At 42.4% G+C, this 72,089-nt stretch overlaps 3 protein-coding genes, 1 long non-coding RNA gene and 2 pseudogenes across 5 annotated transcripts; 2 read left to right on the top strand and 4 right to left on the bottom strand.

Moving 5' to 3' along the window:
- The first annotated feature begins 15,897 nt into the window (after positions 1 to 15,897).
- LOC146221004 (uncharacterized) lies at positions 15,898 to 17,510 on the top strand (annotated as a pseudogene).
- A 23,262-nt stretch (positions 17,511 to 40,772) lies between these two features.
- Positions 40,773 to 44,002, bottom strand: LOC146221003 (uncharacterized). The gene is made up of 8 exons (XM_084693212.1): positions 43,899 to 44,002; positions 43,573 to 43,650; positions 43,324 to 43,428; positions 43,071 to 43,172; positions 42,393 to 42,509; positions 42,084 to 42,304; positions 41,582 to 41,741; positions 40,773 to 41,488 (listed from the first exon to the last, which is right to left on the bottom strand). The coding sequence occupies exons 4-8, from the start codon at positions 43,078 to 43,080 to the stop codon at positions 41,337 to 41,339; spliced, it is 660 nt and encodes a 219-aa protein (XP_084549338.1). The 5' UTR covers positions 43,081 to 43,172; positions 43,324 to 43,428; positions 43,573 to 43,650; positions 43,899 to 44,002; the 3' UTR covers positions 40,773 to 41,336.
- A 13-nt stretch (positions 44,003 to 44,015) lies between these two features.
- LOC146221002 (uncharacterized) lies at positions 44,016 to 45,624 on the bottom strand. Its single transcript, XM_084693211.1, has one exon. The coding sequence runs from the start codon at positions 45,333 to 45,335 to the stop codon at positions 44,022 to 44,024; it is 1,314 nt and encodes a 437-aa protein (XP_084549337.1). The 5' UTR covers positions 45,336 to 45,624; the 3' UTR covers positions 44,016 to 44,021.
- A 3,797-nt stretch (positions 45,625 to 49,421) lies between these two features.
- On the bottom strand, positions 49,422 to 50,366 carry LOC146221001 (uncharacterized; annotated as a pseudogene). The gene is made up of 2 exons (XR_014750818.1): positions 49,596 to 50,366; positions 49,422 to 49,513 (listed from the first exon to the last, which is right to left on the bottom strand). The product of XR_014750818.1 is annotated as an uncharacterized LOC146221001 (transcript).
- On the bottom strand, positions 49,422 to 56,632 carry LOC146221000 (uncharacterized). Its single transcript, XM_084693210.1, has 2 exons — positions 56,545 to 56,632; positions 49,422 to 53,297 (listed from the first exon to the last, which is right to left on the bottom strand). Exon 2 carries the CDS (start codon positions 53,292 to 53,294, stop codon positions 51,099 to 51,101), a length of 2,196 nt encoding a protein of 731 aa, XP_084549336.1. The 5' UTR covers positions 53,295 to 53,297; positions 56,545 to 56,632; the 3' UTR covers positions 49,422 to 51,098.
- On the top strand, positions 52,524 to 61,328 carry LOC146220999 (uncharacterized). Its single transcript, XR_014750819.1, has 2 exons — positions 52,524 to 52,951; positions 60,301 to 61,328. It is a non-coding gene; the product is annotated as an uncharacterized LOC146220999 (long non-coding RNA).
- The last annotated feature ends 10,761 nt before the right edge of the window (positions 61,329 to 72,089 follow it).

Raw genomic sequence — 72,089 nt, 5'->3', positions numbered from 1 at the left:
CGTCACTGACTGTTTCAGGAAGAACGTTCCATTATGCTCATTCCGTGTTGTATTGCAAGAATATCTAGAGCCAGAGACTCGCGAGTCAGAGGCATTCACTTTTTAAACCGTAATTTATCTTCACAAAGAAGGAGAAGTCGTTGTTAGGTAAGTAAATGAAAGTAGAAAAATATCAAAACGTTTTGCGATAAGTAGCCTATGTATGGAAGCCCATTTCCGCCAGTAAAAAAAAGGGGGACAATTTAAGTCATAATTATGAGATACTAAGTCATAATTATGAGATACTAAGTCGAAATTATGAGATACTAAGTCATTATTATGAGATACTAAATCAAAATTATGAGATCCTAAACCAATTATGTGATACGTAAGTCATAATTATGAGATAGCCTACTAAGTCATAATTATGAGATACCAAGTGCGCATGTCCTCCCGTTTGGCGCTGAAAGTGATAGATCCCTTCACCTCGCTAGCCTAACCATCCAAGCGGTGGGGCGTATGCAATGCAAAAAAGGTATGTATTGCAGGTGACTTTTGTGAAGTTACATGTAAGATTTGATATATTTTAATCAGTTCGTTGTTGCAGGTAAACAAACTTTGCTGTTAATGTAGCCTACATAACGCTAGCATTAATTGATTTTGGTTAGTTGCTATTTAACTAAGCTAGTCAAATACTCAAATGCGTTTAAAATCAGCCTCCACATAGCTCTTTAATCAATATCTGGCAACTTATTACAGCTACAATTTGCATTGCATTTGCATGCGTGTATAGTGTAGCAGCAAATATGAATTCGCGATTGTATAATGTGAGACAGCTAGCATGGATAACATTGTTCATTGCATGGATATCTTGCCTATTTGCCGTCAAGCAGCACGTCGGCAGACACACGTTTGATAATGGGGTCAGGAGTATGTTAGCAAAATAAATTCAGAAAATACTTATTCAGTTCCAGCTCAACCCACTCTCCAGCTGCTGGAACTTTAAATGTGATTAAATGACTTGGACAACAGTCTCAGGTGTGGCTTAAATTGAATGATTCCACAGCCTAATTTCAGTCAAGCATAATTTATGCTTGTCAACTTTTGCACACTCCGTTTTCAGTCATAGTCAGAATATCTGATGTGAAAATAGTCAACTGTAAATTGTTTGTTAGCCTACAAGATGTTATGTGTTGAGTTACTGTCAAGTTATCAGGGGATTCTTAGTTTCTGCCCAAACGTGAAAAGGGCCTTGGTCATCAACAGGGTTAAAAATGGAAACAACTCAGGCTGTTTCTTCATTCTTCTTCTATGTATTTAAATGAGTCATCGGTGTAAACACTTATTTTCAGTGCGCCACACCTTTTCAGCCACACCTTTTCAGGTTGAAAACCTTTACAAGAAACAAACACAACAGATACAGCACTCATAAGTCTCACGAGATGGTTTCATCAAACAACACACTTCACACAAACACTACTCCCACTCTACAATAAACATGCCATTACATGAACTAACGAGCACACAGCAGTCAGATATCAATTACTAACTAAACCCACTAAGCACACTTTCACAATAGCTTATCATTAAAAACATCAACAGATAACATTATCAACCCATTGTCCTAACAGTAGCATTCCTGGAAATGCCCAGCAAGCCAAGTCCCCAATTCACCAACCGTTAGCAGTCACTGTGTGCTTTACCAACCACACACACACACACACACACACACACACACACACACACACACACACACTACCTGTGTTTAAGTAACCCTGCACTTCCTATTTCCTGGCATGAGGACCACTTCCTGTTTCAGAATAAAAGTTGTAGAACAAAAGTCCCTTCCCAGTTACGATCTGACAGCACACCTCCAACTTGAGTTCCTGGTGCCAGACCCAAGGAGGTCACGCCACTCTTCTCTGGAGCGCGTCCTACAAGACGCCTGCCGTCTCTGTGTAGGATTGTAGCAGGAATCTTGTTGGAAAGCTTCCTCACCGCTGAGGTTCTCCCACCATGTTCTTCACGGGATGGCCTCTTGTCTGGACAACTGGGAAACGTTCTGACTTTGACGTCTCTTACGACTCCTTTCTCGTCAGGAAATGCACTGATCACCCTGCCTAATTTGAACTGACCTCGTAAGGCGATCCGCAAGCCAAACAACGTCTCCTTCTGCAACATTCCTCTCCTTTGTGTGCCACTTGCTCCTTAAAAGAGATTCGGGCCTGCCAATTGACACCACTTCTTCCAGAACGTATTCACCTCCGACTGGATCACTCAGCCTTTTGTAGGGGTAACCCTCAAATTGGAAATCTCCTTGGTCAAACTCGCCCGCCCCAGCAGGAGAGAGTTTGGAGTGATATACTCCACACAATCCTCTTGACCTTGTGCTCTCGCATCTACAGGCCTCTCATTGGCCAGATTGGCCCCCATATACATAAAGGTCTGGAATTCTCCCCACGTGAAGACTCCATTGCCACCTACGTCCTGGAGGGCTCTCTTTACAGTCCGCACTGCCGCTTCAGCTGCTCCATTTCTATGATGTGAGTTGGCAGGATGGACCTTCCAAGACCATTTTGTGCCATTCTTGGCCACCTTTCCCTCCACCCCTGACCTTTCCAGATTCTCAAGGAACCGATAGGTCTCCAAGGGCAGGCTTGGCCCCGACAAAGTTGGTGCCTGGGTCAGACCATACCTTGCTGGGGTGTCCCCTCAGTGATGTAAATCGTTGATAAGTAAGCAGAAATCCGACAATGTCAGCATGAACGGCTCTGGATACCATGCAACTGAACACGATACCCCACACCTTCAGCCTCACTCTCTTCCTCACCTCATTTTTCACTTCATTTGGCCCAAATAAGTCCACGGCAGTGAACTGAAATGGAGCTGCCGGCGCGGTTCGCTCAGGTGGTAGGTCGCTCATTATTTGCTGACACCATTTTGCTTTCACTTTCCTGCATATAACGCAATTGTCCACTTCTTTTTTGACAATCCTTCTTCCCTTAACCACCCAGGCTCTTCTTCTCATCCTCAACAATGTACCTGCTATACTCTGATTGGCATTGTGAGCCTCTCGTGCGAGCAATGTAGAAATCCACGCGTCTTGAAGGAGAATAGGCACTAAGGATTTGTCTTCTCTGAAGACCTGAATCCTGCCGCCGCAGAGAAGGAGTCCATCTTTGTGCCTAACCACTACTAACCGGTTGAGGGTAGTGTCAGGAAATGTTGCACCTTCTTGAGCTGCCAAGCAGAGAGTTCTGAAAGCATACTCACAGTCTTCAACATTGAGCACAAGAGTTTTAGATTCTTCTTTTGAGGGTGATGCCTCCCACTTTGATTTCTTTCTGGTCTGGTCTTTAAGGCCTAGCCAGCTATCAGCAGCCTGTCTTACCAAAGCAACAACATTCACCAGCCTGGACAAGCAGCCAAATCTCCTCACCTCCAAAAGATTTTTGACGGCTGAGCTGGAAAGTGCTACACTCAGCGCAACGTCACCCTGTCTCATTTCTGGATCAGTTTTGGTGCGTTCCTGGGCGGTGACCTCTCGGAAACTCTTCACTTGACCTCTTGTCATTACTGCTGAAAAACCCTTCCTCTGCATCTTACTGATGCTGTCCCTCGCGTCAGTTATCACTTCCTCAGCTGACTTTATTGGCTATTCTATTAATTGCCTCCTCAAAAACTCTGGTCCACTTTGCCATGTCTCTTGCAGATCCTTTAGAGCAGCTCCTCTCGTAATGATGTCGGCTATATTGAGGCTCCCTGGGACCCACCACCAGTCTTCAACTGATGCAGACTTTTGGATCTCTCCTATCCTGTTGGCAAAGAATGTCTGGTAGCCATAGCTGTCTCGCTTAATGGCTCCCAATACTGTCTGACTATCAACTAAATGAAACCAGCGCTCTACATCCATCCGGCCATGCCTTTCCATGTACTTTCTCAGTCTGGCCGCAAACACAGCACCACGGACCTCAGCCTTGACTGCATCTCCTTTCTGGTCCAGTGGCATCAGCTTGGCCTTGGATTCCAGAAGTCTGACGTCTATGCCTTCATCCGTTTCCCATCTAAGGTATAGAACAACTCCGTAGGATTTGTCACTGACGTCTGAGAAAGTAATAGCCCACGGTTTTCCCCTCCAGCCTAGTGGTGTAAGGCTCCTATGAAACTTTACTTGTCCCAGCTGCGCATACTCTTCAAACAGCTTGATGGCCTCCTCTCTGAGGCCGTCGGACAGTGGTTTGTCCGAGGTATTTTGGGCCAGATTTCCGCTTGCAGACTCCTGGAATGCTTTCCTGACGAGTATGGCACCTTTCTGCTTCAGTGGTGTGACAAGTCCAATAGGGTCATAGAGCCCAGCAACCTGACTTAGCAGTAATCTTCTGGTGAGAGGATCAGGTGTTTTTTGATCTCACCTCCTCCATCAATAGGTCTTGGCCTGTTCTCATCGTTCCTCTCCGTCTGGAGAAATTGATCGAAGCCATCAGGTAGAGCTTGTCCTCTTCTACTACATATCCAATACCTAACGTCTTATTGTCCTCATCTTTCAACTGATTTGGCAGGACAAATGTTTTGTGCATTTCAGAGGGCGTCCTTGTTGTGGGATCTGCTACTCCCCTTTCCTGCATCCCACTTTGCATAGACTGGACCCATGGCTTCATAGAAAATCCACCTGCTTGCAGAATCTCCTCAACCTCCTTGGTCACTTCGCTCAGTCTGTTTGCATTATTGTGGGATGTTAAGACATCATCCATGTAGCTGTCTTCCTCCAGTACCCTTTGTGCCTCCTCCAGGTGAGAACACTTGGTGAGCCTTGCAGTTTCTCGCATAGCCAGCTGTGCTATGCATCCAGCAGGCCTGTCACCTATATTCACCCTTGTGATGACATACTCCCCTATCTCTTCATCTTGCCGGTCCCTCCAAATGAATCTGTGAAGATGCATCTCACGTTCCTCCAGCCACACAAAGTTGTACATCTTCCTGACATCTCCTAAGGCTGCATGTACTCCTTTCCTATACCTTAGCAGGACGGCCCTGATGGGGTTCAAGACATCCGACCCTTTGAGCAACAAGTTGTTCAAGCTCACTCCTCTGAACCTCTGACACACAAGTCGCACTGGAGTAGTGACTGAGTGGGGATTTGGTGCTACTAGATGACTCACATACCAAACTGGTCCCCTCCAGTCTTCAGCCATCTTCTTTGTGAGTCTCTTTGCAGCTCCACGACCAACCATCTCGTGGACTTGAGCAGTGTAAGCAGCAAACCACTCTGGTTCCTTACTGAGCCTTTTCTCAGTTCTTAAGAAGGTGGCTTCAACTCCACTCCGGTTGTTAGAAAGGCAAGCAGGATCCATTATCCAAGGATACCTTGCATCCCAGTGTGGATACTTGCTGTGTTCATCCTCCATGACGTACGTCAGGCCATCTTTTATTATCTCAAATTCCCTTTCCTCTGCTAAGGTCATCTCCTTTCCTCCAGGCTGGCAGTTCCCACAACGGCATCCACCACATCTTGGCTCGCAGGCTGCACCAATGCTATCCCATTTCCACCACTCAAGGAAGTCACGGTGAGTCGCTGCTGTATGCCTAGCCCCAACGATGGGGTCTTGCTCATGAACTGTCTTGGTTATGAAGGGGACCTCAGCAGGGATCTCCTCATATTTGATGGCAGCTGTTCTCATAGAACGAGCAAAGTGTGCCTTCGACTCATGTGCCGTCATGTCTACTCGCCCAAACAGATCAGGGTGTGCCCTCTCTGTGACTTATGATCAACTCAATCTGCTCAGGTCTCCTCAGCTCATCAAGTTCAACTTCTGGGAAGAATCTCCTCAGCTCTTCAGGCCTGACAGATTGGTGAACTTTGGCAATGTCCTTCAGCCCATAGCAGATTAGTTCATGGGCCCTCTCAGTTCACTTGGAGGTTTTGTTTCGAACCCTGAGGAGGTATCTTCTTGTGGCTACTTTGGTTGTCATTCCACCCACTCCATACACCACAAGTGTGATCTTCTCACTCCTAAGATTCAATCTGCTGGCTGTTTTATGAGTAATATAATTGGTGTCTGAAACCAGATCCACAAGGGCTCTGATTTTTTGACCTGCATTAGCGGTCACTTCCATTAACATCATAATGACGGGAAGTTCTCTCCATCCACTTTCTTTGAGGAGGCTCACCTGGTTCTTAGCTGGACAGCTGACCTTTGACGAGTTATTGGTGAAGGCATTCCTGCACTTCTCAGCTAACTGAGGGGTAAGTTCACTCAAGAATCTCTTCTGTTCCTCAGTTAAGCCATCTTTGTCTCTGTCATTTGTCTGAGGTTTATCAAGTTCACGTCTCTTGCTGTTGCCTCTTGGACAGAGAAAGAAGTGGTGATCTGAGGAGCCTCTCTTTTTGCAGTCTACATTCCTGCACAGGTAAGTGTCTCTACAGCCGTCATCATACGTATGACACTGTAAGCACTCCCTGCACGCACCAATCCTTTCCACAGCAGCTTCCTTTTCTGACAACTTCAGACCCCTGAACTTCTTGCAGAAGAAATTCCTGTCCTTATGTTTCTCATCTCCACAGATAATGGATCCCTCCTCAGCATCCTCTTTCTCTGTGGCTTGAGTTGAGGCATATTTCTTGTTAAATGTCCTTTCTGTTTTGTCTGAACTCTCTGGCTTGTCTGTGATTTGTAGGTGCTCTAGCCTCTCGAAGATCTCCTCTTGCTTCTTCAGAAAAGCTAATACCATGTCGAAGTGCTTATCTTCAGTGACATCATTGCAAGGATCCAACATGAACATCAGCCAGTTCTTCTTCAAACCCTCAGGAAGCTTGCTCTCTAAAGACCTCACCACCAGTGGGTTTTTGGTGGCGCCGGTACTTCCTAGGTCTGTGAGGTCAGCGAGAGCTTTTCCAATGGTCTGAATGAGGTCTACTACTTTCCTCGGCTGATTTCCTCTGACTGGCTGAATCTTCTCAAGTTCATCAACAATTTCTAGAGCAATGGCACATTTGTTACCATACCTATTTGCCAGCACTCTGAAGACATCATCAGCTGTGCTGTAAGTCGACAAGCGGAGATCTTTCACAATCTTTTCTTCCACACTACCAAGAAGCTGAATCCTTTTTAACCTCTGGCGAACCAGTTGGCTCTCCCTGCTTCTAAAGGTTTTCCCAGTCTGTCCTCCAGCGGTTGAAGTCTCTTTTGCAGCCGCTAAACGTGGGCAGTTTGGTTGGTTTAATTCTTACTACTGGTATTGTCGATCCAGTGTGTTCTTGTTTCACTCCAGTACCTTGCTTCTCCACAGCTATTCTCCGTGCTCTGGCAAACTCACCTTTCCTCATGTCTAGCTCATTGTAAGCTACTCTCAGCTCCCTGCTTCGCTTTTGAAAGTCTCTTTCCTCTGCTGCAGGAATCCATGACTCCCAGGCTGCGAATGCGTCAGATGTTTCTTTGATCAACTTTCCCACTACAGTATGATGGATTTCAAATCCTTCACAGTTGCTGCCTTCCACAGGTAGTCCATATGTACGCTTACAGGCTTTTTCTGCTTCTTCAAAAGCAGCCTCTATTATCTCTAATCCATATCTGCTCCAGAGGTTGGCTTAAACAATCTGCTTTACATCATTGAACTTTTGCTCACATTCACTGGCGTATTTACTTAGGTCTGCATCTTGCTCCAGACTTAGCACATCATCTTCTTCGGCTGCCAGCTCTGCTTCGAATCCAGTCCTATAGTCATCGTTGGCATCAATAACTTTCCTTGAATTGGCAGAGAGCTTTGCAAATTCTTGTCTGAGTTCCAAATCGGTTAAATAGCCTGCTCTCCGACTGAGATAATTAGCTTGCTTGGTGAAGGAGGTCTTTGCGATCATCCTGTATTTCTTCAGCTGAACCAGTGTTTCGCCGAGAGCTTCGGCTGCCATCTTGAACGTGATGATTTATTTCTTCTTAAATAGCCTTGCTGTCTAGCAACTCTCCTCTGCATCCACACTCTGGACTCACTGAAGCCGTTACTCTTCTAGTCTTGATGCAGCTCTATGGTTAGCAATCAGCGTTGGTTTTCAACTGTCAAGTTATCAGGGGATTCTTAGTTTCTGCCCAAACTTGAAAAGGGCCTTGGTCATCAACAGGGTTAAAAATGGAAACAACTCAGGCGGTTTCTTCATTCTTCTTCTATTTATTTAAATGAGTTATTGGTGAAAACACTTATTTTCAGCCTTTTCAGGTTGAAAACCTTTACAAGAAACAAACACAACAGATACAGCACTCATAAGTCTCACGATGGTTTCACCAAACAACACACTTCACACAAACACTACTCCCACTCTACAATAAACATGCCATTACATGAACTAACGAGCACACAGCAGTCAGATATCAATTACTAACTAAACCCACCTAAGCACACTTTCACAATAGCTTATCATTAAAAACATCAACAGATAACATTATCAACCCATTGTCCTACCAGTAGCATCCCTGGAAATGCCCAGCAAGCCAAGTCCCCAATTCACCAACCGTTAGCAGTCACCGTGTGCTTTACCAACCTCACACACACTGTTGGAAAAATTGAAGATGTAACTGTTATCCTGTAATAAGAAATATTCTGTGTTCAACATTCCTTGCCAGCAGAGAACCCTCTCCCCACATGACTTATAGATGAAACTAGGCTTACGTAGACAAACTGACCTAGGTTGACCATTAGTATGCTAGAGGTGCAATAAATGTGTTAACCCTATCTGTGCTGAGTGAATCATATGGTCAAACCTAGGGTCAGAGAACTCTGTAAGTTTCCACGTGCACGCGCACTCTGTCTCTGGGATCGATCATATTGTCAGCTGATATGCAGGGGAGGAGACTTCTCACCAATAAATAGTCTTACTGGAAGACTTGTGAACCAGACAAACTTTGTAGCACAATGGCGTGTGATGTTTCGTCTCCTTGTGGGCCACTGCAAGCAATTAACTTTCTTAAACTTGTTCACCGACTGACTGTGCAATGCTTGATAGATTAATATTTCTAACCTTCGAAAAGCCGGATTCCAACATCCATTTCACCATCCAGAACCCAAGAACCAAGAATTAAAATTGTGCAGATGTGCATGACGGTGGAGAACCTTGCAGCAAATGGTTGTTTAAAAAGAGGCCAGTTTTTTTGGGGGGGGGGATGATGGAAAGGTGACGGAATTCTGGACTAGCTAAGAGGCACAGCTTTCGATGGACAAGGTAAGAATACATTGTATATATATAGTCGACTTTGTTTTATTTTATTTCCTATGTTGAGAAAAATTCCAGAGTATAGTAGATAAAGATGCACTCTGGTCCTATGTCTGCTAAGACCCGGTGAAAATCTAGTGCAGCTAATATAGGGCGTCGTATTTTACTGAGATCGGTATTGGTGGTGTATCTGTGAATTAAGTCATTTTGCTAAAACCTAACATGTGAAGTGAAAGCGTGTGCATAATATTGGTGGAGCAAAGTGTTTTGAAAACGTAAATAGGCGTGGTTGTAATTGCTAACGTGGTGAGGAGAGATCCATCATCTGGGAAGTAGAATTAGTTATGGTCTGACCAACCAGAGTGAGTTTGAGTTTGGTGGTATTCAAATACCTAACCAAATGGAAAGATTATTGCTAATTTTGTGAGAATGCCATTGAAGTAAATATAACCTGTAAAAGTTCATAGCCAATATTGAGGGAGGCTACGGTAAAGAATATACTCAGTGCAGCACGTAAAATGATGAACCTGTCAGAGAGACTAAAGTGTATACAAGGTGAACCAGTCAGAGAGACTGAGATTGTTGTTAAGGCCTAATTTTATGTTGTTAAGTGCAAAGGTGCTGCATATGTGTTTGATGCTGCTGAAGTTGTTTTGCTGAAATGTATGAGTTTGGTGGTATTAATATTATTTACCTAATCAAATTGACTAGTTGAAGACTAGACCAACCAGAACTCTGATGTGTGTAAACATCTCTGACGAGTAATCTTAGGTGCATATGTAGACTTTGGACCAAGTTTTATGTTGAAATTGAAGTAGGCCTACTAAGAGTTGATAGAATTGTAAATATTGAGAATCTATGTAAATATAACCATGGTTAATTGTTTTAAAAGTTGTACAGAGGAAGTGTGAAATGCTTAGAAATATGGAAACCAAAATTTAGTTTCAATGGTGAAATTGAAGTTTTGTTTGAATTTCGTTTTTTAAGTTAGAGTATAGTGAGGAGAATGTGGTCACTTTTGTCTCAAATGTGTCTTATAGAAGACTGACATGATTCTAGTGAATTTGCCAGTCCGCTGAACAAAGTATTTTACAAATTGCTAGGATAGCTTTGGGATCTGAGAGGAAAAGATCCAAGCTGTGACTTTGTTAGCTAATAGCTAATGGCTAATGGTGAAAACGTAGAGAAAGTGCATTTTGCCAGAGATTTTGCTCTCTTCTGAGACCGAGGAGTCCAGGAAGTTGAATTTGCAACTATGGTAACAACATTTGTAACTAAAAAACTTACAGACAGAATCAACAGCGATGGCGGTGGGTACAGGCTAGTAAAGGAATTGCAGCTTGACATATGAGATCAAGGATGAGGAACCGCAAGACTAATTGAGAAATTGAGTGATTAAAAAGACGCAAATTTAGAGAAATAGGCGAGTTTGATATTAATTTGGTTTATTTTTTAAATGTTACGTGATGAGTATTTTGAAATATTTGCTAACAAAGTTTTTGGTTGTTTGAGTACATTTTACATGAGTTTCAGAAATTCAGAGGAAAGGTGGGGGCTAAAAGTGTCCCGTTACGTTGAAGTTTTACAAAGGTGATCCCAGAGGGTAATTCTGCATAATTATGTGAGTATTAACGCTGAAGGATGTGTCCGTTTGGATGAATTCAAAGTTTGGTGGTTAACAAATGCGTGATCAACATTTGTTGTAATTCATAGTCAAAGAGGGAGTTTTTTTTTTTTTTTTTTTTAAGCCTTTCCGACCAGAACTTGTATTTATAGGCGGCATATCTGTGAAGTGTGAAGGTATTCAATAAGAATGCAGAAATTGAACCCCTGGTTTATAAATTGGTTCCAATACAATCGGTAGAGTTATACTAGAGCAAAATTAAGTGAATAGAAGGTAAACGCCAACCATCTGTGTTGGTCAAAGAAAAAAAAAAAGAGAAAAAAGATTTGTCCCAAAGCGTGCTGCTGTTTCCAACAGGCACTCAGCTGATAGAAACAAACAATGTGATCGATTTGAGTTCTTCGAGTAAAAACTAAAAGTAATTGAGAAAGTAAGAAGAGTGTTACATTAAACCATGTACAAACTGCAAAAAAATGTTTTACGCATGCCAAGGGCATAATGGCTGGTAAATATTCAAAGGAGTATTCTGTATTACATGCTTTGATAAGACTTTTGAGAAGTTAAAGAATGAGGGTTTTGTTTTACGGGCTTATGATACTCTTGTTAAATTGTGAATCTGAAGGTTTGAAAAGAAAAAGGGAGAATTTATATTTTCTTTTGTCTTAAGGGCATTGTTTGATTGACGTAATTGTGTGTGGTAGTGTAATTCTATCATGAATTACTTATTCTAAAAACTGTTTTTAACTGTCCAAACATGGATTTTATGAAACAAAGTTAAGATAACGATAGTTTAAACCAAATTCAAATATGGGTCAGAGAATTAGTAGAAGGCTAAATTCTGAAATCAAACGGCGAGATTCAGTCAATAATGGCAACCTTTTGTGTTATGGGAACCTACGGGAAGTTTGTGTTAGACAGGAAGGTTGTTTTTGTTTGTCGAAGGAATGGGTTTTATTTCAGAGTTTGATTTGAAATGTAACTTTCTTAAAAAAAACAAAACACATGCACATCCAATATCCATTGACATGGAATCAATTGATGGCACTTTTCTAGTTGGGTTATTTTGAAGCTGTGTTTTTTCACAAATGTTTTATTTTGGTTTGAGGAAAGGAAATGTGAAAGATTGAGAAAGTGATTAGATGGTTACATTAAAAAATGGGTTACAGTGAACCATAAAAAGTTTATGAAATGAAGCAAGAGAACGTTTTGTGGATGTGAAGAGATGATTGGTTTAAACAAGTTGATGTTCTGAAAAGGGAACTATGCATATACTTTGAATGTATGGGAAAACATTTTAAGTCAAAATAGTAAAATCTAGGTTTTTAAGAGTTTTGATAAAGGTATTGGATGCAATTTGGTTATGAAATGAGAAAAATAAAATAACTAAAATGTATTTTTATTTGGATTTTGATAGTAGAGCCTGACACAATGTTTGGGATAAACAGTTAGGCTGTGATAAGGTTGTATTAATAAATGGTATTGGTGCATAAGGAGGGTTATTATAACCTTTGTTCTGAAATAATTTGGGAAGACTCATTAAGTCTGATAGATTGTGGTTATGATGGTTTTTGCTAATTAGCTTGTTTTGGACTGCAGCCAAAGCAAGTTATGAAGTTCTACCTATCTGACCTTTATGGAAAATATAGTTGGAAACATGTTTTGTTAATAGCTACATTGGGAACATTGTGGTCTATATTTTCATTTGAGAAACATACAGTTTAAATTCTGGTTTGGGATAATGACAATGGTTTTTATCATATCTTTGACAAGAAGAGGTGTGATTTGGTTAAACAGAGAATCTAAAATAATTAAGGTCTTAAACTTAACTGTTTTAAAAGAAAGAAAAGGTTTTTGGAATGAAAGAAATTAGACTAACAGTTGATTTTGTTTAAAAGGGAACAAAGAAACAGATTTCTAGACATAAGTAATAGGAGTTGAATATCAAATGATGAGGTATTGTCTTGTTATATATGTTTGCTCAACAATGGATAAATAGGGAAATGATCACCTGGAAAGATAAGAATTCTGAAGAACTTGTGTTGGTTTTACTAGAACTAGTCCAAATTCCTGAAGAGGTGGATGAAAAAGTTAACCGATTTGATACAAAATGCTACCTAGAAAAGAAATATCTTCTGCTAAATTCTGTTCCAGGTGAAGCAGTAAACCAAAGCGTGGATGAGTCAAACCAGGAGATTGGGTATTGATTAAAGTTATTAAAAGAAAGAACTGGTCCCGCCCAGGTGGGAGGGACCGTAACAGGTACTACTCACCACACCCACTGCAGTCAAAATAGAGGACACTTTGGAGATGCTTGTCACATTGTAAGAAAGTAAGGGACATACAGGGACAGATTAGTTACTCACCACAGTCTTGAGGCACAAGTCTGACTACAAAGGGGAGTCATTCTCTTAAAGAAAGGTGCATCTCAACCTCAGTGAAGAAACCAACGGCCAACAGAGACATAGGGTGTAGACTAAATAGGCTAAAAAGATAGGAGACGGTATGAAGGGAAAGGTAGAAAAGATGGGTGGCCTATTTCCTTGTCCATAGTATTGTGACATCTGTGGTACCATAGGTAGTTACTGTTACTAATATTCTTAATAGTCTTCCCTATACTATGGTTTGAAAAGGTGATTGCTCCTGTATGATGCCCCTAGTGGAAACAATAGGACAGATAAAGACAACACCGCTGAGACAAGCAGAACAAACTAGTATTAGGAACTGGATTTACTGACAGAAAATTTGTGGTTGGAATGGATAATGTCTACTGCTCGCAAAAAAGAGGGCAGTCCAACTGTCTTGCATGTGCCAAAGCTAGACCTCACCCAGGCACAGTGCTATTCCAGCTGAGTGATTAAACAGATTACACAGGTTTACAATGTATGCTTCAATGTTATAACAATAGTTGTATGTTACTGAACAATGCAAGAGCATCTCATTGCTGTTCCCTATGGTTAAAAGATGCAATATGTTTACCTCAGTGACCATCTACAAGGAAATATGTAGATTTTGAAGAATTTGTTTGCTCAACTAGAAGTTCATACTGATAACATTGATTTTATTTTTCTGGGAATGCTAAAGCAGATGTGGCAGCAAAGAGGCAGCCAAACAAGATGTGTTAACATTAGGAAATGTGGATGACACTGTCTTGAGAGATATGCAAGAAGTGTCACCAAAATGAGGGGTTGTGTAAATTCACAGGAGGAATTTGTTACTAAAGAATCTATTTTGTTATGCTATGATATTGAGCCATGAGATTAACCATGTCTCAACAGGAAGGAGTGATAACGAAAGAGTGTTTACAGCAAATGGAGTTCCAAACTATCCAAGAAAACTTAAAGAAAAAACTTTTTTTAGCCTACCTGGGGTGACCTAAGGGTTAAACAGGTTTTTGTTTGGTCAAATGATGACTCCCTGACTTGGAGAGATATCACTTGGAGATATCACCTAACCTGGAGAGGAAGAGCACAATCAGGGCCTGGTTTCGACTGTCTTAGAAAAATCTGACTGACAGTTTACTGAATGGTTGATGGTTTTAGAGATGACCATGTTGACAACAAGTAGGCATGTTTTTATATCCTGATCATTTCTGTATCGATTTTTTTGTTACAATCTTTGTTTCTATTTGATTTTGTGTGAATGAGATCTGAGATGAGGTGCAACGCATCAGACGTCAAATGACAATTCTGCTTCGTGATGACGGGTTTTACCCAATACCATGGGCTTCCATCATGTCCAAGCATTCACACCACTAGACTATAATGCTGTATAGTCTTATTGAATATTACATTATTTTATATTTTTATAAATTGTTTTGATTTTATGTATTTTTGATTTTATTGACTGTGTAGGCGTGGTTTTGGAATAACACCTTTTATTCAGGATAAACAGGAGGGATATGTTGGAAAAATTGAAGATGTAACTGTTATCCTGTAATAAGAAAGATTCTATGTTCAGCATTCCTTGCCAGCAGAGAACCCTCTCCCCACATGACTTATAGACGACACTAGGCTTACGTAGACAAACTGACCTAGGTTGACCATTAGTATACTAGAGGTGCAATAAATGGTTAACCTTATCTGTGCTGAGTGAATCATATGGTCAAACCTAGGGTCAGAGAACTCTGTAAGTTTCCACGTGCACGCGCACTCTGTCTCTGGGATCGATCATATTGTCAGCTGATATGCAGGGGAGGAGACTTCTCATCAATAAATAGTCTTACTTGAAGACTTGTGAACCAGACAAACTTTGTAGCACAATGGCGTGTGATTTCTTGTCTCCTTGTGGGCCGGCCGCAAGCAATAAACTTTCTTAAACTTGTTCACCGACTGACTGTGCAAAGCTTGATAGATTAATATTTCTAACAACACACTACCTGTGTTTAAGTAACCCTGCACTTCCTATTTCCTGGCATGAGGACCACTTCCTGTTTTAGAATAAAAGTTGTAGAACAAAAGTCCCTTCCCAGTTACAATCTGACTGCACAGTTACAATTAGAGGGTAACGTTTCTGGTGCTTGCAACTGAACAACTCAATGGTGCCTGAAGGAAACATAGCTAACAAACTAAAACTGCCCAAAATAATACATAATTTGATAAAATCAGCTGATTTTATTTATTCATTTTATTCAACAGAGGTGCATAGGTGTTCAGTGGTGATGGATGAGTTAAGCAACTATTTAACCCTTGTGTTCTCTTCGGGCCATTCTGACCCATCAGTCATTGTGACCCACCGTCGTTTGCAACAACTTTACCGCATACAAAAACAAAGTGAAGCATTTTCTTTTAACCGTTGGGCTGTCTCAGACCCTCCACATTGTGAAGGTTAAAGACAATTATTTTTATTTGCTTTTGTATTGGGTAAACACAACGATGGTTTGTTATGAACCTTTTGGTCATGTGACCCGAAGGCAGCACAAGGGTTCACAGCATGTGCCTGAGAAAGACATACAGAGAATGGAAGATGAGAAGGAAGTTAATATAGGAAATGCTTTGTTTTAGTAATGATCTGGTGCTGTACATGCAGGGTGTTCATTGTTATAATTGAATGCATTTGACCTAAGAATTTATGACATATTTCTTAATTTCAGATTGATTCCAGTGTCATACACCTCATGACAGATGACCAGCTTAAAGAGTATCTGCCATCCTATGGTGATCGACTGGCTGTTTGTGGATACTGCAGACGTAACGAAAATCAACACAGCAGTCGCAAGTCAAAGATCTTTGAGCGGCTTAAAGCAAGAATCTCACGAGACAAAGGTGATCACGTGTCCGAGAAAGATCATCAAACCCCTCCAAAGAATGCTCAGAAGATTCAGAGAAAAATTGAAATAGGATGGATGCATTTCCGAGAAGTGGGATTCATGCAGGTACGAACCAAAAAGGGCGGGGGAACCAGAAAAGAGAGTGTCCCGAAGAGCTGTAACAAATACAACTTGATCGAAAAGGCAGCACAGTTGTTTTTTCCAGGTGGGAAAAATGCTGAGGGGAGTCTTACTGATTTTGACATTGATAATTATTTATCAATGTCAAAAGACAATTATTGTTCTTCATCATGGACAGACAATTATTGTTCTTCATCATGGACAGATTCTTAGAGAACTTATTCCTGTGTTTTCTGAGGAAACTGTCATGGAGGACGACGTTTACTTTAAAGTAATTCTCCCAGATGGAAAGCCTGAAAAAGCTGTGGATGATGGAGGTGTTATGAGGGATGTACTGTCAGAATTTTGGAATGACTTTTATGAGCAGTGCACTATGGACTATGGACAAATACTGACAGTGTCATGATTTTGGTCAACAAGAATGGGAAAGTATAAGCAGAATCACATTTGGCTGGCAAAAAGAGAAGTACCTTCCTGTGAAACTGGCACCAGTACTTCTGGAGCAAGCTGTTTTTTTGGCTTTGTGGAGAGTGACCTCATGGCTTCTTCAAGTATGTTTCAGAGTCTGAGCGGGTGCTCTTTGAATCTTGTCATTCCGATTTTGAAGGTGTTGACCAAGAAGAATTGTTGGAAGTCATGGACATTCACAACTGCCGCAGGCTTCCAACAGCAGATAACATTGAGCAGATCTTGAGGGAGCTTGCTCACCAAAAAATGATTCAAGAGTCTGCTTTTGTGATTGAACAGTGGAGCAACATGCTCACACCTGTTAAAGCAGAGCTGAGAGGGATCGCAGCAGTCTATGAAGAGCTTCAACCCACATCATGAAAGATCATGAGATCAATTACTTACCCTAGTACCTAGAATGCACAGGAGAAACAAATAGTCAAGTATGTAAACACATACCTTAGAGAGTCCGACACACAGCACTTCTCCTCAGATTTTGCACTGGGTCAGATTTGTTCACAGGAAAGAGCATCACTGTCAGCTTCACACAGGTTCAGGGTTTTCAGAGAAGACCTGTTGCTCATACTTGTGGCTGTTACTTGGAGTTGCCAGTAAGCTATGATAACTACCCTGATTTTCGACATGAAATGAACAAAGTCTTAGAAAGCAACGTGTGGGTAATGGACATAATCTAAAATACAAAGGTTTCAGCAAACAGGAATTGGACTGCCATCAGAGTTTAGTGTTTATACATTGTAGGTTTTACAGATTTGTCTAATGAAAGAAGAACTACAAATACTTTGTTGAACCTTCCAGAATGTCACAGCTTAAACACGCTGTCCACTTTCTTAATGCTGCTTTTTACTTTTCTTTTGTTGAACCAAAGTCTAAATGAGTCTCAGGGTAATTTAGCATATTTGAAAAATGGAGGAATCTAACTTATATTTTAACATTAGTGTTTGCTGAAACTTGAAAGCTTTAGCTGTTCATCTAACCTCCTTAACACGGATAATAAACAGTTCCGCTGTTCTTTTTGAAAACACCACTCAGGTCTACTCCAATGTGTGGGCATTAGTGAGCTGCACAGAAATGCATCAAAATAAATGGTGTTTGACTGTTGTAAATATTAAAGATGCTTACTTTTATATTTGTAATACCAGAGGTTTTTCATTACCTGATATGTTTACATAACTGCTGCTGTTCCAAAATTACTTTTTTGAAAACATGACCTAAGCAAAGGATTATAACTAAAATAAGTCCATGTCACAATAGTCCAATGTTGTTACAATGTACTTTTATTTTTTTATTTCACATTACAAACACTATTTTACTAATTCTATTTTGAGGTAGTCATTGTTATTTCCAAAAAAAACAGCATGGCATTGTCAACCAATCCATTAGCATATGGATTACTATTGAAGGCTCTTTTCAGTAGAAAGTTTGATAAATTTGCAGGTCAAATGAAATCATATGCTGTTTTTAATGCTGTGATTGTTTAAATAATTGAATAAATAATTCATTTATTACATTTGTGGAGTTAGAATTTGTACTCAGTTGCTTACAAATAGACAGGACGAGAAAACATATTTTGTAAGGAACTGAAATTATTTGGTAATCTTAGAAATGTATAAATGAGGTACAATTATATTGGATTTCACCACAGATTAAAACATGTAATGCAGACTCAGGAAAGTCACTGATCTAGATTTAGTTCATTGTTCATCATTCGTCTGAGTTCCATATATCGGTTAACTGTTTCAAACACATCATTTGTTAATTTCAGATTATACTCTGACATTAGGTCCACACAGACATTGAACACATCTTCATCACATGGGAAGTCCTTGAACATACACTCTTCGAGGCAGACTTAAACCTTCTCTGTGTCTACGTGGTGAAAACCCTGCCGCCGTAAAGGTGAGGGACTGCATGTAATATGGATTGGCATGTTTTATTTGAGAGATTTGTTTGGTAAAGTAAAGAGATTTGGTGGTAAAGTACGGTGGCCGAGACGTGACAACGCTTTGCAAAAAGCCAAAACACAAATGTCAACACAAATGCAAAAATCACAACACAGCTGGGAAATGAGCAACAATGGATGTTGACAATAAAACAGTTTATATATTTTATCTTTGTGTGGTACTGTCGGACTCCCTGTTATGACATGGTGTACTGCTAAGGTTACTAGAGCTAGCAACATCTAGCTAACGTTACATGACTATGAACGTTTTAGGCTAAAGACAATGAACATTGATCATTTTGCAAAGCTGGTGAACAAAGCTGGATTTATCACGTACTCAAACGGACAATAAGTTTACTTTTCCTCATGTATGTATTTAGCCAATAGTCCAGTTTATAATCCTGCCGGCCAAAATAGTTGGCAAATGCCTTGTGTCATTGGGGTGATTCTTGGAAAATGTGTACTTTTAGAGTATCAGGTCATATTTTTTTAAATAATTGCAATTTTGGACAAATACCTCTTTCTGTGTGAAAATGGTGATAAAAAACTTCAACAAAAAAAAAATCACCACCTCTTAAATATAATTTTTTAATACTTTTCATCCACCTGAAAGTTGCAAAATCACTGTTTTTGACTTGTCACACACCCAGAGTTTCAAACTTCAACAATGAAAAAAAAGGATCACTTATATGACAACTGTTGATGCATTTGAATAAAGAAATACTAAAATAAATAACATTATAATATATGATTTGAGTCCACAGTCAATATTACTTTTTATACAAAATATACATGTCACGCAGCAATGGCGTCATTTCCACCACAACGACTACTGTCCCTTTAAAAAAAGGTTCTAGTGAAAGATTGTTTAGGTGGTTTCCATGGAAATGTATAGTGACATTAGAGCACATGCAGGACATGGAGGCCAGATAAATATCCATCCACAGCTTTTGAAGAAAAAGCAAGGTAAATATCGCTTGTTCAGCAAATATATTTATTGTATTTCATTTCCAAACATGCTGTAGTTCCATTGTTGTTTTGAAAAAGATTACACATTTAACATGAAAGGCATTGTTTTGTGTACATGAACTGCTAGCTATCAATTCAGAGCTAATCAATGAAGCGACCATCCATTTTTATCACAGAACTGTTGAAATGTCATTTCCACCACAGTCATTTCCACCACGCTTCCCTCTGTGGTGGAAAAGACAGAACGTGGTGGAAATGACATTTAAGATTATATGAGTGGTATAGATTGTGAAAGTAAATATATTCCTTTAATAGGCTCTAGGCTGTTGTACTTTTATACTATATAGGCATATACTATACATTTTTTACAATGTATTTTAATAATATTAGCCTATTTTATCTGTTTTAAAGATGCCAAAGACAACAAAACAAAGATCCCAAGCCTACAGGGACAAAATAAAGGCTGACCCGATAAAATATGAGGAGATGCTGAAAAGAGACAGAGAAAGATATTTGAGGAAGAAAGAAAAGGTGTGGTAAAGTCGATTGGCAGTGCTACCAACCCGAGATGGTCACGTTCCCTACATGGGATGAAAAGATTCCCTCAGCCAGTACATCACATCCAGTCACCATCCATCACATGCAGCGTATTGATGATCTCAACGAGGGCCTAGTTGGTCAGTGGTGTGCCGCATCATTCAAGATGTTGATCGGTCTAGTGGAGCTCTAGTGAAAACCATGAGCCCTGTAGGTGAAAATCGGTTATTTTGGCCTCAAAGAGATTACATAGTTTGGTATGAAACCATGCATGTCCTAGGCCTTATCCCTGAGCCTGTACCCGTCACTAAAAGGCACAAATAAATTATTGTGCCTGTTTGGAAGGAAATCCGAGGGGCACTTCGTAAAAGTTGTCTATGACACTACAATCAGTAGTTCTTTGAATACAAGTATACAAGTTAAAGAGAGACTCTATTGACTCTCAAAAAGAAATCATCATTTATTTTAAGTATTCTTGCCAACCCACCAGTTTGGGGGTTATTTACAGCATGTACTGTTACAGTTCTGTGAGAGTTTGAAGATTTTGCCAAAAAGCCAGAAATTAGATGTTGGCTTATAGCAACACCAAAGTGAGTGGTTGGTTTTCACATGGTGTTGTAAATGAAGTTGAATGATTTCAGTTTTTTCTAATAGATATATATATATATGTTTTCTCTAAGTGTTTAGCTTTTGTCATTTCCACAACAGCTCGTCATTTCCATCACAGCACATATTTTTCACAAAATTCCCCAAAATTAGTCAGCTCATATTAAAATCATGTTTACATTTATTGATGGCTTGCATTACTTTATGTAACAAACCAGATTATTAATTATTTACAAGGATCTACCCAAAAGTAATATTGAATTTCACACTGTGAAAAGTGTACAGTTCAGCATTTGATCCTTAGGACAATTAAAATAAGGTCATTAAAAAATGAATTATTGTTATAAATAGTAGTTACTGGTACAACTAAGTTAAGCTAATGGTCCTAGAAAATTCTAGGATGTTTAAATTATTACACTGTTTATTTATAGGTGTTAAATAAAATGTGGTGGAAATGACATTTGTTTACTCGGGGTCAGATACAATTTGAAAAATAACAATTAGTCTTGTAAATTCAGTTTGAAATCTAATGGATCTCCATACTACACTAGTTATTTAAACATATGGAGCTGTGTGAGTTGAATTTGTATAATGTTTTTTTCACTCCACTTCACAAGGCCAAAAGTACACATAATCTAAGAATCGCCCATCCGGGGTCCGTTCGTCGTAAGGATTGAAGCTAAATTAATCAATTGTCCTTTTAGCCCGTTAACGTTAGCGAGTAAAGAATGTATAATACATTACAGTACAATTCTAGAACTATAATCATTAGCTGTATCACGGGCATGGCATTATCTATAATTCCAGCTATTAATATTTGTGGCAACTTAATCACCAAATGCATCATGGGCACTGTGCACTATATAGCAACAGGAACAAGACTCTTCTTTAAGGATGCATGTATTAAAGTTATGTATTGTGCTTATTAAATGTATGTCTTATGAACTTAGAACTGTGCTCAGGCTTAAAACATTGTGTCTCACACAAGGTGTGGGAAACAGGCTGTATTTTGTGTTGTTATCTCTCCATTTCAGAAGCAACCTTGAAACCGGGCTGAGAGAGCACCCAAGCAGGTGGGATGCGTAGGGAAAAACAACTCCCTGATACACGAGAGAACAAGCTCAACCCTTTTTTGATATTTCTGTTTCAATTGCACTGTATAATATATGCTGGGGCAGGGACAGATAGCCAGTTGGACTTCGTGAACCAGCCCGAAACTCTGTTGCGGGTAGGGAAGCGTAGACAGCCCCAGAGCTCTGTACTTGATGATTTCCAACTGCTGCATTAAAGCTGATATTATCGGACCTCTGCGACTCCAGACCACTCTTTCTAGAACACATTTGTGTCATTGAATACCATCATTACATATTGGAACAGACACAAACAATCTAAATCCTTCACGAGCAAACTGAGAACCGCAAACATCGGTTCGCCGACGGCTGATCCGCATCCAAATCATGTGGTTAATTTCAATCAGGCTAAACTTATCAGGGCAAGTGCACAAGCACATCCTACTTCAAAAGGCAGAAAAGGTCGATCACCAAAACCGTGATTGAACGGTATGATGAACCGTGAACGGTATGATGAACCGTGAACGGTATGATGGCGGAAAAGAAGAAAGAGAGAGAGCGGTGATATTCTCGCCATCTGAGCAAACTGTTATAATGAGTCTCTACGAAGACAATAAGCATATTATCATGGCAAAGTCAAACACCGCCACCGCTGCCAGAGCAAGACAGGCATCTTGGCTAAAGAATTGCCGATAAACTAAATGCGTATTTTGGTAAAATGTATAGGCTCATCTTTAGAGCCTTATTACTCAAATCAATCAGATCACATTTCTTTAAATGTGCCTGCTGGCAGTAGGCTTAATGGAAATTAATCATCGAATGAGATCTTGCTAGCGAAAATAATGATATCAACTCTTTCAGAATAAGTATAAAAACAAGGCCAAAGAGTATCTAATTGATACGAATTCATAGACACTGAGGATTCATGAGGATATATGTAGGGTGATATCAGGTAGTAACGAGTCCCTGCTTAGGTCGTTGCCCCCGCGACCCGATCCCCGGACAAGCGGCGGATGACGACGACGATGACGACGACGACGATATCAGGTAGGCCTAATATGGGCCACTTTTTGGTAAATCGTTTGGGACAACAATACAATACCATATATGATATATGCCTTTTCCATGTGTTTTTATGATTACTTATGACTGTTTTTGATATTTGTTTGTTGAAATGATGTAATAAAATATAATTATTTAGGCCCTACAGTTCTTGAAACATCAGCTGTGCCAACTTTTTTTGCACAAGCAGTTTCAGGTAAAATGGACCAGCTGTTCAGGTAAAATGGGCCAGTGAAACTGCAAAGGGAAATAGTAATTTATCAACAATTTTAATTTTAAAACACAGTTGCTTATACAGCCACATGACATTTAAACTGCATTTAACAAACATATTCATATGTGCCATAATTTAAAAAAATGATTCTGAAGCCCAGACTCGTCACAGTTCCATATATATGTGACGGTGTGCCCTCAATACCCAGCTCGACCAAAAGGCTCTCATACTGGTTAAACCACTGGCTAACCACCTCTTTGTTGAGTCCAGCAGCCCGTGCTGCAGACAGGACCTCTGGCTTGCGCATCCCAAGCTCTGGGTTGCGCTTTAGAAAGTTGTTAAACCAGTAATATCCGGCCCTCCTTGCTGTCTTGAAGAAACCAGATATGTTGTTCTTGGCTGCAAAATCAAAGGCCACTTGCTGGACATCATGTTTTGTGAAGGGAAACCCCCTCTGCGCCAATGTGTTGAGGGTGGCAGCAAGCTCCCTTTCCGCCTTCTGTGGTAGGTAGGGCTTCTGCCCTGACACATGTTCACTGCCAGTCACCTTTCCACTGATGCGTCTTTGCAATGTGGATCGCGGCACACCCCATGCTCTTGATAAGAGGTGCACACTCACTGTAATTCCTTTCTTCTCTCCCTCCATGTATTCATCTAAGGCCCCCTTCATCCTCTCCTCTTTCCGCAGATTGTAATTGTTTGGCCTTCCTTTCCATCCCTTTTTAATCTTTGTATCTTTTCCTCTCTGGTCCTTGCTCCTCCTCTCTTTTTCTCTCCCTTTCCCTCTCTCCTCTCCTCTCACTTCCTTCTCGTTCGCCATACTCACTGTACATAAAATATCTACTACTATTATTACTGTTGGGGGGGTCATGGTGCGACACACACCGTCACACACTCCAACATGTGTATGTGTTTTACCTGATGGCCCATTTTACCTGATATCACACTATATATGTGTATATGCATGTAGGCCTATTTGTAAATCCCTCTTTGATTTCATTGACTGGGACATGGCCAGGGAATATGATGAATTGATCAGCTGGTTAAGCGGCAAGTACACTTTTCTTACAGCAACTAATGCTGTGGCTTTGCCAATGTTTTCTGCATCGCTTATACTGTATAAAAATGTAGCCTACCTGACGCGAAAAACCTCAAGGCTATGCAGAGTCTGAAGCACAGTAAAAGTTTCAAGTAGCTTTGTTGTCAATTTCTTCACGTCAAGACATAAAAAGGAATTGATATGACGTTTCCCACTCTCCCACAGTGAAACATAAAAAGCACAGGCACAACAGATAAGACAAGACATTTCTTAAAACATTGCGTTACATATTCACATACAGCAGCATAAGCTCATAAAGCATAAAACTTGCTGCGGCGTGTGATATTTGCAATGTACGGCCCGAGAAGGTATTGCAAATAAACAAGTCCATGTCGGCTGAATCAATATCGCTCAAACGAGAACTCATCCGTGTGAAATAATGGATCTTAGCGAAAAATTCTATTGGTATGGAAAGCTAATCGAACTAGAATTAGTGATGTGTTGTTCGTGAACGATTCGTTCATTTTGAACAAGGACTCGGGAGTAACGAGTCCTCTCAGAGTGATTTGTTCATTTTCTCGTGGCCGCGTATCGGGACTGTTGCATAGGCTCGTCCAAGTAAACAAAAATGATTCGTTCATTTCTCAACTCGGTCTTTCTACGAGTCTTTGGATCATTTTTCACGTGACCTGCAAAGGCTCTGTAGTTAGAGGAAACGAATGATTCGTTCATTTCCCGACTCGGTCTTTCTACGAGTCTTTGGATTATTTTTCACGTGACCCGCAATGTATTTTGTTAGTAGAGGAAACAGTTTCCTCATTCCCTTTTGCGTGGCATCTGTTTTAGTAGGACGTGAATGATATTCGCTCAAGTCATCATACTGACTGGTTTTGTTATTTTCACTTTACATTTACACTTACAGTTTAGTGCAGTGAGATTGTTTTCCGTGATAATTAAATGCTAGTATGATATTAAATTACCAAATCATACAAACTGTCATGATACATTATTTTAATGCAGGAATTTCTTTTGAAATAGTATCTACTGGTGCACATGTCATGCACTAACCTACATGATAATAGGTGCGTTCGACTTCATGCAGCGCCGGTGTTGCCTGCAGCCGCCTGCAGCCCGGCTGACTTAAAGCAGCCAATGGCATTCTCAGCTTCAAGGCAGCCGACTGCAGCCGTCTGCCGGCGCTGCCGGCGCTGCATAAAGTCGAACGCGCCTAGTATGATACGTGTTTGCAGTGGACCCCCCCCGGTTGAAATCAACGAATGACTCAAAAAAAGATTTGTTCATTTTACTGAACAAGATTCAAAGAACCGAATCAGTAAAATGATCCGAACTTCCCATCACTAACTAGAATATCTCCTTGGTCAGCTGGGTCTCTCAGAAAGGGAGCTGCCAATTATTTTCCGGGGGTGTGGCAAGCTTATCCAGATACACTTACGTTAGCCTGCTCTTGAGCAGGTTAGTGCTAATTGAAATGTTACTATGGTGATTTATCGAAAGTTGCTTCCACGAACCAAAAAAAGGGGTGTTTTTTTATCTTAGCCTGAAAATTTGCTTGCTAAACTGCTTAGCGAGCTACGACGAATACCCCCCCGTTGTTGCTCACTTCTGCTGTGTTGTGATCATAGACTGGTTGTGACTTCTGTGTTGACATGTCTCGGCCACCGTAGACATGTGTTGGCAAAATGTAATTTGCTGCAGTGCAACTAATGTAACAATTATTATTTTCAAAACGCACATGTTTTTTTGACAAACAATAGTTAATATCCGCATTTATAATACGGGTGGTTTAAATCAAGCATTCTGATTGGTTGACAGTGAGTCACGGGGTGTGCTTTATTGAGCATAAAGTACTGTACGCCCATAGAATGCTCTGGTATGCCTTATTACATTTACCTTAAAACGGGAGCGTTCCATATTAGTGCGCACTCAAAATAACTAAAATGTTGCCGAAGAAAAAGACTAAAAAAAGAAAAGTAACTACTGGCATGCAGCAATTTATTTAAGCAATAAGCCCCAAGAGGCCGTGGTTTACGCTGATTTTAGAACTGGTAAGGGGAGTTGTTAGTAACATGTAACGCGATATAGCCAATCACAATCAAGGATGGGAACAACCAGTTTTAGAATGGTTAGCGAGCTATACTAGCAACATTCGGTTAATATTTGAGCAATATTATTGCACTGTCCCGTGCTATCAGTGCTAACTAGCTGGTCTAGCTACTGAAACGTTGGACGGAAGCTCAGGTCTATAGTTGCTAACTAGACTACACTTATTTAATTTGAGCTTCGTAGCCACGCAATTACATGACCTGGACTTGGCTTCTTAAAACAACGTTTTCCACAGATGCACACTAATGTTCGTCTATCGAGTCCCAAGTCACTCGTAACTTGTTTACAGCATATGTAGGTTAGTAGGCTAGCTAGCTACCATATACCCAGTGCCTACGAAACATTTATGATTGATTTAAAATGTTTAGGCCTAGTGTTTAAATTAACTATTATTTTATTGAAAGTGTCCCATTGTCGTTGTTATTTTAAAGGTAGCTTTTATAAAATGAGCATTGAATGAATGAGATGGTGCGAGATCTAGCTAGGCTAACAAACGTGCACTGCACAATGCTGTTTGTCCATTGCATAGCAACAGCCACCGTTTACAGGGACTATTTTCTCTCGGCTACTGAAATGCGATACACAATGTTTGTTGTCTATAACTATTTTGTGCTGAAAGGCAGCTTACAATTTATTTACTATTCATAATTTCGCTGGCAACCGTATTATAAAAGCAATAAGGTACTCGAGGCAGTACTTTATCGCCAATAAAGTACGTGTTCCAGGGTTTGCCGGCTCTCCGCTGCGCGGCCTAACAACACCCTTGAACACGTACTTTATTGGCGATAAAGTACTGCCTCTCGTACCTTATTGCTTACATAACACAGGTAATGACTTTTAACACATGGTCATTATGGCTCTTAAATATATCGACTATTAAGCAATAATTGAACTCCAAATGTGTAATTACCTGTATTGTTTGAAGAAAACAAAACTGGATCAAGGACTTGTCTAAGAAGTTGTCTGAAAAGTAGCCATCCTCTCTTAATTTGTCAAACAGGTCCATCCAAAACTTGAAACACTCTGCAAGGTCAGCCACCATCGTTTAATCCGCTGGTTTCCAGTGATGGGACCAAAGGTTACACTTTCTGTTCCTGCTTGGTTCTCCGAAAAATGCTAAAACCGCTGCCTTTCAGCCATATGACCATTTTCTGCTCCTAAATCAAGTCTGAGTCTGGCAGGGCATCCACCAATGTTGATCACAGCGTCCATAAAGTAGCCAGCGATGATCTTTGGATCATTGTTTGTTTAGTAAGCTTCAAGCCATATTATTTTTCTGGAAAACCAATCAATGCATCCACTTATAGCAATTCCAAATGGCTTAAGTTTGTCATAGCCATCAATGTGCCAGACATAGTTTGGACCACAACTGTGGTAAACACGCCTTTGCAGTCTGTTTCTTGAACTCAGATCAACACCTTCACCATCCAATAACTGTAGCAATATTCGAATTATTTCTCTGTCAGTCACAATTCCATGTAACCAACATTTTTGGTGCATCCATCTGTAACCATGACACTGACCAGAGGTTTCCAATTGCTGTTCGATAAAGGTTGCCACCTCAGCCACATCGGTTTTATTCTTCCTACGCCAGAGCTTCTTCTTGCTCAAAATTCTTTCAAGGGTGCGTTTGCTTAATACAATCCCATGTGAATTAGCAAGCAATTGAAGTATTTCATCCATTGTAAAACCACGTTTAAAGTAGTCGTCGATGTACTGACAATCCATGTCCATTTTTAAATTGAATATGCTCTATAATTCTTTTTGTCTCATAATGTTGACTTAGTATCTCATCATTTCGACTTAGTATCTCATAATTATGATTTAGTGTCTCATAATTATGAGTTAGTTAGTATCTCATAATTATGACTTAATTTGTCATCTTTTTTACTGGCGGAAATGGGCTTCCATACCTATGCCTACATCAATGTGTTAAGTTACTTTATTATATGGCAACGACGGTACGAGCTTTCTGATTGGCTAATGGGTAGTCATGCCAGACGCGTATTGCCCTCCTCAGTAGTCAATACGGCTCCGTATTGCCCTCTGACGTCATCTTCAAAATGAGCGACGAGTCAGCTGCTGAGTTTTACTATCCAGATGATGCTGAAAAGATTTGTCATCGAAAGTGAGGATGAAGACTAGACTCTTTTAATCACTTGTGTCGTTATTTTGTGTTGAAATTAAAGCCATTTTAGCAGAACCATGTTGTCCGCTTTCTATCAAAAGTAATGAGTTGCTAGGCAACACATGAAACACAGCGTGAGAAGACTTGAGAGCTAGCTACAATTAGCCTAGAGGTAGGCTACCATTTATTTTCGTTTACAAAATGAAAAGAAGCTAAAAATGCCATATAATAAACTACTTACTAACCTCGACCGTTCGGTCATGCCGGGAAATATCAAACCTCGGCTTTGCCGTATACGTTCCAGCCTCAGTTTGATATTTCCGGGCATGACCTCACTCTCGGTTAGTAAGTAGTTACTAATAAGCTAGGTTTGAGTGAACGTTATGCTACAGAGCTAGCGCAAAGGGACCCCAACCGGCTAGGCTAGTTCGACACTGGTCAGACATTTTACAAAAATGTAGCTAGCTACTATAACTAGAGCAAAATAAACATATGCTATTGTTGGAAAAATTGAAGATGTAACATATTTATCCTGTATAAGAATGATTCTGTGTTCAGTATTACTTGGGTGCAAAGAAAGGCCTAATCCCAAATCTGAGCTGTGAGTAAACATTCAAGACCCTTATCTTGGGGCTGAAGACTAGAAGAGGTTGGGGGTTTGTTGGTTTTAATGAGATGCTGTGTGACAAGGACCAAGGTGGAGACGCAAGGTCTGGAGACCATCTGCTTGACACCTTTTGTGAAGGAGGTTTTACGACATCAGGAGACCCTGTTGTTGTTGTGTTTCAATCAGGGTTGATGTCGTAAACACGCACGCACTCAAACACGCACGCACACACGCGCACCAGGTCTATGCAAGGGAGCCAATGAAGAAGAGCCATGGAACATTTGCATGCCTTTGTCTTAACCAATGACTGTAAAGAGCGGTTCTGCTTAAATAGCTAGCTAGCGCAACATGCTAGCGGACAAACCTGTAGCACAATGGCCAGTGATGTTTTTGTCTCCTTGTGGGCCAGCCGCAAGCAATAAACTTTCTTAAACTTGTTCATCGACTGACTGTGCAATGCTTGATAGATTATTATTTCTGACAACTATACATGTTATGTCAAAGTGTTGGATTGTAATAAGTAACCGAGGCCTACATACACATAGGCTAATACATTCTGGTTTAACAGTGATATGTCAGATTTTTTTTCTTCAAATGTCGGCAATTAGCTACTGTAACCATGGCAGTCAAGACCATAGACATAATAAAGAATAGACGCCGCATCGAACGCTACTGCCTACTGGCGCTGACGAGACGTGGGGCCGCCATATTGGAAAGGTCCGATCGCTCCACTCAGTGTAATCTGTTTGGTTGGGGCAATGAGCTGTCTACGCATTTAATTAATCATACCGCACTGAATACCGAACGGATTTTCACATAGTTTTTTTGCTGCAAAGGTCATACATGCTATGATACAGGCCACATGTTTCGGCGTATTTTAATATTCATAGTGGGCCTTTCCTTTAAACCCTTTCCTGCCGGACCATTCAAATATGGGCATTAAAATGCCCATGGTTCCCGCGTCAATATCTTTGCCGTCCAATTGCCGATTTTATTTCTGAAAACTGCCAGATACTCATGACAACTTAAGCTCAATGTACATGTCATTGGTTAGGGGTTACTGGGAGGGGGAAATAAATGTATCGTCAGCAACGGGAGCCAGAGCGGAGACCATGGGAGATTGCCTTCTGTGTTAGATTCACAGCTTTAAATTGAAATCGGAGACAATATTATGAGTAAAGGCAAGTTTCTTAATATGTGTTGTCAATATTGTCGATTAAAAGTCTAAACTTTTTAATTACGAAGAATTTGTTTGTGGGAGTGACGTGAGTTATTTGAGCAAAGAATTACGTGTCCGGCTTGGCCGTTTTTGATAGGCAGTTATGACAGTAGTAGCACTGTTCAGCCTCGATTTTAGCAGCTTTCTGTGAAATTTGGAAAAACAGCATGAACTTGCTAGATTATATAAGCTATAAGCTAAATGTACGTGCCTTGTTTGGCCAATTCGGTCGATTGTGGAAGTAGCCTACTCTAGCGACTGCCCTGATGCCTACAGTCTGTGCCACAAAATTCGCTGGCCAATGTTTTCCAGTATTATCTGTTTTATTTCTACAATAGCATTCTTGTGTCAGTTGAGTCTTCTAAGTCAGTGTTATGGAATATGACATATCAAGTCTCAGTTCATAGCCGGGTATACACCGGCTGGTGCAGTAAACATAGGGGGCTAGGCTAGCTTGCTAGCTACAATTTCAGTACAGTAATATCAAAGATTCTTGCTAAAAATTTCTCAACATTGGTAAGATTCTATTTACAAAATGCAACAAATAGTACTGTAATGGTAAATATTACTTGTGAAAAGTAATCCCCTGAGCCCTATTTAAGATGGTTCGCCGATTAGAGTATGAATATGCTGCACAGTGTTGCGGCATCTTGTTTATTCTGCTGCTACGCAACTGGGAATTTGACCTTTCCAAGATGGCGGCCGCATTTCTCGTCCCCAGCAGCCAATGCGGCGTCTACTCTTTATTATGTCTATGGTCAAGACAGTCAGAGGGCGGCAGAGACCAATGGAAGACGCAGAACTGTAGGCAAAGCTGTAGGCCTATATTTACGTTTCTCTGTTCCGTTGATCTCTCTCTTCTGTGTTAGAGTTCTTTTAAGAGCTTGATGACATCGACATCCAGTCTGATAATAAAAAATCGTTAACTTGGAATTGTGTCTCTTCATTACCCACACACAGAAAATCCAGATTGAGTTAAGTAGCTACTAATAGCCCATTGTATGTTCATTTGCTAAGTGACATTTCAGATAATGAAATATTTGCTGTCTGAGAGATCCGAACTAAATAAATAAATGTAGAGTTAAGAGGAAATATCTGTAGAACAGACGCAGGGGTGCAAAAAGTGGGTATGCGCTATATGCGGCGCATAGGGGAACCGCACCATGGGGGCACCAAAGCAATGGTAAGTAAGTAAGTAAGACTTTATTTATAAGTGATAAAAGTGATAAAAGTAATAGATCTAAAACATATAACAAACCAGACAAGCCGCACTCTATCTGCAGAGTAAAATTATAATAATAATAGAAACTACAGAATAACAAAATACAATAACTCTACAAAAATGGATAAAATGTAACACATAAGCAATAGTGCAAGTCAAACACAAGCCGCAATCTTTGCGGGAATGCAAAGCAAATCTGTTAAAACAATAATATAACTACTACCAGTTGTAAGGCCCTTCTGAGATAAAAAAAATAGTTAAATGCTTTGGTAAAAAGGTAGGTTTTGAGCTGTCTTTTAAAAATGTCTAGCGTATTTGCTTCTCTGATATTTATGGGTAAATTATTCCATAGTTTTGGGGCGTAATTGGCAAAGGCAGCATCACCAATCTTCTTATGGCTGCTTCCGGTGACCTCTAATAGGCCTGCATTTGATGATCGCAGTGTTCTAGCTGGTGTGTAGTTTATAAGAGAGTTAGCAATGTAGCTAGGTCCTTGTCCGTGTAGAGCTTTGTATGTGAGGAATAGGACCTTAAAGTCAATTCTGAAGGTAACAGGGAGCCAGTGTAAAGTAGCTAGGACAGGACTAATGTGTTCTCTCCTTTTAGTTTTGGTTAATAATCTAGCTGCAGAATTTTGAATGAGCTGTAGTCTTTCAGTGTTTTTTTGGGGAAGACCAGCGAAAGTGCGTTACAGTAGTCCAGCCGGCTGGATATAAAAGCATGAATTAACTTCTCTGCATCATTTTGGTCTATGAATGGTCGTACCTTTGCTATATTCCTCAGGTGAAAGAAAGCAGTTTTGGTCACTTTATTAATGTGGGAGTTGAAATTCAAATCTGAGTCCAGGATTACACCGAGACTTGTCACCTCTGGTTTAAGCCAGGGGGTTAAACTTCCTAGATTCTTAGTAAGCATCTCTCTTTTGGATTTGGGGCCACATAGTAGGACTTCAGTTTTGTCTTCATTTAATTTAAGAAAGTTATCATTCATCCATTTGTTTATTGCCAACAGGCAGCTGGTAATGGAATTGATGGCCGTTGCATCATTGGGTTCAGTGGATATATATAGTTGTGTGTCGTCCGCATAGCTATGGAAATTCATGTTATGTTCTCTGATTATGTCACCGAGTGGTAACATATAAAGAGAGAGGAGTAATGGACCTAGGCAACTTCCTTGAGCAACCCCATAGCAGTTCTCATGTTTCTTAGACCTATGGTCTCCTAAACTAACTTAAAACTTCCTTCCTGTGATATATTTACATTTACATTTATTCATTTAGCAGACGCTTTTATCCAAAGCGACTTCCAAGAGAGAGCTTTACAAAAGAGCATAGGTCACTGATCATAACAACGAGATAGTCCCAAACATTGCAAGCAGCCAAAACATGAAGCATACATTGTGAAAAAGCTAAACAAGTGCCAAAAGGGAAGACCCATAAGAGCATGTAGTTATACAAGTTACAAATAAAACAACATGAACCATATATGATTTCATCCAGTTCAATACACTATCCGTGAACCCAATAAACTTTTCCAGTGTATTGATTAGGATGTTGTGATCAATGGTATCAAATGCTGCACTGACATCTGAAAGGATAAGGATAGAGACTTTATTTGCATTAGAGTTTAGTCTGAGGTCGCTAATTATTTGGGTGAGAGCAGTTTCAGTACTGTGATATTTCCTGAAACCTGACTGCGAGACTTCCAGAATGTTATTTTCTTCAAGAAAAATAGAATCTACTGATGTCAGAGTAGACCCCACTATTACTAGTACTAGCTCTGATCAAAGTTATTTTGTTCTTGAAGAACAAAGCAAGCTCTTCACATTTAACTGCTGAGGATGGCGGGGGGGTAGGGACAGTGTTTAGCAGCTGGTCAATGGTGGAGAAAAGAACTCTGGAGTTTCTGGCATTTTCTGTAATAATGTTGGAAAGATATTCTCTCCTCGCTAGACGGATGGTTTTGTTGTAGGTGGTTAGTGTATCTTTATAGATATTGTAGTGGATAGTGATCTTTGTTTTCCTCCATTTTCTCTCTGCTGCACGGCATTTTCTTTTCGTTTCACTAACATTTTTATTTCTCAGCCATGGGGAGGTTCTGCTTGTGGACTTCTTTTTGGTTTTCAGTGGTGCAACAGAGTCTAACACAGATAATAGTGCATCATTGAGGTTCTCTACCATTTCATTCAGAGAGCAATCATGATTAGTTAGTTCATATAGAGCAAATTGTTCTGAAAATTTCATCATAGCTGTATTGTCTAAATATCTTCTTTGGACTAAGAATTCTTTTGTGGTTTTTGTTGGGATAATTTCCACATTAAAAAGTATACAATGATGGTCTGAGAGGGGTAGATCAGTTATTGAGATATTATTGATATTTAGTCCAGTTGTTATCACTAGATCTAGTGTGTTTCCGTGCCGGTGTGTTGGGTCTGTTATGTGTTGAGTTAGATTGAGACTGTCTAGGAGATTTAGGAGCTCAATAGTTCTTGGGTCGGTTTTTTTATTTACTTGGATATTTAAGTCTCCGTTTAAAACTACTTTGTCATATCTAGTGACACATAGTGATAATAGTTCCGAGAATTCTTGTATGAATATTGGCGAGTGCTTGGGTGGCCGATATATAATGACAAAAAGTATTGATTCGGTTTTGAGCTCTATAGCAAGATATTCAGATGAGGTGAATTCACCTAGCTCAGTGATTTTGAACAATAGTTCAGAGGAGAAGATAGCTGCGACTCCTCCACCTTTTTTGGATTTCCTAGAAACTTGGTGGAAGATGTAATCTGGCAGACATGCTTCTATCAAAGTTGCTGTTGCCGTGTCGTTGTTTAGCCAGGTTTCTGTTAAACAGATGCAGTCTAATTTGTTTTCTTTAACCAGATCCTTAACTAGAAATGTTTTGTTATTTAGTGATCTAACATTTAGAAGGGCCAGTTTCATCTGTGGGGTATTAACAGATAAAACAGGGGTTGATAAATCTGTTTGAAGAATATGGATAGTTCTGTGACTTCTAACACTAGTTTCAGGTTTGTAACCATGCATTTTACCACGCCATTTTCTGTTTGTGATGATGACCGGTATGTCTAATGAAATAGCATGGTGGCTGTCCTAGCGTAGCTTTTCATTGGGAAAGTCTATGTCACTGAGCTGTTCCATTACGAGGGAATTTCTCCGGGGGGTGCAGATCTGTGCAAGGCCCATGTCCTTGCAGGAGGCTGTTTGAATGTTTTGTTCTGTTCCATGGGAAGTTGTTTGGAATGTGTCAGTCAGCTTAGACACAACAGGGATAGGGGGAGCAACTTGATTTGTGGTCAGGAGCACGTGACTGATGTTTGCTGTTAGTAGTTGAGATCCTCTACGGTTTGGGTGGAGTCCGTCAGCTTGAAAACGGTCTGCACAGTTCCAGAACACATTGAAATTATCGATAAATCTCAGTTTGTGTGCCAGACAGACAGATGACAACCATGTGTTGAAAGATAGTAGTCGACTGAAGGCTTCTTTTCCTCTTCGAAAGCATGCAATTGGTCCACTGATGAATACATCTTGATATCTGTTGAGTGTGTTCAGTAGCTGGGTGAATTTTTTTTAAGTATCTTAGTGTCAGTTTTCTTGTTGGTAAAATTAATACATTAAAAAATATTACATCTTTTTGGGGTATTTTCTACTTATAGCTGCTGTTGTGCGTTTCAATGTTATAAAACACATTTTAGAACCGCTAGGGTAGGCGCCCTATCTCATATGATAGAATTTTGACATCTAGAGGGAGCGGGGGCGCCGTGAGCGCTGAACGAGCAGTTACAAGTATTGAGTTGTCGTCAATGGAAAATGATGGACAAATCAAAACAGTTGTCGGGGGCTAAAAATAGAAAAAGAAAGAGGGAAAAGGAGATGACATGTCAAGGGATGCAACAGTAGTAGTAAATACGTGGATGGTTAAAGGCAACAGGTAGGAATTAAAGTGTGACGTTTGTGCTTGGAGGCTTGCAAATATTCATGTTAACAGACTAGCTAGCGTTTGCTAACACTGGGAATGTAGCAGGCAAATTTGGGTTTAAGGCTAGTTTAGAATATGCAAAACCGAGGTTGCTGAGCTGAAAACCGGTAAATATAAGGTAGCATGTACAATAAATGACAAGAATCTGGAAAACATAATGCAATAACTCTGGTTTACATCAATCATGCACAGTGTGCAATCATGCATATATTTTCTACCAAACTTGGAGACTTGCAAATATTCATGTTAACAGACTGTTTTCAGACTTGCTAACGTGAGCTAAAGTGGGGTTGCTTACAGATTAAGTCTGATTAGTTCTAATGCCAATCGAAATAATTTAACATGTTTTGTTATAGGCTCAGCTAATCTTGCCATTGCAAATGAAAAATGCATTTCTGTATCAAAACCCTGCATGTGGGAAATATAACAATTAGCCTGTGTCTGACAGTGGGGACATAGTAAACAAATCAGAATGCAAATTTAAACATCCGCAAAGCATATGCTCGAATGCCATCAATGATGATTTATTTGTAATGAAAATAAAGTACATGAAAAAAATAGGCTACAATAATGTGGTTGCCAGGAGTGATGATTAGGTTACCACTTGTCACAATATGGTTGTCACAATTTGTCGAGCCCTGAATCTACCTATGCTATATATACATATATAATTATTTATAATTATGGTAGGCCTACAGTGGCTGATATACTTTAAAATAAACCTTTATTATTTAAAGCCTATACATGATGATGTCCGGCACACTTATTTATTTTTTGGGGGGGTGGGGGGGGTGCCAAAATTGTTGCTGCATACCACTCTTGACACTGGGTAGTTGTACCCCTGCATAGCAGTAGGCTACTGTGTATGAGTTATTTTTATCTCACATGCTACCTCACCAATTTAACAATCCTAAAAACCAACTGCTACTTGAATGCACTTCTACACAGCCATCATTGAGTCCATCCTCACCTCTTCCGTCAGCATCTGGTACGCTGCTGCCACTGCCAAGTACAAGAGCAGACTGCAGCGTATCATCTGCACTGCTGAGATGGTGATCGGCTGCAATTTGCCTACCATTGAGGACCTGCACACCTCAAGGACCCTGAGGCGACCGAGGAAGATTGTGGCCGACCCCTCCCACCCTGGCCACTCCCTGTTCCAGCTACTCCCCTCCGGCCGACGGCTGCGGTCCATCAGGACCAAAACCTCATGCCATAAGAACAGTTTCTTTCCATCTGCTACTGGCCTCTTCAACAAGGCCAAGGACTCCCGCTGACATTCATTCATTATTTAACCCAGTATCTGATTGCACTATGTTGACCACTCATGCTGCTCATTCTTATTTTTATATATATTTTATTTTATATTTAAATTGTTTAGTTTAGCCCCTCCGTGAGTCACCACCTTACCGCGGTGGAGGGGTTTGCGTGTCCTAGTGATCCTGGAAGCTATGTTGTCGGGGGCTTTATGCCCCTGGTAGGGTCTCCCAAGGCAAACAGGTTCCAGGTGAAAGACCAGACAAAGCGTGGCTCAAAAAACCAACCATGAAGAAACACAACAATGGTTCCCAGTTGCCCCTGCCCGGAAGCGGGTCACCGGGGCCCCCCCCTGGAGCCAGGCCCGGGGGTGGGGCTCGATGGCGAGCGCCTGGTGGCCGGGCCTTTTCCCATTGGGGCCCGGTCGGGCACAGCCCGAAGAGACAACGTGGGACCCTCTTCCAGTGGGCTCACCATCCGCAGGAGGGGTCATGGGGGTCGGGTGCAGTGTGAGACGGGCGGCGGCCGAAGGCGGGGGCCTTGGCGGTCTGATCCTCGGCTGCAGAAGCTAGCTTTAGGGACGTGGAACGTCACCTCGCTGGCGGGAAAGGAGCCTGAGCTGGTGCGCGAGGTAGAGAGTTTCCGGCTAGATATAGTCGGCCTCGCCTCGACGCACGGCACGGGCTCCGGAACCAGTCTCCTTGAGAGGGGCTGGACTCTCTTCCACTCTGGAGTTGCCCTTGGTGAGAGGCGTCGAGCTGGGGTGGGAATACTTGTTTCCCCTCGGTTCGGTGCCTGTACATTGGGGTTCACCCCGGTGGATGAGAGGGTAGCCTCCCTCCGCCTTCGGGTGGGGGGACGGGTCCTCACTGTCGTTTGTGCTTATGCACCAAACGGCAGCTCAGAGTACCCACCCTTTTTGGAGTCTCTGGAGGGGGTGCTGGAAAGCGCTCCTCCCGGGGATTCCCTCGTCCTCCTGGGGGACTTCAATGCTCATGTGGGCAATGACAGTGAGACCTGGAGGGGCGTGATTGGGAGGAACGGCCCCCCCGATCTGAACCCGAGTGGTGTTCTGTTGTTGGACTTCTGTGCTAAACACGGCTTGTCCATAACGAACACCATGTTCAAGCATAAGGGTGTCCATATGTGCACCTGGCACCAGGACACCCGAGGTCTCAGTTCGATGATCGACTTCGTAGTCGTGTCGTCGGACTTGAGGCCGCATGTCTTGGACACTCGGGTGAGGAGAGGGGCGGAGCTGTCAACTGATCACCACCTGGTGGTGAGTTGGCTCCGATGGTGGGGGAGGACGCCGGTCAGGCCTGGCAGGCCCAAACGTAATGTGAGGGTCTGCTGAGAACGGCTGGCGGAACCCTCTGTCAGAAGGAGCTTCAACTCCCACCTCCGGGAGAGCTTCGATCATGTCTCGGGGGGGGCCGGGGACATTGAGTCCGAATGGGCCATGTTCCGGGCCTCCATTGTTGAAGCGGCTGACCGGAGCTGCGGCCGCAAGGCGGTCGGTGCATGTCGCGGCGGTAACCCTCGGACCCGGTGGTGGACTCCGGAGGTGAGGGATGCCGTCAAGCTGAAGAAGGAGGCCTATCGGGCTTTATTGGCTGGTAGGACTCCTGAGGCAGCTGATGTGTACCGGCAGGCCAAGCGGAACGCGGCTCTGGCGGTCGCGGAGGCAAAAACCCGGGCATGGGAGGAGTTCGGCGAGGCCATGGAGAATGACTTCCGAACGGCTTCAAAAAGGTTCTGGACCACCATCCGGCGACTCAGGAGGGGGAAGCAGTGCTCTGTCAACACTGTATACGGTGGGGACGGTGCGCTGCTGACTTCGACGGGGGACGTCCTGGATCGGTGGAAGGAATACTTTGAAACCCTCCTTAATTCCACCAACACGTTTTCCGACGTGGAGGCAGAGTCTGGGGACATCGGGGGGGGCCCTCCTATCTCTGGGGCCGAGGTGGTTGAAAAGCTCCGCGGTGGCAGGGCCCCTGGGGTGGACGAGGTCCGCCCGGAGTTCCTTAAGGCTCTGGATGTTGTAGGGCTGTCTTGGTTGACACGACTCTGCAACATCGCGTGGACATCGGGGACAGTGCCTCTGGACTGGCAGACCGGGGTGGTGGTTCCCCTCTTTAAAAAGGGGGACCGGAGGGTGTGCTCCAACTTTAGGGGGGATCACACTCCTCAGCCTCCCTGGGAAAGTCTATTCGGGGGTCCTGGAGAGGAGGGTCCGCCGGATTGTCGAACCTCGGATTCAGGAGGAGCAATGTGGTTTTCGTCCTGGCCGTGGAACAGTGGACCAGCTCTATACCCTCCGCGGAGTCCTGGAGGGTACGTGGGAGTTCGCCCAACCAGTCTACACATGTTTTGTGGATTTGGAAAAGGCGTTCGACCGTGTCCCTCGGGGGCTCATGTGGGGGGTGCTCCGAGAGTACGGGGTACCGGATTCCCTGATCGGGGCTGTCCGGTCCCTGTACGACCGGTGCCAGAGTTTGGTCCGCATTGCCGGTAGTAAGTCGAACTTGTTTCCGGTGAGGGTTGGACTCCGCCAGGGCTGCCCTATGTCACCGATTCTGTTCATTACCTATATGGACAGGATTTCTAGGCGCAGCCAGGGTGTTGAGGGGGTCCGGTTTGGTGACCTCAAGATCGGGTCGCTGCTTTTTGCAGATGATGTGGTCCTGTTGGCTTCATCGGGCCGTGACCTTCAGCTCTCACTGGAGCGGTTCGCAACCGAATGTGAAGCGGCTGGGATGCGAATCAGCACCTCCAAATCTGAGGCCATGGTTATCGACCGGAAAAGGGTGGAGTGCCATCTCCGGGTCGGGGAGGAGATCCTGAACCAAGTGGAGGAGTTCAAGTATCTCGGGGTCTTGTTCACGAGTGAGGGAAGAATGGAGCGCGAGGTCGACAGGCGGATCGGTGCGGCGTCCGCAGTGATGCGGGCTCTGCATCGGTCCGTCGTGGTGAAGAAGGAGCTGAGTCGAAAGGCGAAGCTCTCTATTTACCAGTCGATCTGCGTTCCTACCCTCACCTATGGTCACGAACTATGGGTAGTGACCGAAAGAACGAGATCGCGAATACAAGCGGCCGAAATGAGCTTTCTCCGCAGGGTGTCCGGGCTCTCCCTTAGAGATAGGGTGAGAAGCTCGGTCATCCGGGAGGGGCTCAGAGTAGAACCGCTGCTCCTCCGCGTCGAGAGGAGCCAGCTGAGGTGGCTCGGGCATCTGATTAGGATGCCTCCTGGACGCCTCCCTGGTGAGGTGTTCCGGGCACGTCCCACTGGGAAGAGGCCCCGGGGAAGACCCAGGACACGCTGGAGGGACTATGTCACTCGGCTGGCCTGGGAACGCCTCGGGGTCCCCCAGGAAGAGGTGGTGGAAGTGGCCGGGGAGAGGGAAGCCTGGGCCTCCCTGCTTAGGTCGTTGCCCCCGCGACCCGATCCCCGGACAAGCGGAAGATGACGAGAGTTTAGTTCTTAGGAATATTTAAACTTTTGTACCTTTACTTAATCTAAGATTTGTATATGTTTGGTGTTTGCACCTCCCTGCCTCAGTAAAGTCTGTGTTTGTATAACATACATGGCGAATAAACTAAATTCTGATTCCGAGTAGGATTTTGGCAACACTGTTCATTATACCTGCCAAAATCCTACTCCCGCCCATATCTTGGGGCTATAAGATCTGACACACCCCCAAAATTATTTTGGTGGCTCCCCAGATAGCATTGAGACACTGCGCCAGATCTGGATCACATCTAGCGCAAGATCCGGCACGGAGCCACCAATCGGATCCGTAACGGGGTCCAAACGCACAGCGGCCCAATAACGGCGCGAATCTGTTTTACAGATCTGCGCGAATCTGTTTTACAGATCTGCACCGGACACGGGCTCGGACTGGTTCAGATTGATTAAAAATACTTTCAAATGTGGCCCAAACTTGGCACGGATCCGTTAATAAAATGTTACCTCCAGATCAGCATTGGCCCAGATCTGCTCATTTATAATTGTGTGTACTTTAATTAGTAATGTTAGCTGCAACAAATTAATTTACCACACAGTTATTGAGTAATGCACTTAACTGTGTTTTTACAAAGTATTCACAAAAAAAAATCAAGCAAAAATGGTAATTATGTTTTTATTTGGTTGTATCCAAAACTATGTTTTACATATTTTAAAATATGTTTGACCTAACGTTAAGTGCAGCTGTAACACGTAACATGGTAAAAACAAACAATAAATGCTCATTGGATGAGTTACAGTACCGGAATTGAAATTTAAGCAAATCTGCCTTGAAGGCAGATACTAAACAAAACGTTGACCAAAACTGCTTGACCCTACCCTGAATCTTACCATAACCTTTACCTAAACCAATTTCCTCACTGTTTTATAATAACAATTATAAACTGGGTATCTAGAATACTGAATGTTGACACTATAAACCACAGGGATTGACATGCTCACTTTTTACTGGTCTAATTGTACTGTAAAACAGTTTATAAATCAAAAGATCAACACAGGTTTACATTATTGTACACTTCAAGTAAATGTAAAATGCTGTCTGTCAAAGAAAATAAATTATATGTTGTATAGTTTAACACAATGAAATGTCGTCTTTGTCACACATCTTAAATTAAAAAAAAAAGCTTTTAAAGGGGTCCAAGATAGTCTACAAGAGCCCTGTGCTACACTGTCGGAGATGCTTCTTGTTCAGCCTGCCTGCTGCGCTCCTTGCGGCCGCCCCCTCGGTCAGTTGCCAAGTTGAACCACCTAATGGCATGCTGGGAAATCTCTGTGTCTGTTGCTGTCCCTGAGATGGCACATTTCCGTACAGCACCTAGATGGAAGGTAAAACTTAAAAAATAAACGTATTTTGCTAATTTGTTAACTATTTTACCCTGTTGTTACATGGATTTGGATGAAAACATACGCATCAGTAGAACTTTGCTTCCCATCTGGTCGAAGGATTTTTTTCCATTGACGCCCTTCCAATTTATTCTTTTAGCAACAGTGCATGAGAAGAGACGACCTAGGATGTTCCATGTGACCCTCTTTGTGTCTTGCCCACCGACAGCTGCTAGAGCAGACACCTAGGGGAAGGTGTGGGGAGGTACAGGGGAAGATATTCATTTGGATTATACAGTTACTCATTAGGACCAAGGCCTCATTTGCATGTGTACTCTTGTGTACTCTGAGCACCACTAAGTAAAATAAAAGTGCATACAATACAATTCCAATTATAACAAGTACAGATGTCATTTTAACTAGAAAACATGTTCAAAGTATTATCTGAGAAAAGAAGCAAGCCATAGTTATTATCCTTCAGAAATACTGAACATATAAATATTTATTGCATTATCCAGAACAGGTTTGTGCTTATTGAGTGCCATAAAAATCACGTTAGTTTGTGTTTTGGGGGTGTGGTTTCTTACAAGGTTCTGCTTTCTCCTCCTGTTCTCTGGATTCTGTATCCAATTTTCAAATGTTGCGACTTCCCCCATGTCGTCGAGGGGAAACTGGAACTCCTCTGGCAGTTCAGCTGAGGCGGAGGGGGTGGATCCCAACTTGGTCAAGAGCACGTTGACAGTCGCTGCCAGCTGAGACTGTTGCTGCTTAATGTTTTCCAGCAGAAGTAGGATGTGCCTTTGTGCCTCTAAAAGTTAAATTAATGTATTAATGTAATTACTGACCTTGCATTACATCCTTAATTTTTTTAATATAAACTATAACATTCAGCCTACCTGAGCAGGGGATTGGGCCACCCTGTCCAACCCTGAACACACAGTTCTGCTCTGAACTTGAACCGGTAGGGCCACTGAGATTGAAGTTTCTGTTCATTTGGTCCTGAGGGCTGGCAGCTGGGGAAGTAACAGAAGAAAATGTACTTAATCTGTCTTAATCACTATTTACATAATTCCAGTTACATGGAATATAATGTTGCCCCAGACACTACAGTCCAAAATTAACAGAAGATCTGTCCTTACAAAACCTAAATGTCTTCAAATGTTTGTGCAAAAAAGTACAATTGTTCATGTCTAATTCCACTTCCAACCCTCCATTTCCCCTCATCTGTAACTCCTTGGCAGGTGTGAAATGGTTGAGGGAGCTTATATGCTTCCTCCATGCACATATATGATTATTGTAACACTGCGCATTAAACGCAGAAGCCTTTTGTCAGTACATGTAAGGGAGGATTACACATTTGGCAACTATACTTCTGCAACTGAACTCACAGGCGTATGGTCTGCACGCTCATTAGCATACATGACTAACATTAAACATTGACAGAAATGTGAACATTTTGATAAATACCTCTCTTTGTTGCTCACAAAATTTGGAATAGGTGTTGCATGCTCAGGAGAAATATTAGGTGAACAAGATTTCTTAAAACAGTTTCATATTAGGAACTGAGATCTTACCAGTAAGCATTGGTGGGTCATGGACAATGTTTTGTAGTGTGCACGTTGGGCTGTTCACTTGTAAAATGTTTCTCCTGCATGGCAGGGGCAAAGGGCTGGTGCCTGGTAGAAAACCGACAGTGAGAGCAGACAGCAATATATCAATACGTTTGTTACCATGTTTCTCTGTCAATGTCAATGACAGCAAGGTCTCCCACTTTAAGGCTAAAGTTTAAGTTCCATTTTTGTTGAGTATGTGAGACATTTAGTATACCTGGAGGAACATTGCTCAGACCTGGGAATTGAAAAGCTCTGGAACTGGTAGTGAGATCTGTGTAGGTCCTGTGACTATAGTCACAGTAGTCCTGCTGGTTGGCAACTAGGAGAAAATAAATATCAGTTTTCCTAATTCCCTAGCAAGCACAACATGAAGCTTGTTATTACTGCTGAAAAGGACTAACTGCAAAAACAAGACCAGCTTGGTTTGGCTAAACACAATCTGTGTCAGGCATCAATCTCTTACCAGTAAACCCTTGCGTGTCCTGGTATCCTGGTGTGTCAGTTGGGCTGCTAAACTTCGGCAGTACCTGAGTGCTGGTGTCTGAGAGCAGATAATGCAAAGAAATTAAGAGATGATGACACCATATTAAAGTGGCTTCAAAAATACATCAGGTATGAGAGGAGTAACCATGGCACAAAGGTCAAAACATTCTTCTTGACTGATGAATTTGAGAATATACACTGGCAACAGCAAGGAAATCCCTAAAAAGGGAACGGTTTTGCAGGTGGTGGCCACAGCTCTAATTTATCCTTCCTGAATTTTTGAGCAGTGTAAATTGGCCTTCGTACCTGAAGGGTTATGGTTCACGGCAGAAACTCGAGAAGGCCAGGAACTTGTAGGGAAGCCAAGATTTGTGTAGGACCTGCCTTCACCAAGGTCTTGGAGCCTGGCAGCTAGGGCACAAATTAAGACTATTCAATAAAGATTTTAATATAAATACCATCAGCAAGACACCGAAATTGCTTTGTGTACCAAACATTTAGGGAACGTGAGTCAAGGGGGTAACTGAAGAATGGTGACATGTCAGTGAACTTCTTGTATGCTACATACACATTATCTCTGCACTCAATGACATTAACGATTCTGCAAAAATTGCTCCCTATAACAAATGTATTGTTGTTGTTTGACTTAATGTTAATTATAAAGTTTTCCAATTTCATCTCAGCATATTCTCCAAGAACCACAGAGCCAAGGGGTACAGGGCCCTGGGAATGTTCCTTTTTTAAGTTTGTCTCATTTACAGGTTTGGTGTCTACTGAGGTTAGTTCAGACAGTCTTCTAATGATCTGAGCAAGGGGATATGAAGGTTTGCGGACTAACTTTTTGAGTCTGCCCAAGTAATTTTCAAATGGAAACGAGGAGATTGAGTCCAAGCAGCCGAAGTTCTTTGAGTCTTGTGCCAGATGAACTAAACCATGCACATTATAGACAATTAAGTCTTTACCATAAAGCTCACCATAATGACTGACAAATGTATGCAATAAAGAATTTGCATAATCAGTATGAGTTTTAGCCAATTTGGGGCTAACCAATATAGCAATAGCAGTAGACAACAGTATGAAGTTATAATACACCACAGGATCTAAAACACCACACAACACTACAGGCCCAGTATAAAGCAAAAACTGTCTAAACTCAGTGGCCTTCCATCTATCCACTTCCCTGAGTGATCGTGGTTTACGAACAAATTCATCTGGAATGTAGGCTCTCATATTCACAAGACTGTCAGAGATTCTATTTACAAGTCTGGAAGGTAGGCGAAACTTCAGTGGTCCCTTTAGCCAAAGGTTTATCAGCCGCCTGACTACACCTAAACACACAAGGTGCATATAGTCAAGCGGAAATTGTGAGACCATTCTAACATTAACACCTGTAAAAGGATGGGGACCATGATGGTGTTCTTCATCAGCCTGCCTTGAAAAGTCCTCATCTGTTCTGGTCATACTGTGTAAAAGTGGATACGTCATTCTGTTATTAATGTACACTCCACTTTGAGTGCACTTGTCACACCCATGATACCCATTATGTGCTTTGGTATTCTTGACAAATGACCGTGCAGGTGTGTCACATATAACCGAATCCAGTCTCAGTGTGAATCTTTTCTCCTCAAAATCAAAACCTTTCTCAAGTCCAGCTAATTCAGCCACAAAATCTTCTAACAATATGATACTTGAGTCAGGCTTTTTGGTACCTGAGAAAAGACCTATCACTACTGGCTCCTTCATAGGGACAGTAACCAGTAGACCCAAAATTGGCCATAGCTGTAAATTAGAGCTCTTGAAGAGCGGCAGTCCGTCAATGTTGATTTGCAGTCTTAAGCAAGAACCATTTACCAATTTGCCCTTAAGTGTGGATAAAGTCTTTCCTAAGGCAGAGACAATGCCAAAGTAGTGATAAAGACCATTACAAAGCTCCTTCACTCTATATGTAGTCTTAGTGTTGAGGATGGTTCTGGCATCTTTGGGAAGCTCTGGGTGGTAAAATCTCAAGATAGCCAAAAGATCAGTAAGTGCAATGAGTGATATACCGAAATTTAAAGCCCAAGTACAAAGCCGGTCAGTGAGAGTAGCACCTTCCTCACTATCAGAGAGTTCCTCCTGATCCCCATCAGAATCAGCTTCTACATAGTCATCGTAACAAAAATTGTCAAACGGTACATTGTCTACAGCTTCATCTGCAGGAGAGTCTACAACAATTGCCTCTGCTATCTCTTCAGCTGTGGGTTCAATCACACATGTAGCACCTTCAATATCAGTAAGTATTTTGCCTAGCTCTACTCTTGCTCTCCTTCTAAGAGCAGAATTACTCACTGGTACAGTTTGTCTATTCATTTCCTGTCAGTCAGTCAGTCAGTCAGTCAGTCAATGTACCTTAGCTGGACAGGTTGCCATCATGCAGAATCTGAAAGACAAATATTAGAAATAGTGAGTTGATGTAAAATCAAGAGTCACGTTTAAATGTACAGAAATGTGTACAGTCCTACATACAATTTTGGATTTATTCAATCAAGGAAATAATGACTGCGAGAAGTTAGGGTGAAAATTGATGGTTTAACATTTTAAAGCTCATAACACATCACTAACAAAAGATCTAGCTAGTTAGTTACTGTGCGACTAAAGCCACACAGAATGCCTACAATGTTAGAGCTATCGTTACCTTTCCAATTTAAAGACTGGCATGGTAATAATCCAATCTTACTTAATTTGTTTAGGAACTGTAACTACTTGATAACATCCTGCTAAAACTATGGATAGACAGAGATTAATGGGTGTCGTCTTCCTAAAATAAACTATGATTGTGCTGGTTTTGAGCGCAAAACTGAAGCAATAGCTTTACCTGGAAAGTGAACTACTGTAACGTTAGCTACTGTAGCTAGCTAGTTACAGCGTACATATTAGCTAGCTTGCTAGCATCACCAACACACAAAATAACGATGGTATTTAATAAGATAATAAGTTATAGCCAAAATATCTGGTTATATCAACTGTAGCTAGCTTTGCAGTCAACACTGACCTTATTCAAGTAGCTAACTAACCTACAAAAAAGACGAATAACGAACACTTACCACACGCTGAATATAGCTTGCAATCCGTTGAGGACAAACGAGGCACACGCTTGCGTTTTATGTCTAATGGACTGGACCAATTTACAAAGAAATTTGTTGATATTTTAGCACGACACACTATTCCTTTTTTATTAATTCTAGCGGTGTATTAAAGTCACATATGCTGGCATGTGTTGTAAAATGTACACTCGAATCATTACTGTAAATATTTTAAAACATTTCCGACCCCATATTTTAATTTGTACCAGTCCAACTAAGATTTTGGCGGGCTCGAAGGATGTCGACCGCAATACATGTCAGGGCCAGGTCAGGGCCAAACCAGTCATTGTAGGTATTCCTCAGGGTTTTGGCGCGTTCGGCTTAGGCCCGTCATACGTGTATGGCCCAAAACCGGTAAGACCCAATGGTTGTAGCATCATCCGGTTAAGATCTGGATTGTCAGCCTAAACCATATGTGCATTACAACCGGATCAGGCAGCTTTCAAACGGATGCGGCACAAGTGCAAATGCTATCTGGGTCCTCATGCCCTGTAGAGTGTGCCATAAAAAGCTTTTGATACTAGTTGCATAAATGTAAAAGTTAAAAGGGGAGTAGGATTTTGGCAACATTGTTTTTCATACCTGCCGAAATCCCCTCCCCATATCTTGGGGCTATAAGATCTGACACACCCCAACTGTACGGGGATGAGGACAATCTGGATGGCGACACTAACTGGGTGATAGCTTGTCAACTGGAATTGAATACAATATTTTTTTCACTACTAGAAACATTTATAATGAATCATTGGTATTTCTTTGTATAAGTAGTCATGTTATTGGCCGCGTTTCCCAGATTCCTTAAGAAGCTCTTAAGCGCTGAAACCTTCTTAGGAGCGCTCTTAAGAGCGCTGTGAAAGAAGGACGTGTTTCCCAGAGTCGTTCTTAGCTTAAGAAGATCTTTCACTAAGAAGGAAATGTAAGATCAGCCTGACCCACTCTTAACAGCCTTCTTAGCGACCAAACGCTCACTGCAGCCGCGTCAGAGAAAGTTATATCTGACACAAAGGAATACTAAAACCATGCGTGATGATAAATGTGCGCCCACAGCTGCAGAACACTGACGCAAGAAAAATAATAGCATAAGAAGAAAATAACAATATAAAAATAAATAATTGCCCATGTTTTCCTGTAGCTACATAAATACAAAGAATCATCATTACTATCACTCATTACGTTTTCACAAACATTCGGCATCTGCATGAGTTGACATAGATATAAAAACATCAACAACCCTTTGGTATTTCACAGAAATCAGGGAAACTGACAGGTGTAATTGAACTCGGCAGGAACCTCATCAAGAGAGGCTCCACCTGCCAGTCTATATAAAGGCGTTGCTGAAGTCCACGCGAGTGAGACACCATGGCTGCAATATAGCATATTCTCGCTGCTAACCAACAGCGTCGCCGTGCGCAAAGCCAGACGGTTCATATAAATGCATATGTGCGTCAGCACTTCTCCCCATTGAATGTGCTGTCAGACCGGGCTGTCCAGTCCAAGTACCGGCTTCCCCGTGTGGAGATCCAACGCCTCGTCAGGATAGTGTCACCACACATCCGGAGGGCAACCCGCTGCAATTTTGTCCTCAGCCCGGAGGTGCAGCTCCTGGCTGCACTGCGTTTTTACGCAGTGGGGAGCTTCCTGGAGGTGGTGGGGGATGGCACCGGCCTCAGCAAGGCATCGGTTTCACGGAGTGTGGCAGCCGTGACACCGATCCTCCTGCGCCATGCCCGGGCACACATCAAAATGCCCAACACACGGGAAGAGGTCCGCCAGGTCCACAGTGGATTTCACGCCATGGCTGGGATCCCCCGGGTAATCAGTGTTGTGGATGGCACACTCATCCCAATCCACAATCCCTCCCTGGTGGATCCGTGCTGGATTGGGAGGAAACACTACGCTGCCATCAACGTCCAGGTGGCAGTGGACCACGATGGCCTCATCACTGACATCGTTGCCAGGTGGCCAGGAGGCACACACGACAGCTTCGTGTGGGCCAACTCAGCTGTGGGGCATAAGGCTGGCAGAGGAGAGTTCGGCAGGAGCATCTTCCTCGGGGACAGTGGCTACCTTCTCCGGAGTTACCTCGTGACACCGGTGAACAACCCAGCAACACCACAGGAGGAGAGGTTCAATGAGGCCCACACATACACCAGGACCCACATTGAACGGGTGTTTGGCAGGTGGAAGGGACGTTTCCGAAAGTATCCATCGTTCGTCGGGGGGGCTGCGCTTGTCACCTGCAAAGTGTTGCCGCGTGATTGTTGTCACAGCCATGCTGCATAACATTGCAGTGCGCGTTGGCGCAGATGAGCCGCCTCCTGAGGATGAGGATGAAGATGGGGAATCCTCAGAAGATGAAGCCCCCAACCTCGCCCCCCGCGAAACCCGAGCAGCACTCCACCAAGCTGGTGTCCGGACCAGAGAGGAGCTTGTCCATCTGTTTTGATGTCCTATCATGTATAGGGCTCAAGGCCGTAGCCATGGAGTCATTGGGGGGACACATTTATGATAATTTCGGACAGCTTGTGTGGTTGCCTGTCGTAGCGTATAGCACATTTATATTTTCATATCAATATATTGGGGTGGACATTTTGACCAGACTTGAATATTGGGGGGGGATGTGTCCCCCTCAATATGTATTATGATTACGGCCTTGATAGGGCTTGAAAGCTAGGAAATGACGCAAAATGATCCACACAACACATGGTTGAAAAGGAAAAGTAGTTTATTCAACTACAACAAAAAACTAAGAGGAACAAAAAGCTGTGGCACCTCTGGCTCACTGGGCGTCTACCTCACCTGCAATGAAGGGAGATTGATTAGTGAAATTGAACAGGATACATTGTGCAATGCGGAGAAATCAAATAGAAATGCCCCTTACCTCCATCCTGGGGGAGAATTATTGGGACCGAGATGGAGGGACGGTTAAATTGCGCCTCGGCCAGTGCGAGCTGTCTTTGCTGGAGATCCAACTTCAGGCGTTTTATCTGCACCATCTCCTCCTGGAGGGCAGTCTGTCTCTCCAGGTGGCCCTCTATCCCCCGCAGCACCACCAGTTTCTCCTTTTCTAATTGTATCAGCGTTTCGCTGCAGGTCATTATGCCCCCCCGCATGCGGACACTGGGCCCTGCTGGTTGGCGCGCGGGGACAGTAAGGGGGTGGTCCTCTCCTGGAGATGTGTATGTAGGTACTCCGCTCCCCGATGGCTCCTCCTCCTCCTCGTCCTCACTGTTCCCCGAGAGGCCCTCGTCCCCTAGCATATCAATGCCTCCTCCAATTCCCTCAGAGGCCGTCTTTCCAATGATGGAAATAACTTTTTATTCTTCAGGGGTGAGTGTTGTGGCACCGGGTGCGCCACCACCCGTGCCCGTGGTCTCTTGCCTCACCGTAGCACTTTTCTTCTTAGTTTGGCTCTGAAATTCCTGCCATTTTTTCTGACCGCACCCCAGTCCCGGAGACCACAGGGGCTAGAGGGGGACATCCTTTGGTCTATGCCCTGCCAAATGCGTTTTTTTAGAACAAGGGTTTTTTTACCCTTTGTTCCGCCAAATAGCTCATCCCGGTGCTGGCTTACCTCATCTATTAGGACGGCCATCTCCTCCGGGGTAAAGGAGGGTGCCCTCTTACCTCGTTTCGTCCCTGTTTTATCCATTCTCACATATGTGTGCCTAGCCACAGGGGGGTATATATGCGTTAATGGGCTTGATTACTACTTGAATACACCTGTTAGCTGTGATCACACACACACACGCGCGCGTGGATTAATTGCACCTGTGTGTGGGGACCACAGGGTGTTGTGTGTGATTTATGCGCTTATAAAGTGGTGGGTGATCGACTTTCCTGGCATCGATTGATTTAGTTTCAACACCACGGCGGTGGACAGCTCCCACTAAGAACTTCTTAAGAGGCTTCTTTGGCGGGATCTTAAGAAGGCAGTTAAGAACGTGTCTGGGAAACACCCCTATCTTAGCACTCCTTCTTAGCCGAACCCTTCTTAAGAGCCTTCTTAAATCCTTAAGAACGATCGAATCTGGGAAACGCGGCCATTGTCTTCAATCATGATTATCTTTATTATTTTGATCTTCAGACCACCATGAAAGTCTTAATATAACACCAGTTTCATCTTTGCTGATCAGCAACAACCAAGCTCTTAATAATTGCAGTCTACTATTTTGTTTTACGTAATATGGAAGCTTCCCTAACACTGTTAAAATCTAATAGTTTATGTACACAACATGTATAGACTATATACCAGACAGCAATGTACAGAATGGTATATCATGTTAGAATTGAAGAGCATGCAAACAAAGGCATATCCAACACTTGGTATTGGTGAGTTCTCACATCCTTTTCCCACTGACATGGTCTCAGAATCTCACGTCTCTCAGATGGGCCTGAGGGAGACCTCCTTCCTGTAGGAGAAACTGGTCAGGTTAACCCGCGTGGGCAGTTTATTCCGGTTCTGTAGCAGTCTGTATAAGGAGAGGGTGAACTTAGCCAGCACCAATGTACAACAGATCTCAAAAGCGACCAGGGTGGAGTAGATCATCATCTGGGCTTTGCACTGAGCCCTGATGTTCTGCCTTATGTATGTGTAGGACAATGAGGCATGGTAAGGTGGTGCCTGGGGACAGGGGAATGTCTGGAGCTCAGTGGGTGGCACTGTGGTCAGTTTTTGGGTGGTGGAGGATAAGGTGGTGATTGTGGTAATAATCTGAGTTGTCCTTGAAGTTGTTAAGGCTCGGGCTAGAGTGATGGTTGGAGGTAATGTGGTCATTGCTGTGGTTCTTCTTTCAGTGGTGAGAAGGGGACTTGCAGTGGTAAGTGCAGAGGTGGTAGTGGAGGGTGTGGAGGTAGTTATTATGGTAGGTTCCATTATAATGACAGTGGTTGTCATTGGCAGAGTAGTTGTTGGTAGCTTAGTTGTTGAAAGCCTGGTTGCTGGCATAGTTGTCAAAGTGCTTTGCTTGGTAGTTGTTGGTTGGGAGGTTGGCAAAGTAGTGGCTACTCTGGTTGTGGTCAAGGTTGTGTTCATTAGTGTGGTTGTGATCAATGGTGTGGTTGTGATCACTGGTGTGGTATTTGTCAGGGTTGTGGACATAGGTGTGGTTGTGATCACTGGTGTGGTAGTGGTCTGGGTTGTGGTCATTGGTGTGGTTGTGGTCATTGGTGTAGTAGTGGTCATTCGTGTAGTAGTGGTGGTCACTGGAATAATTATGGTAGTGACTGTGGAAGGGGGTGAGGTGGGACATTGCAATTGGTCTTCAGTGAGTGACAGGATTTTCTGTTTCTTTAAATCTTCTGGAGACTCACAGACCTCTTCAGAATCCGCAGTTTTCTCCTTGAGCCACTGGTACATAGGGACAAGCTTACAGTCACAATGCCAGGGGTTGTTGTTTAGAATAACTTTCTTGATTTTTGAGAAAGAGTCAAGTATCTCCTTGGTAACTGTCTGCAGGTTATTATTAGCCAGCTTCAGGGTGGTCAGAGATGGTAGGTTTTCAAATGTGTTGACATCCAGGGAAGCAATTTGGTTGGTTTGGAGGTTTAGTTCTGTCAGCTTCACAAGGCCCTCAAAATTCTCTTGAGACACAGATACCAGTTTATTTTTGGACAAATCCAATTTTTTAAGCTTGGAAAGAGGGCTAAAAATTCCCTTGGGAAGTGTTGTAAGATTGTTCACTGTTAGACTCAACTCTTGCATTTTGGGCAGCTCTCCAAAAAGTACTGGAGGAAGACTAGTAATTTGGTTCTTCGCCAGTGTCAGTGTTTTGAGCTGAGAGAATCCCACAAAAAATTCTGCAGGCAACTCAGTTAAAAGATTAGACTCTAACATTAATTTATAAATTTTTTCTTTATGTGGGAATAGATTGGGTTGTAGTTTGTGGATTTTGTTACCATTAAGAGAGATTTCTTTTAGGTTTGGTAAATTATCAAATATTCCCTGAGGGAGAGCAGGGATCTGATTTTCATAAAGACGCAACGTGTGGAGCTTATGGAGCTTTGAAAACATGCCAGTGGACAAAGAGGATATGCGGTTCTTAGCTAGGTGGAGGACCTGAAGGCTTTCCAAGTCATCAAAAGTCCCCTCTTCAATGGACACAATCTTGTTGATGTGCAACTGGAGTTCTCTCAGTTTGCTGAGGCCTTCAAACAATCCTTTCTCTAGAATGCAGATCTTGTTGAGCTTGAGATGAAGATTTTCAAGTTTGTTCAGGTCTTTGAAGACTCCAATGGGTAAATGTGTTAAATTGGTACTGGAGATTTCAATGTGTTTGAGGTCTGACAAACCTTCAAAGGCACCTGCCTCTATTGAGACAGTGGGGGTGTTTAGGAACTCAATCTTTTCTAGCTTGGGGGTTCCGTAAAAAGCTGCTTTTGGAATGGTCTGAATCTGACTGTCAACAAAAAAGACTTCGGTGGCACCTGGTTTCAAACTCTCAGGGATTTCAGTCAAAATCTTGCCATAAACATCTTGGTTTTCCTTAGGACAGTCAGTCTCCTTCTCACACATTGGAGATGAATACTTCCAAAACAAAGGCAGGAGACAGAAGAGAATGTGTTCACTCGGCATCCTCATACTCTATGGAAAGTACAGAGCACCATGACAATTCTTAAATAAATGGCTCGAAACAATATGGGTTGTGCAAAACATGTTCTAACAGATGAATAGACAAGCATAAATTCAGATAAAATATTTGAGATAAAAATATTTTGTAGGTGCATAACATTACATGAAACAAAGCACAAATAAATCTATCTATAAATCTAAAAGGCTATCAGTAAAATTATTTAAGGGGTGATTGACTGGGTTTTGGGGGTATTTCACACTGTTCCTTAAGGTCTCCGAAAAATGTAAAATGGCCCGGGTGCTGTTCTATGCCCCCTAAAAAATCTTCAGATATTTTGCGCGAAAAAAACACTAGGTTTTCTCCTTTTATGGTATGCTCATGAATAATAGATCAGAGCTTCGCGCTGATTGGTTGGTTTACAACGAGTGAAGGCAAAGACGCAACACGGCCAACAGCACCAGTGTTGCCAGGTCCGCGGTTTTCCCGCGGAATTGGGCTACTTTTGAAGTGTTGCCGCGGGTTGAATTTTTTGTCTGCTGGTATTTTGCATGCAAATTACATGAATATCTTTAAATAAAAATCTATATTTTAAATGAAATAATTTATTTATGCCCAAATCTTACCAAACTGACTCCAGATCAGCACATACACATGGACATGGGGCACGCCCACATACACACACGCACTGTGCGTGTGCACACGTGCCTAATGCTCTCAGTCTCCTGAGCAAATCTCCTGAAAACTGTTTTTAATGCTGGCATACTAAACAGTTGGTGTTACTTTTTAGATATTACAATAGATTTGGCAATGATGGCAATGCAGTGTATATGGTTTGGCAGGGGCATATTTTGAGCTCTGATATTGGGCTGGTTTTTGGGCTGGTTTTATTGGCCATTGGGCTGGTTTTGGGCTGGTTTTGATTGGCCATTGGGCTGGTTTTGTCACATAGACCTGGCAACCCTGAACAGCACTCACTGAAACAACGAAGGTGGAGACTTGAAATAAAAACGTACAAATAAATCTATTGTGCCTACACAACACTGTTTTCAACACATTGATATCATCTGAAATGATTACGTTAGTTGTTTCCACTTCTGTTGTCGAATGTAGGCTACTCATCACGTATTTGGAGTTGTCTCTAGGCAATAGCCATATTAACCACGATATCACAGACTCTTAATTACACCACATATCTTTTGGGGTTATTGGTTTGGGTTTCATCCAAAACAGCTGGTTACCTGTTAGCGTTACCCTGCCATGATTATCAGAAGTAGGATCATGTCTGTGCCCACGTTTCTATATCATGCAGCGATGATTTAAGTATTACTTCGCAATATGTGGTGTCATAAGAGTCTGTGATATCGTGGTTAATATGACTATTGCCTAGAGACAACCCCAAATACGTGATGAGTAGCCTACATTCGGGTAGTGTCTACGGTAACTAGTTGATTCAGAAGAACCAAAACAACATTTTGCCTGAAGGCCAATAACGTACTTGGGTAATTAGTGACATGAAATTTCATCTTCCTCAGTAGCTCCCGGTGTAATGCAACGGATAATAACAGTGCATCTGTTTTTGCTCGTGGGATCGAATCCCACTCAAATATTTTATTTTCTTAGCTTCCATTTATTATGGTGTGAATGGCTGTAATGTAGTGCTCACTACATTTGTTCAGAATTTAAAATTATGAAATGAATTGATTTCAAAAGATATAGCGAAGAAACACTCAGCCATAGGCTACACAAATCGCATAGGAAACGAATGTTTCCATGTTGTGTTACGTGTATTTTGATCGTATTGTCTGGGTCAGCAGCGATGTTCTTAGTATGAATTTTTAATATGTGGCGTCAGAAGGAGCTTTGATGTTGTGGTAAATATGGCTATAGCCTCCAAACAACCCCAAATACGTGATTAGTAGCCTATTCGCGTAGTGTCTATGGAAATCAGTTGATTCAGAAGAAGCCGAATCAAAATGTTACCTGAAGGCCAACGTAGTTAACAACCAGTTGGCCTATCTTTAAGAGCTGGCATAACTTGCGGTGTAAATCAACTGACTTTCATACGTGTTTGAAACCACGTGTGCGTGTCTAGTGCAATCGAATCCCACTTCATGCGAGCCTGCACATGTTTAATTTTTACTCCATTTATTTTGTAGCGAATGGTAGTCTAATGTAGTGCGCACGTAGCCCATAGGCCTACTTTCATATTTCATATCATGGGAACACCAGAAAATACCCGAATGTGTAGGCTAATTGCGTAAGCCTATTTGGGGTTGTCTTGAGGCAATAGCCACATTTCCCACAATACCACAGCTCCTTATGAAACTACATCTTATAAATTAGCCTACTTAAATCATCACTGTGAACCCAGACAATAGGTTACGATCAAAATACGCTAAACCTTAAAGGAAAATTCTTGTTGTGGCTTTCTACACTTGCTGTCTTGCACACAAACACGGTGCTTGATAAGTCTCAAACCATTTAAGACTTAGCACTTATCTGCCCAAGTACCTCAATAAAATAGAGTGTGTGCCAAAATAATACATCTTGACAAGCCATGCGGATCAATTTGATCTATAAGGCCAGCATGCGATCTCTGATACGACTAATGTCTTCCATAATCTACCGAATCTAGGTGTCCCCTATCTGCCTTCGATCTTGTGTGGAGCTGCGTTGGTCTGAAGATAACCACGCCCCTCTCGTTTGCATGTGAGATCGAAAATAAATACAGCACAGAAATAAATGTGGTGTGGAAATAAATGTGGTATGAAATAAATAAATGTTGTCTTTACAAAAACGTCATTTTTAAATAAATAAATGTATTTATTTATTGATATTGGTAAATGGATTCAGCTATATAATTATATAATGCTATTTTCCTATATTTATTGCCATTTTTTTTATTTAAGATTTTTTTCATAGCCATATTTATTTATGTATGTATTTATTTATTTATTTACCTATAAGTACCTACCTATAAGTTGATGCTGCACGTCACAACTTGCATTGACGTCACAACTTGCACTGTTTCAAAAGCTAGCGTTTGCAAGTTGTAGTTTTAAAAAGTGACATTTTGATAGGAAAGAAGTTTCAATGGACTTTGAGGTTCACTGTAAGTCTATTTTACACACCAAACTGTCATTTTTCAACTATGACAAGGTAAAATCGGTTTCGCAATCAATCGCCCTTTAATATTAAAGAACCGGTGTAGCATTCCAGCCCAAAAAATTCCAACATGTTACAAAAAGAACACCATACCTTATTATGTTATTTTGCTTGCAGTTGTGGGTTAGGACATTTAAACAGTGAGACAGACATGCAGTTACAGGCGTATGCTCTTTCAATCCAGATCTATTTATCTGGGCCAGCAAGCTGGTTGGAGGTCAGCTGGAGCTACAGTAAAGAGGGGTGTGGTGTTGACTGCTGAGAGAGATAAGACAGGGTATAACATTATGTTACTGTTAATGTGATTCAAATTTCCATCTCTGTCACATAACTTTGACTTAAATAGCTTTCTTTTAAACTGACATTCTAATATTTCTATAGTGACAGACCAGTAGTTCCCAGCCTTTTAGTGTATATACGTTTGTCAAAATGATGTTAAGTTTTTGTCTGTCTTAACCTTTGAACAGAGGAGATCCTGAACCAAGTGGAGGAGTTCAAGTATCTCGGGGTCTTGTTCACGAGTGAGGGAAGAATGGAGCGCGAGGTCGACAGGCGGATCGGTGCGGCGTCCGCAGTGATGCGGGCTCTGCATCGGTCCGTCGTGGTGAAGAAGGAGCTGAGTCGAAAGGCGAAGCTCTCTATTTACCAGTCAATCTACGTTCCTACCCTCACCTATGGTCACGAACTATGGGTAGTGACCGAAAGAACGAGATCGCGAATACAAGCGGCCGAAATGAGCTTTCTCCGCAGGGTGTCCGGGCTCTCCCTTAGAGATAGGGTGAGAAGCTCGGTCATCCGGGAGGGGCTCAGAGTAGAACCGCTGCTCCTCCGCGTCGAGAGGAGCCAGCTGAGGTGGCTCGGGCATCTGATTAGGATGCCTCCTGGACGCCTCCCTGGTGAGGTGTTCCGGGCACGTCCCACTGGGAAGAGGCCCCGGGGAAGACCCAGGACACGCTGGAGGGACTATGTCACTCGGCTGGCCTGGGAACGCCTCGGGGTCCCCCAGGAAGAGGTGGTGGAAGTGGCCGGGGAGAGGGAAGCCTGGGCCTCCCTGCTTAGGTCGTTGCCCCCGCGACCCGATCCCCGGACAAGCGGAAGATGACGAGACGAGACGGCACGATTATAATCGGATTACTTAAAATACAGTATAAACAACATTATAATACGGGTGGTTGAAATCAAGCATTCTGATTGGTTGAGAGTGAGTCACGGGGTGTGCTTTATTGAGCATAAAGTACTGTACGCCGCCTTATTACATTTACCTTACAACGGGAGCGTTCCATATTAGTGCGCACTCAAAATAACTAAAATGTTGCCGAAGAAAAAGACTGTCTACAAGTACTGGTGTGCAGCAATTTATTGGTTAGCAAGCTAGACTAGCAACATTCGGTTAATTTTTGAGCAATAATATTGCACTGTCCCGTGCTATCTGGTCTAACTACTGAAACGTTGGACGGAAGCTCAGGTCTAGCCATTAGTACAGTACAGTAGTTGCTAACTAGACATCCACTTTTAATTTGAGCTTCGTAGCTACGCAATTACATGGCCTGGTCTTGGCTTCTTAAAACAACGTTTTCCACGGATGCACAATTAATGGAGATATCCAAATCAACATAAACTAACCTTAACAACAGCCTAATGTTCGTCTATCGAGTCCCAAGTCAATAGTAACTTGTTTACAGCATATGTAGGCTAGCTAGCTACCATATACCCAGTGCCTACGAAACATTAATGATTGATTTAGAATGTTTAGGCCTACTGTTTAATGAAATATTATTTTATTGAAAGTTTCCCATTGTCATTGTTATTTTAAAGGCAGCTTTTATAAAATGAGCATTGAATGAATGAGATGGTGCGAGATCTAGCTAGGCTAACAAATGTGAAGTTCACAGTGCTGTTTGTCCGTTGCATAGCAACAGCCACTGTTTACAGGGACGATTTTCTCTAGGCTACTGAAATGCGATACACAGTGTTTGTTGTCTATAACTATTTTGTGCTGAAAGGCAGCTTACTATTTATATTTAATTATTATTTATTTATTATTTATAATTTCGCTGGCAACCGTATTATAAAAGCAATAAGGTACTCGAGGCAGTACTTTATCGCCAATAAAGTACGTGTTCCAGGGTTAACAGGTGTTGTATCACCCGATGCATGACTCTCTGGATTGGCACCCCTTCGCGGGAGCGCGCGCGATTCAAAGAGTGAAGGATTTCGTCTTGATATCGCATCCAAAAGAAGGGGAGACAGAAGTCTCACGTTATACCGTCTTTGTTGTTGAATTCAAGAGAAGGATGTCTGTTATCTGTGTAAATATCAGATGCTATAAAACACAATCCTTAAAATTCGTCATTCAAACGGTATACGCGAACCAACATTCTTGCTCCATGACATCGCATTCTGAGGAAATATACCTCCCCAGTATGATCATGATTATTGCTACACGGTTCAAAGTATTTCACATGGCTTCATACTAATGTATAGGTTCAAAGGCATGCGATTTTAATGCAGTTAGCCTGTGCATAGGGTGGGTTACTCAGACAGGTCGAAAACAACAGCCTTCTGATCCAGAATCAGCTGTCCTGAAAAGGGACCAAAGGTTCACATGCCTAGCCTTCAAAAGACAAGTGCTAAAAACAATGTATCAACATCAAAAGAACCATCAAATCCTTTTTTAAGATAGGAAATATTATTCTTATTGTTTAAGTCAATGAAATAAATGAAAAAATAATCCCTCACCTACCATGGACTATTCTGTTTTCAGACCTGTCCACCCTATACATACACATGTATTGGTATTCAATTTATGCTATTAAATGTACATAATGCTGGCGTAAAAGGATAGAATTGTATGCGGGGGGAGAGCATTTCATGGCAGGTTTTCCATGGGATGTAAGGGGTATATTTCCTCAGAATGCGATGTCGTGGAGCAAGAATGTTGGTTCGCGTTCGTTACTATACCGTTTGAATGACGAATTTTAAGGATTTTGTGTTGAAAATAGCATCTGATATTTACACAGATAACAGACATCCTTCTCCTGAATTCAACAACAAAGACGGTTTAATGTGAGACTTCTGTCTCCCCTTCTTTTGGATGCGATATCAAGACGAAATCCTTCACTCTTTGAATTGCGCGCGCTCCCGCGAGGGGGTGCCAATCCAGAGAGTCATGCATCGGGTGATACAACACCGGCAGTCAAGGCGTCTCCCCTGGAGTTCTTAGTTGAGCCTGCCACTTATCAGCCAATCCAAAAAAAGAAAGGGTCTACACAATAGCTTATCGGAAAATAGCACCATTGTATCTGGATAAGATTTAATGCAACAACCAATGGGGAAAAAAGCATATCCTATAATTTTTCGTGATTCTTTTACGTCTTCCGAAAGTTTTGTTCACCTACAAAGCAAACCGCTGGAGCTTGAGCATCACTTTGAGCACAGTCATAATCTCCTGTTTTAATGTTACAACAAATTCACAACTTGTTTGACACAATGACAACTTGACTGCTGTTAAAAAATGTTTCCCAGATAATTAGCATCAGTTTTTCACGAGTCTCTTAACCAACAGTTTTACAGCCTGTTCTCTGACAACACCTGCTCAGAACAAGTAGTTCATAGATGTAGCCGGTATGTATCGGTGAAACTCTCTCCTCTGCTAAATAAAGCACCACCTGCAACAAAAGTTATCTAGCTCTTTGTAGCCGGATGGTGAATTAGTTGTATTACCTCTGTCATTTTAGTTTCTGGGTGAATGTAGGTGTATGTAAATGACTAAAATGTGACAAATGTATGTATATATATTTTGTTTGGGACCTGAGGGGTACATTTTGGGTTGTTTGTTTTGGCCACTAGGTGGTGGTGTCGCGAACCAGGTGTTGACGCGGTGCATCTTGGTCGTTCTTTCTTTTTCTTTTTCTCCGAACATGAAAGCAGCACCTTTGGAAACTGCCGGAGTAAACCGTGTAAACATCTAAGTAAATGTTGTACTGATGTTTAAAATATGTATGTTAAAAGGTTTGAATTATACCTGTTCATCTTTTACTGGATGATGTTTTGTGTTTATTATGTATGTGTACGGATATGTACGGTCTTGGTGTGTGGGGCTGCATCAAATACCCTCTTAGCTTTGTTAAATTGCTGCACTAGTCTACACTTGACCGGTGGGGATCTCATTCTATTACGACTGAAACTGTTAGCTGCTCCTGGCATTCTCTAATCCCTGTTCTCCTCTCTGTCCCCCCCACACATCCCCTGTGGTGTGGGGGGTCTGAGCTGTCAGGACCTGCCTGGTCGTCGGTCTACCAACGCTGGACCAGGTCGTCAACCGGAAACCAGCCTCCATGACGGCCAACAGCGAGTTTCCAGGTCCCATCCAACGTCTATAAAGCCGAACAATGGATTTTTGGTGTTTCAAAACCCATTGACATTGTATGACTGTGTTTAGCTTGTGTTCTGCTCCTCTCTCTTACCAACCGTCTCTGGAGGAGGGGATCCCTCTCTGAATTGCTCCTCCCAAGGTTTCTTCAATTTTTTTCTCCCGTTGGGAGTTTTTCTGGGAGTTTTTCCTTGGCTTCCTTGAGGGTTTAGGTTGGTTGAGGGGCAGTTCTATGGGCGTATGTGAAGCCCTCCGTGACATGCTTGCGTGTGAAAAGGGCTATACAAATAAATTTGATTTGATTTATGTTTGGATAGATGTCTATGGATGCGTATGTGGCAGCTAACGCCAGTTTTTCCTTGACTGTATATTTATATTGTTTTGTTTTCTTGGTCAGCGTTCCTAAGTCCACTGCCGTATTGTTTTGTATTATTTTGTTTTCAATCATTTCTTGGGGCGTGCTTTCTGAGAAAGAAATTGTTAATAAACGAACCCGAAAAAGTAATTGTGTCCCGTGTCGGTCTCAGTTCGGCAGGCTACATCTTCGTTGGCGTAGTTGGTAGTGGCGGCGCTTGGAATGTCAGATGTGGCAGTATAGAACCCAGTGCGGGACGCAAATGTGCCCGATGCTTCTGACTTTTAAAATAATGTCATATTTTATTATTATATCCTGGCCATGGATGCATTAATCATTGCTGCCTTTCAACAAATCAAAGGGAAACTATCCAACAAACTGCAATAAATGGTAAATTGATGGACGTGAGACCAAAGGTACAAAGCATATCAATTCAACAGCACCGCCAAGTGGAACTCAATCAAAACAGAGTGGAAATGAAAGTGCATTCTAAACAAAATGAATATCAAGCTCGGTCACTGAGCAGTTTACAGTGGCCTGGAGAACTTCTCAATGTCATGAGCAAGCAAACTGAAATCATAGCAGCTGAATCAGCAGCGATCAATGACACTCCCACCAAGAGACATTCCGATATTTGATGGTGATCCTCTGAACTACAGAACCTTTATAAAAGCATTTGAACAAGGTGTGGAACACAAGGCGCCTGTAGACGACAGTTTGTACTATCTTGAGCAATTCACTCAAGGACAACCCTGTGAACTGGTTCGCAGCTGCCAACATATGCCCCCAGTGTCCAAGGCTCTATTGCAGGATCACTTTGGGAATCCATATAAAACTGCCACTGCATATATTAACAAAGCACTGTCATGGCAAACAATACGAACAGACAACACAAAGGCACTCCAGAGCTATGCCCTCTTTCTGTGCGGCTGTAACATCATGCAGGAGCTGGTGTACATGCAGGAGCTGGACATGCCAGTAAACATGAGGGCTATACTGGCCAAGTTAGCGTACAAGTTGAGAGAGCGTTGGCGCAGCAGGGCGTATGACATTATGGAATCTACTGGATACAGAGCTGGATTCAATGACATGGTGGAGTTCATTGAGCGCCAGTAAAAATCCTCTCTGAACCCTTTTTTGGTGGTTTATATGAACATAGCACCAATACAACAAGCCAAGCTCCTAAGCCACAGCCTGGGAGCAGAATGAGGGGAAATGTGGTGGCAAGTACAGTGACTACTGTGGATGCACAGGAAGAAGACGGGGAGCAGTTGCGCTCAGACACAAAGCAGAACGAGAAAGATCTGCCCCATGGAACATTCACTGGAACATTGAAAGCAATTTAAAATGAAAAAACACATGGATAAGGTACTTCTGTTTCAGAAAAGGGGAGTGTGTTTAGGTTGCCTGCAACAAGGCCACATCAGCCGTGACTGCGAAGCAAGGCGTACATGTGAAATCTGTAACCAAAATCATCCAACAGTGTTGCACATAAAGTGACAAACAAGTGCTACAGAACGTAAAATAGAAACTCCTGCACCAGTGCCAGTCTCTCACACCACATGTGGCCATACAAGGGCCGGCAAGGACCGAACAATGCTATCAGTTCTTCCTGTGCAAGTTAAGGCTGCTAAGGGCAACTGTGTAATCCAAACTTATGCATTCCTGGATCCAGGGAGTACAGGAACATTTTGCTCTGAACAGCTGATGCATCGCCTAAGCCTCACTGGAAAACGTACACAAATCTTGCTGCGAACGATGGGTCAAACAAAGAAGTTCTCAGCCTTTTCTCTATATGATCTAGAGGTTACTGGTCTAGGGAGTTCACAGTTTTATCCACTCCCAGAAGTCATCACAACAACAAATGCCCGTCACTACTGAGGACATGGCAAAGGCTGAAGATCTTATTGAGTGGCCATACTTGTCAAAGGTTCACATGCCATCCATATATGCTGAGGTCGACTTGTTGATCGGTACCAATGCACCCAAGCTACTGGAACCATGGGAGGTCATCAACAGTCAAGGAAGTGGGCCATATGCAGTCAGAACTGTGCTCGGCTGGGTGGTAAATGGCCCACTGGATGGAAATTCAGATTCAGAAGCTGCAAGTGTAACAGTGCACATAATTTCCTGTCAACAAACTGGAAGAACTGCTCATGAACCAGTACAATCATGATTTCAGGGATAAACAAGCAGACAGGGAAGAAATGTCAAGAGAAGATCTAAAGTTCCTGAGGATTATGGACACATCCACAAAGCTACAGGGTGGAAAGTATTGTTTTTAACTTTCAAAAATAAGAACATCTCCTTACCAAGCAATCGTGCTGTGGCCAAACAGAGAATCCAAAGCTTGAAGAAAAGATTCATGCACAACCAACAGTTCCACCAAGAGTATGTAAAATACATGAAAAACATTGTTTCTTGTAATTATGCAGAGCGCGTGCCTGAAGATCAAGTGAACAAAAGCAATGGAAGAGTGTGGTATATTCCCCATCATGGGGTGCATCATCCTAGGAAAGGGGCACTGCGCGTTGTGTTCGACTGCGGCGCCATGTTCAAAGGTGTGTCCCTGAACAATGAACTGTTAGAGGGGCCAAATCTCACAAGTACGCTGCTGGGTGTCCTCGTGAGGTATCGACAACAGCCAATAGGCTTTATGGGTGACATCCAAGCTATGTTTCATCAAGTGCGCGTGCCAGAAAAGGATCGAGACTTCCTTCGCTTTCTCTGCACTTATTCGGAGCAATCTCATCACCAAGTTGTGCTGCATATGCCTTGAAAAGAACAGCACAAGAAAATGAGTCGAAGTTCCCAGCCATGGTCAGTGAAACTGTAAAGCAGAATTTTTATGTTGACGATTGTCTGAAGAGTTCAGCTTCTGAAACGGAAGCTATTCAGCTGATAAATGATCTCATCGGTCTGTGTCGAAAGGGAGGCTTTGTGTTGGAAAAATGGACAAGCAACAGTCGGGTTGTTCTGCAAGCCATCCCAAAGGAGCAGAGAGCCAGAGAGCTGAAGATTTTGGGCTTGGATATTGACAAGGGCTCTTGGTCTCCAGTGGTGTGTGGAAACGGATGCTTTTAAATTTAAAATGGAAGTAAAGCATCAGGCTCTGACCAGGCGTGGCAGGCTGTCTGTGAACAGTTCTGTGTATGACCCATTGGGATTTTTGGCACCAGTGACATTACAGGCAAAAATGATGCAGCAAGAACTGTGTAAGCGAGGCTGTGGATGGGATGATGCCTTGCCACAGGACATCTGGCAGAGGTGGAAAAAGTGGTTGGAGGAGTTGGGGCTGTTGGCGGCATTTAGTGTGGATCGGTGTATCAAACCTGCTGACTTTGGAACAGTAAAACAAGCACAGTTACACCACTTTTCCGATGCAAGCGAAGAAGGATATGGGTCTGTTACATACATCCGCATGGTGAATCAAGAAGACCATATCCATGTAGCCTTTCTCCTTGGCAAGGCTAGAGTAACGCCTCTAAAGTCAGTGACCATTCCTCGAAAATGGATGCCATGCTTAAGGTAGAGATGTGTGTGCCTCTTCAGGAAACGGTGTTTTGGACTGACAGCACGTCTGTGTTGAAGTACGTGAACAATGAAGACCGACGATTTCACACATTCGTAGCCAATTGAGTAGCCACCATTAGGGATCTGTCAGACCCTACACAGTGGAGACATGTCAGTACGAAGGAAAATCCAGCTGATTATGCGTCTAGAGGGCTGAAGGTTGCAGTTTTCTCAAGTGCCAGAAAATGGTTGGAAGGACCAGAGTTTCTATTGAAAGAGGAAGAAAAATGGCCAAAGATCACATTGGATGTCTCATGGATACAGGAGACAAGGAGGTGAAAAATGAAGTTGCGTCTAACACTGTCAAAATTGACGCTCTCACCCCCACAGACCAGCTTGTTGCGTATTATTCAGACTGGAGAAGGCTCAAGAGAGCAGTTGGTATCTGCAATTTAAGTCCTGGATGAAAGAGAAATATCAAAGAAAAAAGCACCAGAGGCCGTCAGAGTACCCCTGCTGACTCCAGAAAGGGTGGTCTGACATTAGACGACTTACGAACCACAAAACTCTCCATCATTCAATATTGTCAGCAGCTGAGGTTTGCGGAAGAGGTTGAAGCCCTAATGGGAAACAACAGAATTTGCCGCCGGAGTACCATCCATGTGTTGGATTCTGTTCTGCAAGATGGACTACTGAGAGTTGGAGGCAGGCTGAATAAAGGTGCCATGCCAGAGGACGCTAAGCATCCCTTGATTCTCACAAAAGATCAGCACATATCCAGTCTGATTTTGAAGGATGCCCACGAAAGCCTTGGACATGCAAGCAGGACTCACACTCTGTCCTCTGTGAGAAGAAGGTTTTGGATTGTCAAGGGCAACTCTGCTGTAAGAAAGATCATTGGAGAAGGCAGCATCTGCAGGCACTACAATGCAAGACCGTAAGAGTTCTGCCTGACAGTCCTCCATTTACCAACACTGGCATTGACTACTTTGGTCCAATTGAAGTCAAGCGAGGAAGATCCTGCTGTAAACGCTATGGAGTGATCTTCACCTGCATGGGAAATCGAGCCATTCATCTGGAAGTAGCGCCTACTCTGGATACAGATGCTTGCATAAATGCATTGAGGCGGTTCATGAGCCGTAGAGGACAAGTTGAACATCTGTGGTCCGACAATGGAACAAACTTTGTTGGATCGGAAAGGGAATTGAAAAAGCCCTTGTTACGCTGGACCAGGAGGCAATAAAGGGACATTTGGTGCAGGCAGGAGTCGAGTGGACATTTAACCCACCTGCAGGCTCCCATTTTGGTGGTGTTTGGGAGAAGATGATCCGCCTGGTGCGTAGGGTTCTCAATTCAGTGCTCCGCCAACAAACTCTGGATGATGATGGGCTGACCACAGTTTTGTGTGAAGCAGAACCAATTTTAAATGATAGGCCTATTACTAAACTGTCAGAAGATCCACAAGATTTGGAACCCCTTACTCCCAACCACTTGCTGCTGCTGAGAGGCAAGCCATCATTTCCACCTGGAGTTTTCGATCCAGAGGATCAGTATGGAAGGAGGACATGGAAGCAGGTGCAGTACCTTGCTGATCTCTTTTGGAAGAGATGGGTGCGAGAATATTTACCATTGCTTCAAGAAAGACAGAAACGGAATGACAAGAAGAAGAACCTGGCTGTGGGAGATGTCGTGGCCATTATGGATCCATCTGCTCCACGGGGATCCTGGTCTCTTGGCAGAGTTTTGGAGGTGTTCCCAGGCAGTCATGGCCTGGTGAGATCAGTAAAACTAAAAACTAAATCCAACGTAATAGAGAGACCAATTTCCAAGCTTTGTTTGGTACATGGGGTCTAACAGTACTGTGCTAAAGGTTTATTGTGTCTGCATATTTTGACTCTTTTTGTTTTGTAAATTGAGAATTGTCATTTACCATGCCAATTAGGGGCCGGTGTGTAAGAGCCAAATATGTATTTGTATTTTAATGGTTATGGCTGTGCACTGGGTGGCGCTGTTTGGCTCGGCTATATGAGCCAGGGGGAGACAGGTAGAGCCAGGTGTTGACCCCGGAAGGACAAATGGTTTTGGCCGTTTCGGCGGAGTATTGTCTCGTGTATATGTCTTGTTTGCACCAGCCATCCTGGAATAAAAGGTATTATCTCCTTAGCCGGCCTTTAGACTTATTGAAGACGAGCACCAGGTAAACCAAAAACACTACAACAGCGCAGCATTGGGCTGGCTGTCATAGTCATTGTACACGATTTAAAGGGAACGTTCTTTCTGGACGAAGTCACGTGGCCATGTGCATTGCTTTTGCCGTGGTGGATTGTATGAACCATTTTTTACCTCTCGGGCAGCTTAAGAATAGGGTACACGCGCAATTAGCTTGACGACTTGAATTAGTAGGACTGCGTGAGCTGAAATATGCCTTTATGGAACCGCTTTAGCCCCACTTGACTAACTAAACGTATTCAAGTCTGGTTTAGGACTTTAAGTCTAGCTTTTTTGAGCGGCCTTTATGGAACAGGCCCCTGGGGTCCTACAATCGATCATGTGACAATCAGGGGTGCAAACTCATCAGGGATGAAAAAGGTGACAAGGATCCAAACCCCCTCGTGGGTCCGGGACATGCTCCTCGGGGAATAATATATAAGCATAGTCAGTGAACACTCTGAAATGAATTTGAGGATTATAGGTCACATGACCAAAAAGCTATTTAAGTTTGAAGGTTTATTTTGAATAAAGAATACATTTTTAATAACTTGAGATGATGATGGAAAAAAATAAGCCTAAAATATAGCTGCAAGCAGCGATGCGGGTTCCTCCGCAAAATGGCAAAATATTATAAAAGTCTACATTGTAGAAGGTCAAGAGTTGGACAAGAGAGCAAAACTACTTCAAGTTGGGCCAACTACAATAGGCTGAATGGTGATTTGAACTCATGAGCATAAGGTTACAAGGCAGCCTCTCTATCCTCTCTGCTACACACCAACTGCTATACTGTAGGAGTAGAAAGGGCACAGTATTAGCTTTGGTCACCTTTGGGACAAAGGTTAAAGGTGACATGACATGAAAACTTCATTTTATGAGGTTATTTAACATTAATATGAGTTCCCCTAGCCTGCCTTTGGTCTCCCAGTGGCTAGAATTTTCGATAGGTCTAAACAAAGCCCTGGGTGTTCTTCTCCACCTTTGACAAAATGAAGGCTCAAACGCTCTGTTTGAAAATCTCCAAGTGACGTAGATACGAGAAAGGTTACCTTTCCTCTCTCTGCTTTGCCCGCCCAGATCATCTGGCCTGCCGATGAGAAACTGAGCTACCACCGTGCAAGGGCAAGTGCGATATCGTTTTTTCCTTGAGAGACATCATGGGGAGCAAACAAACGAAGCACAACTGTGGCTCAGTGCTTGGATGTACAAATGCAAGCACAAATCTTTATTTAATCCCTTCATCCGAGCCTCTACACAAGCAATATCTCAATTTTATTACACAACTTCCCAAAGTGTTGTATGTCTGCGCCAAACATTTCAGCCACTACTGTTTCCTCAACTTGAGCCAACACAAAGCTGGCCTTGCTGAAATTAAATTCTGGATCATTACTAAACCTCCTTGGTCAAGCTACAAACCTTAGACAAGTAAGTTAACTAACGCTATATCATTTTGTTGCTTTACTGTATATGGTTACCTAGCTTGCTACCCTTAGAATGTGGCTGTAACATTAGCTCTGCAGCCAACAGCTGAGTTACTGTTGCTAACGTAAAGGTAGATGGCATCAAGTGTGTGTGTGAATATAAACGATGTAACGCGAGTGTTGTACACTTCTTTGTTATTTGGATAACCGTTCTGCTGTTGGTGTTATGGCTCGCGATATCCGCCTTTCTCCACATTGAAATGATTGAGTGTGCACCTCTGCAAACCAGATTGATCAGATGAGAATGGCTAAATTCGAGGCATCTTACAGCAACGGGGGCTACGAGCCATTGCGATACATCCGTTGTAAACATTAGCGCATGTTGCCGCCCCTCTCCTCCTCATTAGCATTTAAAGCTACAGACACAGAAACGGCGCGTTCTGAGGAAAGCTGATTGTGGGACTACTTGTAGTGGCTATAATTCTGCACCATGGCTGAATTTCGGGAAAGAGACTTCAGATACAGTATTAGGGGACCACTAAGGCCTGTATAAAAGCATCCAAAAACAGCATGTCATGTCACCTTTAAGAAACGGTTGACATTTCAAAGTGGAATCGCATAAAATTGCGCATGGTTTCATAATGATGTCATCCTGTTTAACTAAACAGATATTTAAATTTAAGACAGGCTAAAAGACTGCGGCTGGATTCAAACATACAACCTTATACTTTGCAGGTCACTGTCCCAGTCCATTGAGCTATTCTCAGTGTTGTATATTGTCATGTTCAGTTATTGTATAAAAAAGTAAGCTGTTTCTTCTGTGGTAAGCGTTGTTAGATTCAGCCAAAGTTTAAACTACACAAATTCAATCATATTTTGACATACCAAGGTGAAATTGTTGATGGTACTTCAGAGTGATGTCATCTTGAACAAAATAAGGTTTGAAAACCATCAGTCAAAATGATATTTGATTTATTGACACAAAGATATTGAGGCAATGTGGACATTTACATAAATACACCCCTTTTAGACATTTTGTATTACATTTCTCATTCCATTTTACCCAATATAAAAACACACCTGCCCGCATACTATCCCAATCCATGCCATTTACCTCCCTCCCAGCGCAAGTCACGCCAAAACAGAATTGCTGTAGGGGTTTACATGTCGACCAAAAATGTCCTCCCACAATCAAAACAACACTGTTTCCAGATTTACTCAAAGATGGTTTGAAGACGTAACCTGGTCCTAACCAGACTCTCGTACAGAGAGTCTGGCCTCGCTCCATTGACGTTGAAGCGTTGACTTCCTTGTAGGTGGGTACTGTGTTGAAGTTTAAAACTATTGGATCTGCCCAGAGCCACTCTGATCTGCCATACTCAATCACTAGCGTTCGCCTTAGCCAATTCCTTCACCACTACTGTAACAGAGCTAGCTGCCGTAGCTGGAAAATCAAACTGTTCCCAAACCCCGTGGGGAGGAGGGCCACAACATCATGGCCACCAACAAAACTCAGCAAAGCTTGGCTCGCTGTTGGATATTCGGCTTCACTCGCATCTTTCTCCGTCGCCATTACGGAACTACAACTCAAACTAGCGCACAACATCAACGGCATCGTTCTCAGCCACTCCCTCTGTTCGCTGATTGGCCGGTTATAAAGTAACCTGCAAAATCTGACTTACCTACTGAACGGCCAGACCAAGTACAGATGCAAAATCCAAATTGAGCAGAAGTACGTAGATCGGCAGAGCCAAGCTATTGAGGACCGCTTACCAGAACCAATTTACAAGCAAGAATAGCCTCATTGGCAATGGGTCTATGGCAGCCCATGATTAACTCATTGCGAGTATAAAGGGACAATGGCCGACTCTCAATTCCCATGAAACCACACAACATGCACTCTCAGGGTGACCAACAAGATTATTTTAACTAACAAACAACAATATTACAAACATCTAACTGAACCAACGCAACCACCGAAATCCCTTGCATAGCTGTTGAAACCAAACTATTTTCCACAAGTCTTGGCGTTTTTTGACATGCCGCACTGCATGCCGAGTACCCAAGAGTGCTGACGCTGATTACCTAGCTGTGCTCCGACTGCGTGATATGACGCTAGTGACGCGCTAAGGTCTTGGAGTCTCCTGAAATGGAGCGCGTCCTTCTAGCTTGAAGCTGCGTGCGCATCATCATCAAGCCCCCTTGTATATATTAAGATAACATCCACGCTAACAATTTTGCCAAATCTAACCAATAGTATGAACCTGCAGAGCCGGAGACTCCGGAGGCCCCTGAGAGCCGCAGTTTCAGGACCGCAGTTCTAGGACCCTGACAGCGCCACCTAGCAAATTGAAAGGCAGTGTCACGAGATTGCAACAAGATATTTGAATGGTTTACGAGGCAAGAAACAAGGAAAACTAATGTGATGATGTTTGATGACCCAATTATGTAGAAAGGTATAATATTTGAAAACAAGTTTGAATAATAAATATTGGATAATTAAAGAAATTAAAATCACATAAAATTTGAAAAAATGTGCATATTTCATAGATGTCAAGATCCAGTGTAATTCGATAAAATTAAGTAAGCAAATTAAGGAAGATAAAATAGTCTAAAGAAAAGGTGGAAAATATATCAATGTGATAAATGAAGTAGGCCTAAACAAATTAAGGAAGCTAAAATAGCCTAGAGAAAAGGTGGAAAATATATCAATGTGGACAGATGTGTGATGTCTGGAGTGGCCTTAAAAGTTGTATGGGACTACAGAGAACAAATGTACACCCTGCAACATGAGCCTTAAGGATTGTGGCACCTTTGCAGAAACTCTGAACTCGTTCTAGAGGGCTTAACTTCACCAAATAGCCAAAGTCAACAAAGTACTATGTCCTGATAACATCAGTAATAACAAGCTCCCGGAGACCTGCTACAAACAACTGGCCATGTCTTCTGTGAACTGTTCAACTGGTCCTTGGAGGAGCTGGAACACACAGTTCCAGCTTTTTGGAAGACCTCTGCCATCTGCCTTGTTCCAAAGAAGAGCAGACCCAGGCTTCCCAATTACTTCCAACATGTAGCTCTTACATCAGTCTTGATGAAGAGTTTTGAATGTCTGATACTTTTGTAACTACAAGAGACAATCCAGAACCTGGCAGATCAACTCCAGTTTGCCTACATGAAGTGTAGAAGTCTCGATGATGCTGCCCATACTTTCCTGCATCATGCACTCCCATCTGGAAAAACTAAAAGCACATGCTAGGCTTGTGTTTGTGGAATATCTCTAGTGCCTTTAACAGAATGTAACCACATCTGTTGGGAATACAACTACTAAACATGAGTAAATCCTTGATTCATACTGCAGATACTGAAATTCCACACACACACACAGGGTTCTGTCAAAATACTTATGCAATGGACGTATTCTGTGATTCGTTTCATTATTTTATGCTCTATTGTACATAAATATCAATGTTAACTGAGGAAATACAAGTCTACTAATCTGTTATACTTTAATTTATTTAATGTCATCATCACAAAAAAAAAAATTCTTTGAGTAATGTGGGATGGTGGTGCTGCGGAGGATCCACCGCTTCCTTCTCTGCTGCTGGTGGTGAACCTCTATGGTAGATGGGCTGCATGATGATGTTTTGTATTGGACATGACTCAAAACATAGACCACATGTCAGTGGATCAGATTATCTTTCATATACCTGTAAATACAATACTGCACATGCCTGTGTGCATGCTACATTTTGGATGTGTCTGACACCAC

The sequence above is a fragment of the Hypomesus nipponensis genome, chromosome 26, assembly GCF_054491055.1.
Source record: "Hypomesus nipponensis isolate SF chromosome 26, ASM5449105v1, whole genome shotgun sequence".
Classification (NCBI taxonomy): Eukaryota; Metazoa; Chordata; class Actinopteri; order Osmeriformes; family Osmeridae; genus Hypomesus; species Hypomesus nipponensis.
The sequence above is the reverse complement of the archived record's forward strand: the minus strand, read 5'-3'. Positions and strand labels throughout refer to the sequence as shown.

Excerpts from the sequence above, each read along its gene's own strand:
- LOC146221003 (XM_084693212.1), bottom strand. Across the intron at positions 41,742-42,083 it reads GGAGGAGAAAGCAGAACCTT|GTGTCTGCTCTAGCAGCTGT; the intron begins GTAAGAAACCAC and ends ACCTTCCCCTAG. Across the intron at positions 41,489-41,581 it reads AAGCAAAGTTCTACTGATGC|GTGCTGTACGGAAATGTGCC; the intron begins GTATGTTTTCAT and ends CCTTCCATCTAG.
- LOC146221002 (XM_084693211.1), bottom strand. The coding sequence starts at position 45,335 with ATGAAGGAGCCAGTAGTGATAGGTCTTTTCTCAGGTACCAAAAAGCCT.
- LOC146221000 (XM_084693210.1), bottom strand. The coding sequence starts at position 53,294 with ATGAGGATGCCGAGTGAACACATTCTCTTCTGTCTCCTGCCTTTGTTT.